This window comes from Hibiscus syriacus, unplaced genomic scaffold (assembly GCF_006381635.1).
Source record: "Hibiscus syriacus cultivar Baekdansim isolate YM2019G1 unplaced genomic scaffold, ASM638163v2 tig00110777_pilon, whole genome shotgun sequence".
Taxonomy (NCBI): Eukaryota; Viridiplantae; Streptophyta; class Magnoliopsida; order Malvales; family Malvaceae; genus Hibiscus; species Hibiscus syriacus.
Window position 1 is genome coordinate 109,460 of NW_024062858.1, and position 72,089 is coordinate 181,548.

Here is a 72,089-nt window from a genome sequence, read left to right on the forward strand (position 1 = left end):
TAGCTACCATTTAAAAGATGATGTTAAGTTGCAGGCAATGTTCGAGCCCTTATATGTCCAACCATGGAAACCTGAAGAGCCTCTCATATGCTCTCCTCGCCAACTCCTCTATTCTTGTTTTCTTCTAATTTTAACAAACATCGCCACTAAAAGCAACCCCAAAAGGAAAGCCCCAAAGCAGTTCCCACTGAGCATCCCACCACCAGTTTCCATTGCATCTTCTTCCTCACAGCCAATGACTGTGGCGACTTCACCACCAAACCAAACTGGCCATGCCTGCTTGCCACACAAACGTTGGTGATACTTGGTTCTTCAATGTTACTTTTCATTTCCTTCAAACTATCACAATGGCAAGAATCCTGTGATGTTGGATGCCTTTGTAACGTTGCTGAAATCGGTTTTAATAGGTTTGTCAATGGCAAGAATCCCAAGCTCGAAAGGGCTACCAAAACTCATATCACTGTCGGCATTATAAGCGAGGAGGCCTAATATTGGTGACACCACCTGGTAACCTGATACATAGTTAGCATAATATATGGATGACCAATAACCAAAGTTTTGTCTAACTACCATCACTCTCTCCGCACAAGGTTGAACAATCACACCACTTATCTTTAGAGGATCTAAGTTTCATACCAACTTTAACTCTAGTGTCTAAATGTGTAACTCTCATTTGTTATATATAACTTGGGATCTACCACTAATACAGGTTTAGCATCCGCTCCAATGTTGACAATTGTTCCAATTATCTTTAAGAGGATCTAAGTTTCATACCCATAAAAATTAATTTTCAACTGGTTTCCCAACATGGTACATCTGGGTCAGGTGACTTATTCTGATTCCTACAACGTTTTGATCACTAAGTTTTAAAAAATGCCTCAAGCTACACTGCTAATTCAATCCTTTTTGGATAATGATCTAATTATCTAAATTTAATTCTAATTCAGACCTTTAGAGATGAATTAAACATACCAACCAAATGTAAATTAGGTGCTATCACTCTAAATAGAGAATAACTGCAAAATGAATGATATCGAGGGATATAAGCCAAAGAAACAGTTATCAAGAAACTGATATCATATATGAGTTAAAATACAATAATCGTAAAGTATATTCAAATAGGAAAAAAGATTTAGCTCTTCAATGACCTGAACACGGCTCCAAAGCAAAGGAACAGAAGCCTTTGCATGATCTCGGAGGTACACATTTGTCTAAAGTGGTTGCTTAGGGAACTCCATTAGGAGTGTGTCGGTATTTGTGTACATGTTGTGGTTGCTAACAATTAGACTCTGAGGCACAGTATCATAATATGTACCAGCAGCACCTGCATTATCAGGACAGCCAAAACTTTTTCCTCCTGCAAAAAAAGATGCCAAAGTGAAGATAACAAGATGTTAGAGTTTAGACTACATATTATAGACAGAATAAATGTTACGGAGAAGAGGAGCTTTGACACATTATAGTCAGATGTTACAGAGAGGAGAGGAGATGTTAGAGTTTAGACTACGTATTATAATAAGAGTAAATGTTACGGAGAGGACGGAGCTTTGACACCAAGCAACTTTAGCCTCTCTTCAACATTTAGAATTTAAACTTAAAATTTTGTGAAAATGAATACTAGGAGAAAACCGAAGCAACTGCTATGGTATTTCAAACAATGATCATGTAGGAAAGATATTCAAGCAGAAACCAAATGCATACCATGAATTAAGAAATTTGTATCATCATGCCAACTAAAAACATCAATTGAAATTCTTCCACCACCACCTCCAGCAAATCCATTCCCCCCAGTGGCACTTAACCAGCCACTTCCAGTCCTGTCTTCAGATAAGAAAGTTGTCATTAGGAAACTCATAATCTATTTATTTATAAAAAGTATATGGCAAAGCATTTTATACATGCACTATCAATAGACCATAAAGTAGAATCCTGCTGGTATTAAACATGAGGAAATGGAGGAACATACAACCCATCTTTTCCAGTCATGTATCTTTTTATTGACTTCCATTTCTTTTAAGAGGAAAAGATGGGTTGTGTGTTCCTCCATTTCCTCATGTTTAAACGAGGAACAAAAAACTACGGGAACCGATATTAAACAAGGAAAATCAAAATGATATCAAACAGTTGGCGATGATGGAGTGAACAAAGAAAAAGTTAAAAAGAATGAAAGACTAACCGAAGAAAGAGTGAAGAATATGCAGAAACAGCAAAATCTGATAAATTCTAGATCACAGCACGAAATTCACATGAATGCAAAGTCATCAAATTATAGAGAAAAGGATATCCCAAATAAGACCCTTAATTGCCATCATCCCAAAAAGAAAGAAATACTAACCCTTTATTTTCTTACAGTGTCAATAACCAATTCTTAGTGAAATACAAGGCATATAAAAAGAGAAAAGCAGGGAGATTGAATGAAAAAGGGACCTTGAATCCTAAGCAAGAAAAAGAAACCGGGTTGGGAAATTAAGCCAATCTTATTTTTCTTAACCCAAACTCCATCTTCTGTTTCCCAAGGTAAAGTTTCTCTCATTGCTAGAAAAATAAATGAAAGGGAATGGAGAAGAAATCTTACCAGGAGAAGAATTTTTGGCAGAGGCAAGCTCACGGGAGAAGAAGATATCGCGCAGAGGCAAGCTCGCCGGAAAAAGACAGGTATTTTAACCCTTAGCACGAGTATAAAATAATACCTAACACACACTTGAAAATAACATTATCAGGAATAAAACACTAAAATTTACTGTTGGTATTAAAATATTACCTTCATTTGAGAATCTTACCTAACTAAACATGAGTATCTTTAATCAGAAAAAAAATATACATGTTGGGAATATAAAAATCCTTGATTCAAACGGGCTCTAAAGGTGAATAAATCTACATGGAAATTTTCACCAGCTTTGAAGTGCTCGGTAAAAGAAAGATTTTACTTAAACTTATTTCTGATAAAATTTTGACTTTACATAATATTTTATATGTTCCCGCGTAGAATCCTTATTAGTGGTGGGCTCATGAATAAATCATGAATTAAACTTGTTTATAAATATGGTGAATTTATACTTACTTGTAATGATAAGTTTGTAGGAAATAATATTTTAGTGGAGAATTATTTACAGTTGAAACCACGAATAATTATAATAATAAAGCTTTTACTTCTTATATGATGATTTATGACATTAAATTAGGATATGTGAATATGAATTCTCTTAAAATACTCAAAAACAAAATTTCAAAAACTCTAGTAAATGAAATTTGTGTTGAGGTTAAATATATTAGACATATCTTTAAATCAGACACCGAAAGAAAAATTATATACTTAGAGTTAAGTCATACAGATGTATTAAACATAAAAATACAAAAAAGAGCGGATAAATTCTACTATATAACCTTTGCTGATGACTACCAATGTAATGTAATGTACTCCATATTTATATAATTTCCGTTGCATGAATATATGAAAATCGTATGCTTAAATTGTTTTGTGAAAGTATGATTTCTTATTTATTCGATCTATGAACATTATAAAATTAAACATATTCATTATATGACCTTATATCTGTTAAATATGTTTGAATATTTTGTACTTCTAATTCATTTATATGGCATTATGCATTCTGAAAAGCCTATCATATATGTTTAAAATCATTTTGTATGACATTACATATTTTACACGAGGTTTTAATTGTTTAGGTGCAAGCATTATTTCCGACTCTACGATTTATCCTACTATTGGTTTTATTTATGTTGTACATTAAATATCGTTACATGTTTTGTAATATGATTATGTATTATTATTATTTATATATATATTTATTTAAAATTATGAAAAAATCGTCTTGTAGAGATTAAAGGATGATTAAGTAGTTAAAGATTTACTATCTCGTATGAGTATTATGGCACATCATTTTGAATAAAATTTACATATGTTATTCCTTGCCTGATTTTCTAATTATCTTCTGCACTTAACTCTAGACTCGTATTCCACAACCACCATTATAACAGTTCCAATGAACTTGGATTAAGTAATGGCATTGGCATGCCTAAAATTGAAGGCCTTTTGAGATAAAACCCAAATAATGACGACTTCTTTCGATGAAAATATTAGTATATAACTTAAAAAAACATTATTAATATGTCCAAATTCATCATTCTTTAAAAAAAAATTAACATTCGTCAGAGCTGAAAATTAATATGTTGATTGGATATGATAAAATTATATTTTAATAATGTCTACTAGCATCGTCGTTGCTTTTAAACACTAGTTCAACGACTAATGTTTCAAGCACTGACTTGACAACATAATGTAAGACGAAGAATCGATTCACAAAATACAGCTCAAATGATTTTAGGACTAAATTTTATCATATTTTAGTCAACATATTTACGTCTAGTAGGATGATAATTTAACTCGAAACCGACCCAATAGGGTTGTGTTTTTCAAATGAAATTTCAGGTTTTGGTGAAGGATGTAAAATCTCTTACCCGACCTGAGGGTAATAGTGCAATTTTCACACTTAAATTTTATGGATAACTGCTACAATATCTCTCTCTATATTTTTTTTAATTAAGTCATTATTTTATGTCGGGCCGAGTCGGATCGATTTTGTACTCTAAAATTTTGAGTTGGATCAGTTCGGGTAGAAGAAATTTGATTTTCAAGCTGGGTTCAAATGAATGATATATATATTTTTCAGATCGGGTCATGTTGACCAAAAACCCGACCTAACTTGACTCATTGTCATCTCTAATGTCTAGCTTCAACTGCCGCTATTTTTTAACGAAAAATGATGAGTTTGAAACATATGAATAATCAGATGATCATTTTGTAACTTTTAATAGTTGGAGACTCAACTAAACAATTCTCTATAACCAGGAGACCATTTGTGTACTTTACCCTTATTAATTAATTTGTCAATAACAGCTTAAAAATCGAAAAATCCTTCGTCTTCTCTTCCGAGCTAAAGCGGTGAAAGATGGGCAAAGATCTGAGCGAGGAGCAAGTATCCTCTATGAAGGAGGCTTTCACTCTCTTCGATACCGACGGCGACGGAAAGATCGCTCCATCGGAGCTGGGGATCTTAATGAGATCTCTGGGTGGGAACCCCACACACAATCCCAACTCAAAGCTATAGTTTCCGAAGAGAAGCTAACGGTAGCTTTTGACTTCCCTCGGTTCTTACAACTGATGGCAAAGCACATGAAAGCGGAGCCGTTTGATAGGCAACTACGCGATGCGTTCAAAGTGCTGGATAAGGAGTCCACAGGGTTTGTCTCCGTAGCGGATCTGAGGCATATACTGACTAGCATTGGGGAGAAACTCGAACCCTCCGAGTTCGACGAGTGGATCCGGGAAGTGGATGTCGGGTCGGATGGGAAGATCCGTTATGAGGATTTTGTTGCCAGAATGGTTGCCAAGTGAGAAAAGTTCTTTTAAGCTTTTGTTTTTCTTATCTTGTTCGTCCCTATGGAATCAGTACCATTAATGCTGACTCTGTTTCTTAGCGAGTTTGATTGGCTTGCGTGCAGCTATGTAATATCTTCTTATAAGTATTATAATTTATATGTTTGATCTGATTTCAACGAGCAAATTCGTGTTATGAACTCAGCTTTTGCTTGCATCTATCTATGGATTTGATGAAGAATAGAAAAACATGCATGTATGGAACAATTCAGGCTAAATAACAACTTACATATGATCATTTGCGAGCAAACACCCCATGATTTTAGGAAATATTAGACTGGATCTTTTGCCACTGGTTGATGGTAACTATGACACTTTTGAGAACGGTTCATCCATTCTAATCTGGGTTTGGACATACAGCCGTCACCACCACCAGTTTATGACTTCAGGTTTATCTAGAGAGTCGGTCGATGGTGATGATGGCATGGAGAATGGAACAGCTACATCATTTGTCATCTGTCAATGCTAAACAATTGCTGGTATGAACAACATTATTACATATGTACAACGATTCCACATAAAATGGAATCAAAGAGAAATCAAACAACTCCCAAGTGGATTGAACAATAATTGTAGTAGCTAACTAAATGCAAAATTTATAGGCTATCAGCTAAATGCAAAAATTCTCACCAACCAAGCAATCTATGTGGTAGATAAATTATTGTTATTTCTTGAGATCTTAGTTTCGAACACTATGAATACACGTTCAATATCAAATTGTTGAGAGTTATTTTTAAACAGATACATACATTATACTTACCCTAAATTAATAAAAAAAACTCTATAATATATAAAGACGATTGTTAAAGAAGCATATTAATAATTAATATATAAACATATATATATATATATATATATATTTGAATTTGTTAAATTATAATGTCGTTTATATTTATTATACGCACTTGTTATTTTTTATTGAATTACATGAATAGTTGTTGAAAAGAATCATATTATTTTTGAATCAGTCTTCGAAAAAACCGATTATTTATGTTTTATAAGCTTTTCCAACTGAATTTACTTTTTCTCATGATCCGATTATCAACATGTCAGTCCCAGGTTGGATGATGATTAAGCCTACTTTTGTCACTTAATTAAGATGTGTCTTAAAAGGATCAAATTATTTAAATCTCAAAATATCAAGGTCCAAATTTAATAATTTTAATATAAATTAGAAAATCTAATGTCAATGCCCATACCCTTTAAGAGGACGTTTAGTTTACGAAACTAAAAATTATTTAGAATGTGATATTATTCTAAGAATGTTGAATATTTGTATTACATTGTTTTATTTGTTTAGTAGGCAGTTAAGATTATAATATTTAGTTAAAAAAATATAAAATTATTCGGATACATATTTTAACAAATCATTTATGTGATATATATATTTTTCAATAAGTTAAACTTTAATATTAAATTATAAATATTTGAATAAAAATTCGTAGAAACATTTTAATCGTTACACTAACTTTCTTTTTAGAAAGATACATTTAACATATAATTAATATAATTATTATATCAAACTAATATTTTTTAAATAATTTTTGTAAGTATCATATTTATTTATATAAAATATAATATAATAATATTGTGATCTCGAGTGAACATAAATATTGTTTTTCAATGTATAAAATCCATTTTTTTAATATCTAAAAGTTAGATATTATTTTAAATAATTATATTTTTTACAATAATATCATTTTTTACCTCATAAAATTACAAATAACTAATATATTAGATATTAAAAATATAAAATAATTTTAACTACTTAAATTTATTGATATTTTATTAAATCAAACTCTTTGTATATTATTATTATTATGTTTATAATTTTGAGTAAAACATGAAGAATAAAAATTGAGAAGGATCCATATGAAAAGAATTCATTATTCGAGGGGTATTTTTTTCCAAAATGGTAGGAATAATAGGATCCATATGATAATCCTATCATTTTAATAATTTTTTTATTATTGGTAATAAATTATTACATGGTATTAATCTTTTCCGTAAACTCAAAAGTAAAATACAATTGTAAAAAAAGTTATTCCTCTTCATAATGATCTTTTACGAAAAAACCCCATTAATCTCATGTTTTTTTTTCCATTGCTTAGTTTAGTCTAAATCTCAAATCAAAATTCAGCAAACACATAGCCTGGGATGAGAACTTTTATTTATTTTTATTTTTATTAATCTGAAATGATAATAAATTAATATCTATTCATTATAGTATAAATGTTTTTAAATTGTATAACTAATACCATATTTGTATTAAATATATTGGAATTTTCATTATTTGATAGGTTGTATCTATCATCATTTGGCGGTTGAATTTCATTTTCATCATCTAGGCCATTAATATAAAATTTATACCTTTTTTTCTTTCTGAATATTGAATTTTTTAAAAACAATATTCGCAATGATATAGTTGTTCGCGTGAACAGCAAGAATATTGAAATTATTTAAAAATTTATATTCCAGATTTATACTTATGTAATTTAATATTATCTGTTTTTAATATTTAAATTTAATTTTTTACAAAAAATATAATATTTCTTATTAATTCAACCACATTTGATTCTCATTTTGAAAAAAAAGAATTTATGCTATTTAGTAGTTAAACACTAGTAACTTAATATAATAATAATAATAATAATAATAATAATAATAATAATAATAATAATAATAATAATAATAATAATAATAATAATAATAATAAACAAGTTATATAAAATATATAGTTATGTCTTTACATAATAATTTAGTAGATAAATCTTTTAAGGACCGACATTTTATGGCAAAAATCTTTTTAGGTTTTTTAACTTTTGGGCTAATCATCATGATTTTGTGGGGATGGTTAAAACGTTTTGGACTGAGCCTGTTTATGAAAATCCTTCTAAGATTCTGTTTCTCAAATTGAAGAGGCTGAATAAATATTTTTTTATTTCGGCTGTAGGGTCCACTTGGCACGTTTATTAAAAAATTATATCCCATAAAACTCGTCACGCTGACGTGATGAGTTCCATGGAAACTATTCAATTTACTATAGATTTCAAATTAAATGTTTGGGTGTCCTATTGGGCCAAATTATTTTTCCGTGTACCATATTTGCCCAATTTGACCGAGGCTGAAGGACCCTTTCAGGACGTTAAATGAGAGCAGTACAATGCATGCATTTAAACTCGGGTCACGATAGCTCGTATGAATTGGAGCAACAACATATATATTATGAATCTTTCTACTGTTACGAATGCAAATATGGACTTGGAGGTTTAGCTTGCTCGTGATCTTGAGGAATTGGAGGAATTGCCCATCCAGGTACTTAACATTACAAACATTATCACTTTAAGTGTTTAGGCCGTCAACGGTGTTAATTTACTTCGTTAAGTGACACATGTCACAATATGATAATTTTAAAAAAATATATATAAAATTTAATCAAAAAAATTATAAATTTTATAAAAAAGAAAACACAAATTTTAAAATAGCCCAAAACATTGAAAACCTTCATTTTAACCCCTAAACCCTCGACGACAAACTCACGTCGTTCGCCTCCCTTTGTCGTCGATGAAGCTCTACCCGATCTCACCTCCCCCGGTGACCAAAACCCCAATGAAATCATGATCGATCAACGGCGAATTGACGTTTTATACCCTACAAACCCTTAGATGAAAATTGCGATCCCACACAATTTCGACAGTCAATCGGCGATAACTATGACGACATATAACTAGGATGATAGCAAAGACTACGTTGATGGCAATGGTCGTGGTCGGAAAGGGCGACGACGATGGGCTAGTGTTAGGATTTCAGGATATTAGGGATTTTGAGACTTTTTTATAATATAAAAGAAATTAGGGTTTTTTATATAAATATAATAATAATTTTTAAAAGATAAATTTTAAAATTATCAGATTGTGACACGTGTCACTTAACGGAAAAAACTAACAATAATTACGCCATGGGCATCTAAAGTGATCACGTTTGTAACTTTAGATACCTGGATGGTTTAAAAAATACTATAGACACCCAATCGGTAAAAAAGTATAATTTAAAAACTTATTTAGGTATTAAGCCTAAGCCTTTTTAACTTAATATTGTCACTGTATTTAGATTTTATCTTCTTGGTTTCTCTTCATACCATTTGAATTTTTTTTCATAAATGTTTGCTTAGTCGATGACAACGTCAATTTTTGTACTAATTGTCGGTCATTGATATTCGTTGTTTTTTTATTCATTCATATTATATCTTTGATTTCACTCTATTTTTTTAGTTTTCAATAATTATGTCTTTATGACATATTTTTTTCTGTTTTTATAGTATGTTTGTCGGTAGTCTTTTAGTAGTTTTAATTTTTTTTGTGGTTCGTTTATTGATATAATCATATTTATTTGTATTTAAATTTGTTCGAGTCTTTAGTTGACTTTTTAACTTTTTCCTTATTTGATCATTTTTTAATCTTATGTAGTTAATTTATTGTGTCATGGGTATATAAAATGTATTTAGTTTAAAGCAATAATTATAAACATTATTTAATAAAGCTAGATTGTTCTATTAAAAAAATCTTGCCACTGTATTTGTCTGTTAATAATCTCAGAATTCCGAAAAGTCAGATACATAGTATCTGAGAATGAATGAAAAGCCATTTGTTTAAAACAGAGGAAGTTTGGAGCCCCAATTACCAAAGTATTTCCAACAGGTGTCAACCTCTTCTTTTGCATGACCTTAAAATCTTTTTTCCTAGAGAATCTCTCACTTGATATCCATGGCGAAACAAGTTTCCGTTTTCGTTAAGACCCCATCGTTGTTTTTGTTGGTGTTATTGCTTTTTGAGCCTATACATGTGGGAGGAGCCGGTCGGTTGAATCAGTGGGAGTCTGGAATTCGACTGCCTTCCCAGAAAGAAGATGAGCATCAACTTGGAACAAGATGGGCAGTTCTAGTTGCTGGTTCAGCTGGCTACGGTAATTACAGGCATCAGGTAAACCATTTACCATGATATGTTTCTGTTTTCCTGACTGAAAACAAAGGATTTGCATAACTTTAAGATACGGTGCAGGCAGATGTATGCCATGCGTATCAGGTGTTAAGGAAAGGAGGATTGAAGGAAGAGAACATAGTGGTGTTCATGTATGATGACATAGCCATGCATGAGCTCAATCCCAGGCCTGGAGTTATCATCAACCACCCTCAAGGCACGGATGTTTATGCCGGCGTGCCTAAGGTAATTACTTCCCTCTCAATTATCAAACGTAAGGTTCAGCTTTAGATGCTAACTTAGTAAGCCAGCAAACTGACCGAGGGGCTAACAGATTCAATCCTCTTTAAAAAATTTTAAATTTTTATATAATTTAGATATTTATTATTTATAATTTATTTTTATAACTAAAATTTATCCCGGCATCCCACCAACCTAATTTTTGAGTTGTAAGCCGTTTTTTAAAACCGGACCAGACCGGGGAACCGCTGCTTGGTCTGATTTATTTTACACTGATTAAACCGCTACTAGTGAACCGGAAGGAATCGTTGAATCGAGTGTGAACCGTTCGAACCGGACCGGACCGTGAACCGTTTGAAAACCAATAGAATCAGCTCTAAAAAAATTAAATCAAACGACGTCGTTTGTTAAACGAGCCGAGTCGAACTCTAGTATTGCTGAGCTCGACTCAAACTCGAAAACTTTAAAGTAAGCTCAACTAGACTCAAAAACTCACGAGCTAAGTTCAACTCGAACTCGAAATATAATATTGAAACTTGAACTCAAAAAGGCTCGAACTCAAAAAAAATTAAAAGCTCGATTGAAGCCTGAAATTTGAGCTCAATTGAAGCGAAAGAATAGTTCGCTCTGTGCTCACCAAAAGGCTCCATAATTTTGAATGCCAAATTACCTCTATTATTTATAGAAGTAAGTTGGGATGCTCTTCTATGTTTCTTAGTCATGTGAGATTGTTTTGTTTTCATATTTTTACTCTTTAGACTTTTGTGATGTTCTTTTATGTTTCTTAGCCATGTGAGATTTTTTTTTAAAATTAAACCAAACGACATCATTTGTTATGCTTTTTTTAACCCTAAATTTATTTTTTTGATTATAGTTATATAATTATATTTATTATTTAATATGTTTTACCTTAAATATTATGTTGTAGTTGATTTGAATCATTTTGTTTCACTTAATTTTATAGTTTTTAATTTATATATTTTATGACTTGGTTTGACTATGACTTGTGATATAAAAAACTGTTTTTTATTAAATGTTTTTAGTATTTTTATTTAATTTTTTAAATAATTAATTAATTATAACGTCGTTCGATTCTTTCGATCGATCTGATTAGTTTGATCAATTGAACCAATGAACCGATAGCACGATCGATTCGCTAATTAGTCTGATTCTAAAGACCATGGTTGTAAGAATCTAGATGGGTTGGTAATGGTGTGAAAATTTATGGTGCGGAAATTTTCGTATAAAATAAGGGTATCAAAGGGACAGGTAGACAGTGTTATTGTTTTGGTATAGCATAAGAAAAATATCCAAGGCACACTTGGTTGTTTAACATATTTTAATCACGATTTGTGGTGTTAGTGTGTCCTTTGGTTGGTTTTTATATTTAACATCAATCTGATAATGATGCCCACTTTGGTTTTGATAAAACGGTGGGCCACGTCATTATTGCTACTTTTAAAATATTATCATATTTTAATATATCTCGATTAACGATGTTTAATTTAAGTTATTATTAATTTTTTAATAAAAAAATAAATTTGAAATATATGAATAGTCAGAAAACTTAACAAAATAACATTTTATAATCAAAAGATCATTTTATAACTTTTAATAATGAAGTTAAATAAATCTACCTCTATAATCAAAAGATTATTTGCGTATTTTATCTTAAACTTAATAAGACTGAGTGTTGATTAATTTATGAACCGCCAGATATTGATGATAATTGATAAACAAGCTTAAATGTCGCTCTCCCTATTAATTGACTAGAGAGAAAAAACTGAAGAGATAATTTATTGAGAATGGACAGCGAAGGCAAATAAAATACGACATTCCAACCAAAATGTAGGGACGAAAATTTTGAAGTTTAAAAAATCCAAGACAGAATAGCGTCTCACCAAGAATAAAAATCTACCAACATACAAATAGTGGTGCAACCTTAAAATAATGCCTTCAAATAGACTCAAAGATTGTATATTAAAAATATATATGCAATCAAAGAATTGATTCAAGTGATAAGTAATTTGATATAGTTTAAATATGTTCAAATTTTAAATCTTTTGTATGCATAAAATTCTTGATAAGAGATTCACTCATCAAAATTAAATGTGCAACATAGACCAATTCATATTACCCAAGATAAAAAAAAACTAAAAGAACTAAAATCACAATCATAACTATACATGCATGTTTTTTTCTAGAATTTCGAGATATGGAAGTTAACCATTAGCCAGCAAACAATGGGCCTTATCATCAAGAGCAAATATAAGCTTTTATTTCATTGATGTAAACTTAAGGAATTTATATTAAAAATTTAAGGAGTGAGATTTTTTATTTTTTATTTAATTAATATGGGTAGGTATAATATAATATATATTCAAAGATAAACTATCAATCGTTTAATATTAAACGCTTGTATCTTTGGCATTTTTGGTATCAGACCTGGAGCTTCAAAAAATATCAATAATTTTTTTACTACCGAGATTATTAAAGTTCGTGCAAGAAATAAAAAATTAAATTATCAATAAAAAAATATAAATAAAACGCAAACTATGTAGGATTTTAAAATTTGCAGTCGCACTCCAACACTCCCTCAGTCCATCATTGATCATTGTGATGTACGGACTGCTAGCTTAAGAGGGAAGCTTTAGAATGCAGTGGAGTGATCTTTCATATACACCAGTTGAATTTACTGTTTACATATTCATACTGATCATATCGATTCGACTGTAATGGTAGGATTACACGGGTGAGCATGTAACTGCGGCAAATTTGTATGCGGTACTTCTTGGTAATAGAAAGGCACTGTGTGGGGGAAGTGGAAAGGTTATTGATAGCAAACCCAATGACCGAATATTCATTTTCTTTTCCGATCATGGAGGCCCTGGTGTTCTCGGTATGTTAAGCACTTGCTCCGAGTCTGCAAAATTTTCTGAAATACCAGAATTCTAACCGGCATGCTGTTATTAGGGATGCCGAATTTGCCGTATCTGTATGCCATGGATTTTCTTGATGTCTTGAAGAAGAAACATGCAGCTGGAAGTTACAAAGAGATGGTAACATTTCTTCTGACCTGAAAAAATTACTCACGCTCTGCAAATATTGTATGAACTCGGCTATTTTTACCTTTATTTTCTCCATGCCACTAGGTTATATACGTAGAAGCTTGTGAAAGTGGGAGCATCTTTGAAGGCATAATGCCTAAAGATCTTAACATTTATGTAACGACCGCATCGAATGCTCAAGAGAATAGCTGGGGAACTTATTGTCCTGGGATGGATCCTCCTCCACCTCCGGAGTTCATCACTTGTTTAGGAGATTTATACAGTGTGGCTTGGATGGAAGATAGGTACGCACACATATTTTCCTCTGAAATCTGATCTTACTTGCATTTACGAGATTTTCAACTATTCGAATGCAAATTTTAACATGATTCCCACCATCACTACTGCAAGTGAATTGTGCTCATTAGCTCTTTTATACTATTTATCTTTGGCAGTGAAGCTCATAATCTTAAGAGAGAAACTGTAGAGCAACAGTATGAAGCAGTAAGTACAAAAGATATTCAGCAAAATTTGTGAGCTAATTTTGGACTTATAATCAGCTGAACTCAATCCTTGAATTTCCATCATGCAGGTAAAAGAACGGACTTCCAATTTCAACTCTTATGTGTTTGGTGGATCGCACGTTATGGAATACGGGAGTACAAGCATAAAGCAGGAAAAGCTTTATTTGTATCAAGGTTTTGATCCCGCCACCGTAAACCTGCCTCCGATCGACTTGAGCCCTCGCACCCGCACCCGCACAGAAGCAGTTAACCAGAGAGATGCAGATATTCTATTTTTATGGCACATGGTGAGCTTGTGGCAAACAAAACATTGTTTGAACTACTGAAGGTGGTATATTTTGTTTGGTTGACTTGAAATAGATGTTGATCATCATCTCATTTGTCATGCAGTACAAAAATTCAGAAGATGGATCGAAGAAGACAGATATACTCGAACAGATTACCAAGACAATGAGACATAGAATCCACTTGGATGGCAGCATTGATTTGATTGGAACACTTTTATATGGACCAGCAAAAGGCTCTGCCTTTCTCAACTCCGTCAGGGAACCTGGTTTGCCCCTTGTGGATGACTGGCAATGCTTGAAATCAATGGTATTAATCTCTCTTTTTGAACTCTCGAAATTTAGCTACTACTCGTTTATTAAGAGACAACCGAATCTTCATTCCAGGTCCGCTTGTTCGAAACACACTGCGGGTCTATAACACAATACGGCATGAAACACATGCGTGCGTTTGCCAACATTTGCAACAGTGGTGTTTCCCAAGCCTTGATGGAAGAAGCTTGTGTTGCCGCATGCAGCGGCCATGGTCCAATTCAATGGCATCCTTCAAATCAAGGCTATAGTGCTTGATTGAATAACATATATGCATATGATCAAAGCTTGTGATATATGCATGGTTTTTCTGCTAGTTGCACCTCCGTCCTGCCTACATAGAAGCATTTTATAGATGAAGCTTGTGCATATATAGTTTAAGGTAAACGTATAGAATCTTTAACTTCCACATTACAAGTAATATTTGTGTGTACATTAAATTCAATATACATTAATAATAGTTGTTTGTTGCCAAGAAATAAATCTTCAACTTCCGTATTACAATTGACATTTATTGTCCACCTCAGCCCCCATTCACATCACATGAAACCACACAGGAAACCTTCTCCTTCCTATCCCTCATCTCATGCTAAATCCTATAAGCATGGGCTTGGTTTAAATCAGCAACAACAGAAAATAAAAGTCTCACGTTACTCTTTATTTAAATAAATCTTCCTTTAACTAATGCCCTCTCTGCTCAAAACTCTATACATCCGCTCATTTGATATCATTATTTATTAATAGAATATCTATTTTAGAATACTTCTAATTAAATTTAAATAATTTGGTTTACTATCAGGATTTTGAACTCAAATTTTTAGAAATATAATTTGACGAATTTTGTTTTTCAATTATTAGATACATAAAACCTGTGGGCCGTGATTCGTATAAAAACTGATTATTGCTTTATGAAAATATTAATAAAATTAATTAGAAATTTACGTAAAAATTAGAAAACAAAGGCAATCAATTTGTTTAAAATTGAAAACGAAGGCGATCCGATCCCTGATGGAAGGTACTAGAAGAAGCGCGTCTGATGATTCATCCACTGCAACACTATTATTTATTAAGGTGGTGTTTGTTTTTGTAGAGGTAAAAGGTCTGTAGTCTGCGGACTACATCTGTAGATATCTGCAGCAGAAGAGGTGGACCAAAAGTCTGCAGTCTGCAAGAAGAAGACTGTTTGTTTTTTAACGTCTGCAGACTGCTAAAATGAACTGAAATATAAATAAATTAATTTTTTAAACTTAAAAGAATTTTGCAATACTGAGATTTAAATAATTTTAGTTTTACAATACTGAAATTTAAATAATATATACAACTACAATAATAAATTATTTAAAATAAATCAATCCATATTTTAAAATAAATCAATCCATACTAATAAATTATTTAAAATAAATCAATCCACACAACTACAATAATAAATCAATCCATATTTTAAAATAAATTAATCCATACTAATAAATTATTTAAAATAAATCAATCCATATTTTAAAATAAATCAATTCATACTAATAAATTATTTAAAATAAATCAATTCATACTAATAAATTATTTAAAATAAATTATTTTAAAATAAATAAATCCATATTTTATAATAATTTATTTTAAAATAATTTATTTTATAATAAATTATTTTAAAATAAATTATTTTAAAATAAATAACCTTATTAAATTATTTAAAATTATTTTAATAAATAACTATATTTTATAATTATTCTTGAAAAGATTTAAAGACCTTTAAAGATATAAAATCAAATCTACATCAAAAAAAATTCGCGACTTTCTATCATCTAGAAATAAACCGTAAACTTAATATCTACATGTAGTCTGCGCATAAATAATTTGAAGAGGCACATAATGTGCTGGACGCCTTCATATATGACAGATAAACATAAACCCCTAAACGAAGCATCACTCTCTAGAAATTGAAACCCAATGGATCCGGCGAAATTGAGCGAGCTCAAGAAGTTCATCCAGCTCTGCAGATCTAATCCTTCCGTTCTCAATGATCCTTCCCTCTCCTTCTTCCGCGATTATCTCGAAAGGTATTTTCGATTTTCAATCTCTTTCTCTTTGTTTCAGTCGTTAATAACAAGAAATTTCTCTCACTGTCAGTCTTGGAGCAAAGCTTCCATCCTCATCTGACAGCCATGGAGCCAGCGACGCCAAATCGGTAACCGTTCTAACACTAATTAACTACCGTATTTCTTTCGTTCCTCTTTTCGAAACTAAAATTACTAATCTAAATGAGGATTTTGGTTTGTAGAAGAGTTATGTGGTGGAGGAAAGTGATGAGGAAATGGCGGATGGAGGTGAGAAAATTGATGTAGAAGAAGAGGAAGAAGAGATTATTGAATCAGATGTTGAGTTAGAAGGAGAAACGGTTGAGCCTGATAACGATACTCCACAGAAGGTATTATCCTATCTAACACTTTATTTCTGGTTTAATTTATTTCAGTTATTTCTCATTCTGTTGTTTTTTGGTGTTCGCAGATGGGTAACCCTTCGGTGGAGGTTACCGATGAAAACCGTGATGCTTCGCAATCTGCTAAGGCCAAAGCTATGGAGGCAATTTCTGAAGGCAAATAAATCAGAACTTAATTTTTATTTATTTGTTTGTTGAATTTGTATTTTGCTGAATCATTGTAATGCAGGGAAGTTAGAGGAAGCTATTGAACATCTGACACAGGCCATTTTGCTGAATCCAACATCGGCCATCATGTATGGTACACGAGGTTAGCCTTTCTTATTTAGCCTCTTCAACTTGTATTTGTTATTTAGCTGGTCAGATGCTCTGTTTTGTTTAGTTTTTTTCTTAGTTTCTTACATTTGTTAGAATGATTCAGTTGCTTGGTGTTTTTTCTCCTTTTAGCCAGTGTTTACATTAAGATGAAAAAGCCCAATGCTGCTATTCGAGATGCCAATGCTGCTTTGGAGGTTTGTATATGAATTGATGTTTGGCTTAGGATGAATTTAGTTTTTTTACCTCCTTGTATGATAAATTGCTCAATAGTAATTGTAAATTTTTTGAACTACGTGTCTTGCGTTATTTTAGACATTCAAAAACTATATGTAATGATTTATGCTGAACAATGTTGTGCTCTGTATTTGTTTCCTCATGTTTTAGGGTTATCTCGGAAATGGCAAGCCATATTTGATTAGGAGATTATTTTAATTATCCTCATTTATGTCTTGCAGATTAACCCAGATTCTGCTAAGGGCTACAAATCTCGTGGCATTGCACAAGCAATGCTTGGGCAATGGGAAGATGCTGCAAAGGATCTACACATGGCATCAAAGTTGGATTATGATGACGAAATAAACAGTGTGCTTAAGAAGGTCCGTTTTTATCTGTCCTTTTTCATTCTTCCCTTCGAAAGTTTCAGTCCCTTCCGTCCTGTCATCTGAGTTTAAGAATAATGTTACACAATTTTGGTCATTTAGTACATCTGTGTAATATTATTGCAAATTTATCAGATCATTTCTCTGTTTCCCTACAAAGTGAATGTCTGTAAATAGGCTTGCACTAGTTTACCCATCTCATCAGAGCTCTAGTGCTTTTTGATTGATATTTCTGATTGAGGGATTTGATCTAAATCTGGCAATTAGGTACAATAATGTTACAAAATCTGTCATTTAGTACATCTGTTACATTGTAAGTTTTTAAGATAATTTATCTTTCTCTTTTTTTTTGGGTGGGGGGGGTGGGGGGTGAATGGCTATACAATAGGCTTGCACTAGTTAACCTATCTTTTCTAAGCTCTTTTGCTTTTTTTTATTGATATTTCTAATTTAGTGGTTTGATTGAAATCTGAAACATTAGGAGCTTTTCCCCAAGTTAGCATAAAATGGGTGTAATTCTCTGCCACCAATGGTTGCATTTTTGGCTGTACCTGCATCACTAAATATGAGTGACAGAACCCCTGTTGTTGTAATTCCTTCTTTGACAGCTCACGTTGGCTCATTGATTGAACAGGTTGAACCCAATGCACACCACATCGAGGAACACCGTAGGAAATATGATAGATTGCGCAAAGAGAGAGAAGATAGAAAGATTGAGCGTGAGAGGAGGAGGCGTCGTGCTCAAGCTCAGGTAATTTAATGGTTATATTATCCTCTGATAATATTGCCTTATTATTGTCTTCTTTGACTCTGCTTACATTCTATATTATGCTCAAGGCTGAATACGAGAAGGCGAAGAAGCAGGAGCAATCATCCTCCAGTAGAAAACCCGGAGGCATGCCTGGTGGGTTCCAGGGTGGAATGCCCGGAGGCATGCCTGGTGGGTTCCCGGGTGGAATGCCCGGAGGCATGCCGGGTGGGATGCCCGGAGGCATGCCAGGAAATGTTGATTTTAGCAAAATATTGAATGTAAGTATTAATGTAGTATGGGACTTGCATTTTACTTTTATTGTAATCAACGCTCATGCGTGTATATGCTGTTGCGATTTATTTTTTCTTCACATTATTTTTGGTTGGGATGATAAGAAAAACAAATTTTACGCACTTATATTTACTTGCTAAATATTTGGAGAAGGTGAATTGTTATTATAGTTCTTTTTATGTTGCTTCTGATGATATTGTCACCAGGATCCTGAATTGATGGCGGCATTTAGTGATCCAGAAGTCATGGCTGCTCTTCAAGATGGTAAGCATTTTACTATGTTTACTACTTTTATACATGCAGTCATTAATGCATCATTCCTTTCCCCTCCTGCATTTGCAATTTATGGAGTATTCTTTCGTTTGTCATTTTCAGTTAACTAGTACTATCCTTGGCAAGAAAACTCGGGAACATATTTATATTTAAGCTGATCTTAGTTTTCTATACTAGGTAGTGTTTAGCAGATACATTATTCTATCAGAATACAGAACATAATGGGTCTCTTATAGGGAGCTCCAGTTAGTTTGGCTGAGGCTTTTTGAGATGGTCACAGGTGTTATGGGTTGTATAATCATATGTTCTGGTGTGCCGTAGTATAATTATGTCCGACTTTACGTGCACTTGATATAGTTTTTGGTATTGAATATCTTGGATAAATAATTTGTTAAGGGAAAATTTGTTGTACTCGTAATTTATTAAATAATTTGTCACTACTGCATGTTCTTTAATGCTTTTGGTCATTTGCAAGTTTCCTTCTATTGCCATAATGCCAACCTTCAGGCATGGATGCTTCATGATATTGGTTGTCTGTATTAAATGACTAGATGGAAACTATGGTATGAATAGTTTAACACTTTCATCTTTTCCGTCGGGGACATGTTTTTGCTGATCTGAATGCTTAAAGCGACTTTGCGTCAGCAGTATTTGAAAGATATTCACTGCATGCCTTAAATTCATTCAAATGTGACATTGTGGGGTTAATCCGCCTGTTTACTCTTATAGTTAAAATCATTTGGGTTCTTTTAGTATGCAATGCACAATAGAGATTGGGAACCGAAATGTATTTTATCTGGAAATTCTATGGTTTTCAATACAGCAGAATATCGTACATGAATGGCTGTGACTATAATATTGATGTTGTTTTGAATGACTTTGCAGTGATGAAGAATCCTGCTAATCTAGCAAAGCATCAAGCAAATCCCAAGGTGGCTCCTATAATTGCTAAGATGATGAGCAAATTTGCAGGACCCAAGTAAGATGGTTTTCCAAATTGTCAATTTGTAGGGGGAAATATTCATGTTGTGTTCGTCTTTGAAGGAAACTATGTTCCGGTAAAAAAAATGTTAGTAAATCTGTTCGCATGCTGTTGGTGTTGGTGTTGGTAATTTGTTTTATAGGTTGTAGGATTTTGTACTTTTTGGTTTCTTAAATAAGGAAAAAAGAAAAAGAAAAGGAAAATCCCCATCATTTCATAAAAATGCAGTTAAGTAGCGACGGTCGTTTTCCTTTTAGTTGTATTTTTTCTTTGATCTTGCATTTGCTTTGATTCAATCTAGCTGCCATTATGTTGAGATAGACTGCAGGAACTGGGGGGTTAGAGGGAAAAAACATAAAAAAGGTTTATTTATGAAACTGATACTCGATTGGTAACTAAAATTTATAATTGAATTTAGAAAGAAAAAAAAATCAAATTGATGCCTGTTGATTAGGGGTGTGCAAATTTGGGTATAAATTTTCGATACTTAAAATAGTGATCTGTGAAAAAATGGGATATCTGAATTTGAATATAAAATTTAATTTGATAAAAAAATAACCTCATATTTTACATTTTTTGATTTAATGTAACTTATATAACATCTTTATTATATTATATTATATATATATATATTTGGTTATTTACACATAATAAATAATTATATATCTTAATTTTTATTGGGTCTTTTAATGGATTAGTGAGTTATTCATTGGGTATCTAAAATTTAAAAGCTTGTTTTTGTTTTGGATTTTTTTGATAAGATGATCTATTTATTAGAATTTTTTTAGATATTTGATCTAAATTATTCGAAAATCAGAAAACATATTGGATTTTTAAAATTTTAGATTGAATCACTGGATCAACGGATGGATTGGATTGGAATTTTTCGTACAATTCTAATAATGATAATGTAGTATTTTGCACATTTCAAAGAAAATTACGACATTGTTCTTATATGAGAAGATTAGAATGTAGTAATAGTTTTGAGAAAGAGATGTGCTGGCATATTACATGAACATAAATTATCACTAAGGTTCTGAAGGAGGCTTTTAAGGGTAAAATAGTTCTAAAAGAAAGAGTTGCAATTGGCGTATCTTTAAATATTTAGGTAGAGAACATTTGAAAAGTTGATTCATAGTTTGGTAAGGATAGGAATTGGTTGTAGAATTGAGGCTGTCTGGTTAAAGTCGGCCATAACTGTATCAGTTGTGAGTTCATCATCATTTCAACTACCCAAGCTTTAAATATTCTTCATTTTTTTTCACATTATTTAATTTGCCATAATTGAAGCTTTTGTGTGTTAATTGCATGATGAATTTTTCTCCTCTATTAAAGGATTTCTTGTTGCTTTATTAGTTCTCCACTAGCCATTCGGTGGGAGCACGTGAATCAACACGATGCATATGGAAATACAAAAGAATTGTGTATATGATTAAAACTGACTAATATTTTAGCCCTACAACAAGCTCTTTGCGTTCAAAATGATAACTCATCCATATAGTATTCGTTTATTGAAATTTTATTCTACAATTAACAATATATAAATGATAACTCATCCATTTTGGTCTATATTTTTTTTCTTTTGACCATTTTAGACTCCTAATGTTTTATTTTAAGGGGGAAAAAGTTCCTAACGTTTGATTAAATAGTCACTCTAGTTCTTATTTTTTTATTTTGGATTATTTTGGTTCTTTAATGTTTCATTTTAGGATAAAAAGGCTTTACTTTAACGTGTTTATAATTTGTTGACTAATAATTTTCATATAATGAGGTATCTTTTGGATCTCAAAATGTTAGGGGTAAAATGCCCTAAAAAAAGAATACGAGTCAAAATGACTATTTTTCTTGATAAATAAAATGACTATTTAATCAAACGTTAAATATGTTTTTTTTATTATTATTATGTATATCTCTGTTATATATTATAAAGAGCTCTAACAATAATGTCTATAATTCTTTTAATATATCATAATTTACTTGATCCCACGACATTTTAGTAACTTTAAGTTTAATATTAAATATACTCATTGGAAGTAAAACTTTTCTTTCCTTTTTTTTAGATAAGAATTATTAAAATATTAATTAACCAGTTTTTATTGTGGACATTTTTTTTAATAAATAACAATATACTTTTAAAATACCATCTACTTATTTATATAAGCCCACTTGTGTGTTGTCGAACATGAAAGACAACATGCTTATCATTATGGCATGAACACTATAAGGCATAACTTAAAGCGACTAAGGAACTACCAAATGGAAATTCAAAAACGTTGAGATTACTATTCTCCATGGGAATAATGATGTTAAATTATGATCATGTTGATCAAATATTTTAAGTTCAATTACATACTTAACGAGTAATGCAATCGTCATTAAATAAAAAATAAGTCGAAATAAATCTACAATCAGTAGCTTAATATGGGCAGACCAACTTTCTACAAAGTTCCAAGAAAATTAAAGAAAATTTTTGACATCCTCCTCCTACTTAATGCAATCACATAATTATAAATTTCAATATAACATATTCTTCCTTGCCAAAATGTAGTCTTTTTTTTACCGGATTCATCTTATCAAAATATTAATAGTAACTTTTAAAGTTTATATATTTTCTTTGGCATAATGCAATAAAATAGCTTTAACGTTTTACAGTATTGTCAAATTTGTTCATATTATTTTTTTGGAACATTTGACCCCCAAACGTTTCATTTTGAATCAAAAAACACCATCGTTGGATAGAAACCGTTAGTCAACTAATGGTCAACGAATGATGCTGACCAAGAACACGCGGACCCAGATACTGATGTGGCGTGTCGAGGTCATGATAGATAATGATGTGGAATTGCCACATCAGATTTTTAAATAGAAATTAAAATATTATTCTTAATATTTATATATTTTTATTTAATATTTTTTCTAATAAGATAATGACACGTGTCAACACCATATTGATTTAAATTTAAACCAAATAAAACATGCTTTTGTAGGGAGTTGAACCGGGCCAACATGCTTGAAATCCCAACACCTAACCACCGAACCCGGATGCCTTGTAAATTTCTTCCATTTAAGCGGTGTAACGATGTCCATTACGTCGGGACCAAAGCCACCATCAGTCCCCTCAGTAAAAATGAAACCCAACTCAAAGAATAGTTTTCGGTTTTTGAAGTTTTGAAATCGTGCCTTGGCCTCGTCATTCTCGAACTGTTGGAAATTGAAAGCTTCGGTTGCGGCCGGTCTTGTGCGTACCATTTTTAGCGTTTGTGAAGTAAGAAAAATGAAAAGGAATTAGCTTTTGAAAGCTTTGGGGAGTTTCGGCTATGGAAAGAAAGAGTGAAGAAGATGAGGAAATAAAAGAGAAAAAATAAAAGTTAAAATAAATAGATAAAGTTAAGGATGAAAGAGAAAATAAAAAATTGAGAGGGAAATGGGGTGATAGGATGGTTAAGAAATGAATGAATGGGTGGTAATGCATGTATAAGGAATGAAAAAATCTGCCAAAAGTAATGATAGTGATAGGACAAATTTGTGGAAAGAGAAAAAGAAATGTCAGAAATAAAATAAATTAAAAAGAAACAAATCAAAAGAATATCTCTCCAATTAATGCGATGTCCTTTCCTCCATTTGGTAACCGCTCCTTGCACGGTTTGCAGCACTGTTGTCCCCACGAATCAAATAAAAAATTATCTACAAAATAAAATATAAATATAAATAAAGAAAAGATTAAATTTTAAAAAAAAATTATTTATGAACAGACACAAATTCAATGTCGTGGCATCGAAATTTGGTTTTCCTTGGGGGCACTCTTCAACATCGCGCAGATGAAAAAATGCCTTGTTGTGCGGTGGTGGAACTCCAGTATAAGCTTTGAGACGCTGGCCATTAACTTTAAAGATCGTCCCATCTGTATTTTTAATGTCAACAACTCCATGGGGGTAGACATAATGCACCTCAAATGGCCCTGACTATCGAGATTTGAGCTTTCTTGGAAAGAGTTTAAGTCTGGAGTTATAGAACAAGACTTGTTGGCCCACATGAAAATGACGTGGCATCAGTTTATGGTCATGCCACTTCTTTGTTTTTTCCTTGTAAATCCGAGCATTCTCATATGCTTGTGCTCTAAACTCTTCCATTTCATTAAGTTCCAGTAATCTCTGTTTCCCAGCTAGTTGAGCATAAAAATTCAATTACTTGATGGCCCAATAAGCTTTATGTTCAAGTTCAACTGGGAAGTGACAAGCTTTCCCATATATCAGCTTGAAGGGTGATATCCCCAAAGGAGTCTTGAACACTGTTCTGTACGCCCAAAGTGCTTCATCCAACTTTGGCGACCAATCCTTACGCCTTGGGTTCACCACTTTCTCTAAAATCTGCTTGATCTCTCGATTGGATATATCTACTTGGTCATTCGTCTGCGGATGATATGTCGTGGTAATCTTATGTCGAACTCCATATCTCGTCAATGTCTTGGCAATCAACTTGTTATCAAAGTGAGTTCCTTCATCACTTATGATAGCACGAGGTACTCCAAACCGAGTGAAAATATATTTGTGCAAAAATTTGAGTACGATCTTAGAGTCATTCCTTGATATTGCTATTGCTTCTACCCACTTCGATACATAATCCACAGCAAGCAGGATATATAGATTTCCTCCAGAAGATGGAAATGGTCCTATGAAAACGATGCCCCAAACATCAAACAGCTCTATCTCCAAAATACTTTGCAGTGGCATCTCATGTTGTCTGGAGATGTTTTCAGTTCGCTGACATCAATTACAAGCTTTGTAAAATGCTTGGGCAACTCGAAACAGAGTTAGCCAGTAAAATCCTGATTGCAGGACCTTAGCAGTAGTCCTTGCTCCATAAAATGGCCTCCACATGGGGCCGAATGACAATGGTATAAAATGTCGTGCTGTTCCTCTTTGAGTACACATCGTCTAATGAGCTGATCGACACAATGCTTGAACAAATATGGCTCATCCCAAAAATAGTGCCTTGCATCATGCTTGAACTTCTTTTTAGCTTGACTATCTAAATCAAAAGGCAATATTCCACTAACAAGAAAATTAACAAGGTCAACGTACCACAGGATTGCCGTGGCATATAAAATTTTCTCATCACGAAATTCCTCTTGGATATCTACAGTGTCATGGCATTCAGAATTATTCTCTAGCCTAGATAAGTGATCAGCAACTTGATTCTCAGTTCCTTTTCTATCTACCACCTCTAAGTAGAATTCTTGCAAAAGTAAGATACACCTAATAAGTCTAGGCTTGGCATCCTTTTTGTTCACTAAGTATTTTATAGCCGAATGATCAGTGTGAACAATGACTTTAGTGCCTATTAGGTAAGGTCTAAATTTATCAAAAACAAATACCACGGCAAGTAATTCTTTCTCAGTGGTGGTGTAGTTCAATTGTGCTTCATTTAAAGTGCGGCTAAAGTAATAAATAACATGAAAAAATTTACCTCAACGTTGCCCCAAAACAACTCCTATGACATAATCACTTGCATCACACATCAGCTCAAACGGTGATGTCCAATCGGGAGGAACTACAATGGGTACCGAGATCAGTCTTTGCTTCAGCTCAGTGAATGCGTCGAGGCATAACTCGTCAAACACAAAGGGTTGGTTTTGTTGAAGAAATGTGCACAAGGGCTTAGAAATCTTGGAGAAGTCTTTGATAAACCTTCTCTAGAATCCAGCATGTCCAAGAAAACTTCTTATACCCTTGACCGAAGTTGGTGGTGGCAACTTTTCAATAACTTCAATCTTCTCCTTGTCCACCTCAATACCCTTCGCCTTGTCCACCTCAATACCCTTGTGAGAAATTTTGTGGCCTAATACAATGCCTTCAGTCACCCTGAAGTGACATTTTTCCCAATTTAAGACCAACTCAGCCTCTTCGCATCTTTTAATAACTTTTGCTAAATTACCGATGCATCATTCAAAATCGTCCCCACAAACAGAAAAGTCATCCATGAAAATTTCCAGAAAATCCTCAACCATGTCTGAAAATATAGCTTGCATACATCGCTGAAATGTTATCGGGGCATTACAGAGTCCGAAAGGCATCATTCTAAAGAAAAATGTGACATAGGGACAAGTAAATGTAGTATTTTCTTGGTCCTCTGGTGCAATGACAATTTGATTGTACCCCGAATACCCATCCAAAAAGCAATAGAATGCTTTGCCTGCCAATCAATCAAACATTTGGTTGATGAAAGGTAGAGGAAAATGGTCCTTCTTTGTAGCTTTGTTGAGTTTCCGATAGTCCATGCATATCCTCCATCCGGTAATAGTGCGAGTGAGTAATAGCTCATTATCCTCATTAGTAACCACCGTCGTGCCTCCTTTCTTCGGAACACATTGGACAAGGCTTACCCATGAGCTATTTGAGATAGGGTAAATCACTTCAGCATCAAGCCATTTTAGAATTTCTTTCATAACCACATTCTTTATAATAGGGTTGAGTCTTCTTTGTGGTTCGATTGAATTACCGTGGCAATCTTCAAGAAGAATCTTGTGCATACAGATCGTGGGATTAATGCCTTTCAAGTCGGCCATAGTCCAACCAATTACTTTCTTATGCTACATCAACACACTTAACAAACTTTTCTCTTGGTTAGCAGTAAGGTTAGCGGAAATAATCACCGGTAAAGTCTCATCGCTGCCTAAGTAAACATATTTGAGATGCCTTGGAAAACACTTAAGCTCTAAAGTAGGTGCATGCAGTAATGAAGGCTTAGGAGGAATAAATTCATACCTGATCTAGCTTGTAGTAAGCTAAATTTCTCCTCCAAACTTGAAAAGTTGTCGGACTCCACTAAGCTTCCATCATCCACCCAATATTCATTTTCTGCTAGCTGAATGAAATTGTTCTGGCAAAACTCTTCAGTCTCTTCTTTAATCACTGAGTTCAATTTAGAAATGCCTTGGCATTCTTCAGTGTCATCGACATATTTGAGCGTTCAAAACACATTGACAGTCACACACTGATCAACCACTCTCATGGTGAGTTCATATTTTTCACAGTCTATCAGGATACGTCCAGTGGCTAGGAAAGGTCTTCCCATAATGATTGGTGCCTTGGCATCAACTTCGCAGTCCAAAGTTAAGAAGTCGACTGGAAACAAAAACTTATCCACCCGTACTATGACATCCTCGACTCTCCCTTCAGGTTTAACATGGGATCTGTCGGAAAGTTGTAAAATAATCGAGGTGGGTCTTATATCTCCTATGCCAAGCTTTAAGAATATCGATTTCAGCATTAATTTGACACATGAACCAAGATCACATAGTGCATTTCCAACGAAATTAGCTATAATCGAGCAAAGGAATAATGAAGTTGCCCGAATTATTTCACTTTGGCGGTAACTTACTCAATGAAGAACAAAATGTTGTTACCGTGGCAACAGTCTCTACTTTCCTTTTCTTGGTACAGATTTCCTTCAGAAATTTGGCATACATCGGCATATGTTCAATAGCTTCCAAGAGAGGTACATTGATATGGAGCTGATCAAGAATGTCCACGAACTTCTTGAACTGAACTTCATCATTATGCTTCTTTAGTCTTTGCGGGAAGGGTGGTGGAGGTCTAGTTTCCTTAATTGCAGGAATAGAATTTACTTTTGCCTTGGCATCAGAATCTGGTGCCTTAGTGTAATCCTCTTCCTTGTCCTTCTCAACAATGCTATCATCATGCAATTCAACTTCTCCATTGCCATTAGTGGGAATAGAGTCATCATGTTGTGCCCTACTAGGTTTGACTTGTTGATTGATTTGTGTTTCACTCCTAAGAGTTAACACATTACAATGCTCTTTTCCATGCCCTTTAGTAACTTCAATATCACTTGGAAAACGTCCTTGCTGACGCTCTTGCAATGTCGTAGCAATCTGACCAACTTGACCTTCCAAAGCTCTCAGAGACGAGCTATGGATTTGAAGTAAGGCGCCTTGATTTTGAAGTAAAGCTCATTGATTCTTAATTGAAGTAGAATGGTCTTGCAGCATTATCTTTGTAGTAGATATGAATTCTTGAATTGTAGCTTCCAAGGAACTCATACTTACTGAAGTTGAAGCTCCTTTGTTAGCATTATACCATGGCATAACATTCTGGTAACTTTGAGGCTCATTGTGATTCTGCTGTCGATTAGGCTGACTAGCATTGTGGGCTCCTGGATTTCCCCATGAGAAATTGGGATGCTGACGCCATTCAGCATTATAAGTGTTAGAGTAAGGATTGATGTTGCCTCGATTGTAATTACCTACAAAGTTGATGGACTCATGGTTGGTCGGGCACTCGCTCTCATGATGATTGCCTTGGCATAACAGACATGCCAATCTAGTTACTTTCACTTCCTTCACCTCGGTGAAACGTTGTGAATTTTTCAGCATATTGGTGATAGTTGAGAGTTGAGCGAACACCGAATCTTTGGCATCTAACTCAAATACTCCAGGTGCTCTCCTCCCACTCCCAAGTCTTGAGGAAGGAAACTGATAATCGTTGTTAGTAATTCTGTCCAAGATAGAAAACTCCTCAGTAGGTGATTTATCCAGCAATGTCCCATTTACCGAGGCATCCAGTAATATCCTCGTAGATGCATTGACTCTATTATAGAACATGACTACTTGAGTCCAATCGTGAAAACCATGATTTGAACACTTTCGAAGCAAACTCTTGTAATAATCCAAACACTCATACATGGATTCGTCGTCGCCCTGGAGAAAAGATGATATATCATTCCTTAGTTGTGTATTCATATTTGGTGGGTTGTACCTTAATAAGAAACTCTTGCAAAGATCAACCCACGATTCCATTGATCCGGAAGGTACACCACTCAACCAAGCCCTTGCTCAGTCACGCAATGAATACTGAAACAACTTTAATTTCAAAACATCCTTATGCACTCCTTCCTGGCGAAAAGAATCATAAACTTCCAGAAAATTTCGAATGTGTTGTCTGGCATCTTCATTTGGCATACCCACAAACTGCCCAATAGAATTCAACATATTGAACATGACTGGTTTAAGCTCAAAATGTGCAACTTGAATTTCGGGTGCCACAATCCCAGGATTCAGATCATCCAGTATTAGATTTAAATGATCACGAATAACACGCGACCTACCAACATATTTAGCATTGTCTAATGCTACGACATTCTGATTTTCGTCATCCTGACCAATGCCTTGGTTTCTAATCTGATATATATTTACTCTAGCATGTTGAGCACGTCTCCTTTGTCTAAAGAGTCTTTCAATCTCAGGTTCTATCGGTTCCAAAGGCTCTTCAGAATTTCTTCTAGGCATACACTAAATAAACCTGAAAAATGATAAAACAAAAATATAAAGTAAACTCTACACAAATAAAATGCAAAAACAAAATGCTCTGGCAAAACTAAATAACTTTAGGCTTCCAATCCCCGACAACGATGCCAAAAACTTGTTGCGTGTTGTGAGTACTATAAAATTATACGCAAATAATGTGCAAGTATACACAATCGCTCAAGTAATACAGTGATGAGTGAGTATCGTCTCCACAGGGATTAGGTGAAATTACAAAAGTCCAACCAAAGCTAAGCACTAATATATCTATGTATAGTTAGTCTTGATATATACAAATGTCATGGAAAATGAAAAGTGTATGATGGTGGATGTGGATGAATGGTCTAATGGTGAATGTGGATGAATGGTCTGATGGTGTAGCAAATGGAAATGCAGTTGCAAGAAAAGATGTTTAGTGTTGAAAATGGTGTAATGTCGAGGTAATGAAAATGGTAAAAACAGTAAATAAACAGTAAATAAAATGATAAGAATATAATCCTCACATGACAAGCCTCCTATGGAATGAATGATAGGGATTGATTTAAGGATGTTAAACTTATTTCTCATGCAGATTTATGCTATCTAATCTTTGCTTACTCGACAGGGTTTTCCTAGAGTGTTCCATGGCCTGTAAATAATTTGAACGTTCAACAAACTATTCATGAACCGTGAGGCGAGAAGTTCATTTATGTGCGTTTATTTCTTAAATGAACGAAGATGAACAAGATTTTGTGTTCATTTAATTAAATGAACGAACATGAACATATGTCTCGTTCGTTCATTTACGTTCGTGAACGTTTGATTATGTTTGTTCGGTTATGTTCGTTTATGTTCGTTCGGTTATGTTCGTTTATGTTCATTCATTTACGTTCGTGACCAATTTGTAAGTATCTTAAAAATATTAATTAATCTGATATTCTGATGACCAACTCCATAATTAACCAATTTTATTTGGAGATTAAATCCAATATGTTAACCTGTGAGACACCTCGCACCTATATTCATTTTCCCCTTTTTTTCCAATCTCTAATATTCACTAGAGAGTGGAGACGATCGCTGAAAGCTTCAAAACAAGTTATATTATAGTGCAATCTGAAGTTTACAAGTCTGTTTTCATCTCTTTCTCTGTTTTATTTGGCTTAATAGTTGATATGTAAAGTTATTGAGGGCATCTTCACATCTAAAACTCAAGAAAACATCATACTTCTTTCTAGAAATAGATGGGAAGATAAAGGTAACAATCGGAAGTATATGAGCATCAGTAAAGAGAAAAATATAATAGAATTTGGCAGAAAACAAAACAAAGGTTTCTATGCAATTTCTGAAAAAGAGTGTAATAGCGGAAGTAATGGGTTTTCCATGAAGAACCCATTAATAAGTGGAAAATACACTTTGACAATGAACTTTTGTTTTCATAGTTCTTGTGTGACCTTTAGTTGTGGAGTAGACTTTAGGTACGTTAAAATTTTGAATGATGGTTTGGCAATAATATCAGTTACGATATGTAACATCGAAGAGATTTCGGATCTATGCTATTGTCTTGTAGTCCAATTTGTACCGTTCGAAATCTTCATGCTGTTAAATTTTCTACTCTGCCAATGGAAAGGACCATTATTAACAAACCTCACTAAAGTCTGACATTGATGTCACAAAACTTTTAGCCGGCGAATTTATTAGAATAACGTAGATTTGGTTGATTTGCATTATCGACTATTTTTCATGAAAGAACAATGGAAGGTAGGGTCTCCAACGTTTATGTTCATGTTCATTTATGTTCGTGTTCGTTTATGTTCATGTTTGTTTATATTTGTTTATTTATTAAATAACCAAACATGAACAAGTTATATTCCTTAATAAACGAACATGAACAAAAAATTTGTTGTTCGTTTATGTTCGTTTATTTATTAAATGAATGAACATGAACATACCTCCATTCGTGTGTGTTCGGTTTGTTTACAGGCCTAAGTGTTTCCGCTATCTCTAGTCAAAGGAACCTAACATAATAGGATGCCAAGGCATCTGTTCTCACTTAACGAAGCTGGCAGCCTACACTATTGATAAAAACACCCTTTTTAGTCGTTGAAATCCTATCCTAGTCTCTCTCGAGTACTAAGGGATTAGGATATAGTATTCCTAGGCCGATTCAAAGCCCTTTGAAAACACTATAGCCCATTGCTTATGAGGATCTTGTCTTGTGTTTCTCTCAAATACTACAAATATTTTTAGATTAGGTTTCTCTCGAACACCTAACCTTCATCTAAGAAATGGATACTCTCATACCTCTTACAAGCTTAGATGGTGAAGCATTCATAAGCAAAGCAAACAAATAATCAAGATAAACATAAATATACCATTAAAATAAAGTTTAAACAACCATTAAAACAACCACCACCAAATAAGTTAGTTCATGGTGGGGTTCGAAATATCCACAAAATAAATCATGAAAATATTCGTTCCAACAACCCAAGAATAATATAAAAATAACAGTAAAAGGGAAGTAAGAAGAAGCCTTCGACGCGCGCCACCGGAGGTCTCTTTGGCCACCACAAACCACCTTAGCTCGCTAGCTCCTCTCGAACTTGGCTCGCTAGCTCCTCTCGGACTTAGCTCACTAGCTCCTCTCGGACTTAGCTCGCAACTCCTTGAAGCTTTATCAATGAAGGAAAACTCAAGGAAGAAGAAGGAAAAATAAAAATATGATTTTTTTGCTCTATGTGTGTGCGTGTGCCTCTCCCTCTCATTCTCTCCAATGAGGTGTCATATATAATAAAAATATCTAGGGGTAATGATTAGGTTGTGGGGTGTAAAATACCCCTCATACCCCTAGAATCACACTATAAGCGTGAACCTTATCCTCCAGGTGGCAGTGGTCCTCTGGCAGGCGGTTACAACAATCATTTCACATGCAGAGCCATCTGTACTCGTACAGCTGTATCTTTTTGTCATTTTCTGCGCCGACATTGCTTCCCAAAGAGTCCTTTTGTCTGCTATTCCCTACACACCACAAACAACTGCACATTCCTCTCATACAACACCATTAAGAAATAAAACAACACTACCACCACAAATGCAACTTTATGCAACTACATGATCCTAAAATGACTAAAATGGGCTTTTAAACAAACAATAACTTAAGTGAAAAAGGACTTAAAAGTATACTTTTTAGGAAGTTAACAAATATTATGGATATAATTCCATAACCAAAACATAATTCATATCTTTGAAATAAACAAGGTGAGGTTGACTAATCGTAAGTCGTCATCGATCAATAATAACATAAATAAATTGCATCACCTTTGCCTCACTACAGAACTTTTATACAATAGCCTTAGTCAGGAGCTTTGTCCTTTCCTTTCGGATCGTTCGAATTTCTATATTTATTGTAGTTTGACAATACCAAATTATAACAAAAAATGTTCGAACTACATATTAGTATCGTACTAGCATAAGCTGATTTTAACATTCGAAAATATATAAAAATCAAGATTAAATCGATATCAACTATATCACATTTCCATTATAATTTCCAACTTCTAAAAAATACTCTTCAAAATTCATGAATATTTATTTTCATCTTTAACCCTTCATCTTTGCTAAATTACACAAATAAGCCACAAATTGTGAATTCTAAAAAGAATTCACCTCAACCTTTCCATTTAATTCATATTGGTCCTTCACCATTATATTCATTGTACATTAATTACTAAAATTTCAGCTCTTGAATAAAATACCCAAATCAAATCTTCAATATTCAAAACATTATAAATTTCAACCCAAACTTTCCTAAACTTTCAATTTTCAACACTTAACTTTATAAATTTGTAATTCAACCTCAACTCAATATTTAATTCAAAATTAAACATACTAATAAATTTTCCAGCATTCAATAATTTACTCAGATAATACTTCTACATTTAAGAACTTGCAAACAAGTCCCCAAAGTTTTGGAACCTTTCGAATTCCTTCATCTATCCATTAAAATGAATTCTTTTGGAATTCTTCTCAACATTTCCTATTTATTCAAAATGGTCTCTTTCCATTTAACTTCAATTCCAAGCATCCAAAAATATATTCATACATTTAAACATTACTCTTCAGTTTCTAATCCATTTCCACTTAAATTCTAAAATTTTCATATTCAGACAACTTGCAGTACCTTTAAAGAATCAATATTCTGTATTGATATACACAATAGAATTTAATTCGTTTCTTCTGTTGAAAACTATATTCAAATACTAATATATTCATATAAAGAATTCATTCTAGTTCATTTTTTACAATTTATGATGAATTTTCAAAGTTGGCCGACAGAATCTGTTTTGTGCAGAATCTGCTGCCCCGTTTTTTCTGACCTTCCCTCGGTTAAAAATTCATATCTTTTTGTATATACCTTGAAATTGATCCCCGTTTGTTTTAAACAAAACTAGATTGACATACAAACACAAATATATAAAAATCACCTCCAAATATTTTTTATATAATTTATAGTGAATTTTCAAACTAACTGTCAGATTCAAAATCTAAACTATTTTTCATTAATTTGCATCCTTAGGTTCTTCATCAATTCTTACAACACTTCTAATATCAAGAATCGATCTTTAATCATAAAAATCACACTTCCCCTTCATCAACATCTTACCAACTTGAGCATGAAACATGAAGATTTTTATACCAAATGAAAGAGAATTTCATGTAGGTTATTTTATCCTTAATAACCTAACTTAAAATTCTAGTAAAAATGGATCAAAAATTAAAAACAAAGCTTCTCACCTTATTCATGGAGTCCCACGGCAACTCTATGACATCATACCTTACCTTATCATATCCAGAAAAAAATATCTTAATTTTGATTTTATACTTCTATCCTTGAAATTTTTGAAAGTTGCAATTTAGTTACCTAATTTCCAAATTTTGGCTTAACATGGAAAATCGACCTTAATTCCATTGATCCATGTTAAATTTCACTTTTCTAAAATATATAAATTATATTTCCAACCATTCTATAACATCCTTCAAATTTTTGTAAAATTCCAATTCGATTCGAATAATCGATTTCAATACCGAACTTTACTGCTTTATAGCTTTTACCAAAATTCTCTTACTAAAAAATCTGATTCCCACTAAAATCTCTATTTTAATCCAAATTGTTCATTTACAGGCAAAAATATATAACTTTTAAAAATTATAATTTCTGTCCCTACACTTTTCAAAGTTTATACTTTAGCCATTAAACTTTTAAAACTTATATTTTAGTCACTATTCAAAATTTGGGGTATTACAATTTTCCCCCCTTAAAGAAAATTCGTCCTCGAATTTTCTCTACGTATTTACATACCTGAATTAAATAGATGAGGAAATTCGTTCCCATGTTGCTTCCTCAACTTTATGGTTCCTTTAAAGAACTTTTACCAGTGGTATCGTCTTATTTCTTAGTTCTTTTTCTAGAATATTTACTGGTCCTCTTTGTATGATAAATCCGGCTGAATCTCAATTTCTTTCGGTGTAATTATGTGTGAAGAATTTGATCGATACCTTCAAAACATCGAAACATGAAATAGATTATGAATCTTATCCATCTCTGGAGGTAACGCCAGCTGATAAGCTACTGCTCCAACTCTCTTTATAATCTCGTATGGCCCGATAAATCTTGAACTCAATTTCCCTTTCCATCCAAATCTCAGAATCTTTTTTCTAAGGTGACACTTTAAGAAATACCTTATCACCTACTTGATATTCAATCTCTTTTCTTTTTAAATCAACATAAGATTTCTGTCTATTGGCAGCTATCTTGAGATTATCTTGGATGATCTTCACTTTATCTTCCATCACTTTAATCAGGTCTGGACCAATTATATATCGATCTTTTAGTTCATACCAATTCATTGGTGTTTGAAATTTTCTTTCATACAGTTCTTCAAAAGAAGCCATTTTAATTCTTGACTAATAGATGTTGTTATAATCAGAATCTGATAAAGGCAAATATTTTTCATATGATCATTTTGAAATCAATAACACACGCCCTTAGCATGTTTTCAAGTATCTAAATAGTTCGCTCAGATTGACCATCTGTCTGAGGATGATAAGTCGTACTGAAATTCAGTCGAGTTCCCAATGCCTCATGCAAAAACTTCCAAGATCTCGAAGTGATTCTCGGATCTCTTTCTGATACTATCAAAATAAGTACTCCATGAAGCAGTATTATTTCTCTGATATATGACTCAACATACTTGTCCATAAAGTAATATTCTCAAACGGGAATAAAGTGTTGTCTTCGTCATTTTATCTATGATCATCCAAATCGAATCTTTCTATCTGAGTGTCAGAGGTAAACCTGTCACGAAGTCCATGGTAACCCGTTCCCATTTCCACTGAAGAATGGAGATACGTTGTAACAACCCTGGAGGTACTTGATGTTCTAATTTTACTTGTTAACAGGTTAGACTTTTAGAAATAAACTCAATGATAGTTCTTTTCATACCTGCCCACCAATATCGTCTGTTTAAATCTTGATACATTTTGTTTCTTCCTAGATGCATAGTCAAAGGACTATAATGAGCTTCGGAAAGAAGATCTTTATTCAGTTCTTCATCATTTGGTATGCAAATTCGATTATGATAATACAAACATCCATCAGACTTAATTTCAAATCTTTCATTTCTCTTTTCTTCGCTTGTTCCATTCTATCTAAATATTTTTTTATCTTTATTATGTAGATTCTTAATTCGATCCAATTGGGCAGGTCTCAATCTCAATTATGCAATTAATACACCATCATTTTTCATTGATAATCGTACATCTAACACTTTCATAGCAGCAAAGATTTTTTTCTCCGCTAAATTCATCATCTATCACATTAGCTTTTCCCGTTGGTAATCAATAATGACATCATAGTCCTTGAGAAACTCAATCCATCTTCTTTGCCTTAGATTTAATTCCTTCTGAATGAGAAAATATTTTAAACTCTTATGATCTGTACAAATGTAGCTTCGCTCACCATATAAGTAGTGACGTCATATCTTCAGAGCAAACACTACAGCTGCTAACTCCAAATTATGTATTGGATAATTCCGTTCGTGTGCCTTTAACTGCCTTGAAGCATAGGCTACCACTTTACCTTATTACATTAAAACACATCCCAACCCATTATGGGACGCATCACTATAGATTACATATCCTTTCCTGACTCTATCTATACTAATACCGGTGCCTCTGTTAGAATCTTTTTAAGTGTGTCAAAACTTTCTTGACACTTTTCAGTCCAGACGAATGGTACATCCTTTTGAAGTATTTTGGTAAGTGGATATGCAATTATCAAAAAATTCTTCACAAATCTCCAATAATATCCAGCTAACCCCATGAAACTTCGGACTTCTGAAACATTTTACGGAGGTTTCCACTCCACTATTGCTTGCACTTTCTTGGGATCTATTCTAATTCCTTCTGCTGAAATCACATAGCCCAGAAAGGTGACATCTGACAGCCAAAATTCATATTTTGATAAATTAGCATATAACTTTTTATCTCGTAACGTCTGAAGTACGATATAGAGATGTGCGTCGTGCTCTTCCTTAATCTTAGAATACACCAAAATATTATCAATGAATACGACCACAAATTGATCTAAATACGGATGAAACACCCGATTCATCAAATCCATAAATGCTACTGGAGCATTGGTCAATCCAAGCGACATCACAACAAACTCGTGATGACCATATCGGGTTCTGAAAGTCATCTTTGGAATATCTTCCTCTTTTATCTTTAGATGATGATACCCTGACCGAAGATCAATCTTCGAAAGTACTGAAGCATCCTTGAGCTGATCAAACAGATCATCGATCCTCGAAAAAGTGTATTTATTCTTCACTATCACTTTATTCAGTTTACGATAATCTATAAATAATCGCATCGATTCATCTTTCTTTTTAACAAAAAGTACTGGTGCACCTCACAGATCTACACTTGGACTAATAAAACCTCAATCAAATAGCTCCTGTAGTTACGCCTTTAATTCTCTAAGTTCCGTTGGAGCCATTGAAATATGTGCAGTACTTGGAAAACATCAATTTTAAACTCCACTTTTCGATCAAGAGATAATCTAGGTAATTCATCAGGAAATACATCTGGAAATTCTCGAACTATCGGAATATCCTCGTATTGAATTTCGTATTTTACTGTATCAATCACATTTGCTAAAAGAACTATACAACCTTTTTCCATCATTTCCTTTGTTGTCACCGCTAATATCACATTGGGCAAAAATTTAGCTTTTTCTACAATTACTATTATCTCGGTACCCTTTACATCCTTTATAAATAATCTCTTTATACGACAATCAATCCCAACCATAATGTCGAGATAATCAATCCATGCTTAATATAATCTCAAACTCTTCAAATGGTAACTCCAAAAGATTCTATGGAAATACAACCCCTTGAATCTTTATCGGACAATTTCTACTAATCCGTGTAACTCTAGCACTATGACCCAATGGATTTATAGCTATCATATCACTATTGATGGGTTCTAACGGAATATTCTTATTTTTAACTAATTCCGAACTAACATAGGAATGCGTAGAACCCGGATCAATCAAAACAAATATAGGTTCATCATAAAGATAAAAAGTATCACTTTCAGATTTATTTTGGTACCGATAACCGAAACCTCGACCTCTTTTTAGACTAAAATGAGGATGACGCTCCTGATATTTTAGTTTGTCATCTCCGTTCTATAATGTAAATCTCATTTTGGGTCATTTTCAAATCTTTTGCTTTATTCACCACTTTCTGAAAAGTGGTCAAATTTGCAGTCAACAGCAGTTCCCTAAGTCTAGGGTGGAGGCCTCAAATAAATTTATGACATATGTGTCTTTCAGTGAGAACCATCTCCGAGGCATATCGAGCAAGTTTATTAAACTCACATTTATACTCATATACATATTTACCACCCTGAATCAAATTAAAGAAATCTTGCTTCATCTAGGTAATAAACAAGTCACTGATATATTTCTTCTAAAAACCACCAAGTGATCTGATATGGATTAACACGTGTTGTCACGTTCGTCCACTATATACGAACTTTTCCTCTTAACAGTGAAATTACTCCATTCAATCTTTCATCATTAGAACAGTGAAGATTATCCAACATTATTTTTCACATAATTTAACCACATATCTGCCACTAATGGGCCTTAGTTTGCTTCGCCTTTAAATTCTGCAACTCCTAATTTTTTTTAATCCCCCGAAATCGATATTCTTGGAATTGAAAGAGGAGGTGGAGGCAGAGGAAAGAAAGGTGCTGCAGCTAGCTGATATCGAGTCATGATAGCCCCTAAATCTTGTAAAATGTTTCCTGATCTTGAGTTGACACTCCCTGATGTGTCTGTGCTCCCTATCGTTGAGGTACATACTCTACCTCGTTACAATTTCCTCTTTTTCGGTGGATTATCTTATGTCTTCCGAACCCGACATATAAATACAATCACAAATTTACGTTAGTAAGGAGTAACATCATAAATAAAATCATCAGACTATATCAGATAAGTAATTTCGACATCTTAGTGGCATGTACATATTTCTGACATAATATAGCCTTGGTATAGGCCGAGAATCGGCTAAACCTGCAGCTCTGATATCAATAAATGTAACACCCTTAACCCGTATACATCTCGATATATGAGTTAAAGATGTCACATCAACTTAAAAAACATTTACTGAACTGAAATTTCCTAAAAATTTGTTTCATTTGAAAACACTCATATTCTAACTTTAAAAATCTCTTTTAAAGTATATCTCAACCTTTAATTTTTTTCACCTGAAAATAAATTCATTTGTTAATCATTAATTTTACTAAACCATGTCTTTTCGTGAAATCTTTTAAAAACATAATAACGTAATATATTCTTTTCATGCATAGATACTGATAAAACTAAACAAGTAAAATAAACTAAAATAGTTATAGTTTACTATTACGGAGTATTTAAAATAAATACTATAAATAGAAACTACTGACATAATTATACATGCCACTACTAGTCAAAAGAAACTTCAATGATGTATTACTGATACTGGTATTATAGATGATCTACACATGATGTTTGGAAAGCTCCTCGTAAAACGTTCGTATCTAAATCAGACTCTACGCATGAAAATCATCACGCGCTAAGTATAAATTAGTGAGGCATTAATACTAAAGGTGAGAAAAAATAAATAAAGTATCAAAATATATATAAATTTATTTAAAATAAAATAAACAAACTTTCAGAATTTCAAACTGGATATCTCATGCTGAACTTTATTAGAAACCTGAAAAGAATCATCTGATGATTTTCACAAAATCATAATAAATCAGATCAGAGATAATAATCAGTTTATAATCTTTTATAATCAGATACTTTTCAGAACTATCGTATTTCATTTTTATAGCCCAAAGTATATTTTAAGAGAATATAAGGTACGTGAGTCAGGCGAGTGTGTGCAATACAAATCTCATATCATCAGAGTCGAAACATATAAGCACACACAGTGCTATCACATCGGAAATAACCATATGCACACAAAGTGCATTCAGATCAGAATATATATACTAGTGTATACTCCGGTACACCACAATATATCATAATCAGAACAGATAATCACTCCACCTCATGGCATGCCAATTGTACCTATGACTCTCCATATAACATACAATGGGCTTTTTAGTTTATTTCGTAATCATTTGATAAAAATCATATTAGAATCAGAAATATATTTAATTCACATTCGTAAAATGTGACATGGGCAGTTTATACCCAAAATCATTCATAAAATTTATTAAAAATATTATGGATATAATTCCATAATCAAAACATAATTCATATCTTTGAAATAAAAAAAGTGAGGTTGACTTATCGCAAGTCGTCCTTGATCAAAATAATAAAATAAATGAACTGCACTCACATTTGCCTCACTACAGAACTTTTATACAATAGTCCTAGTCACGAGCTTTGTCCTTTCCTTTCTGATCGTTGAATTTCTATATTTATATTTATCGTAGTCTGACAATACCAAATTATAACACAAAATGTTCGAACTACATATTAGTATCGTATTAGCATAAGCTGATTTTAACATTCGAAAATATATAAAAATCGAGATTAAATCGATATCAACTATATCACATTTCCATTATAATTTCCAACTTCTCAAAATACTCTTCAAAATTCATAAATATTTATTTTCATCTTTAACCCTTCATCTTTGCTAAATTACACAAATAAGCCACAAATTGTGAATTCTAAAAAGAATTCACCTCAACCTTTCCATTTAATTCATAATGGTCCTTCACCATTATAATCATTGTACATTAATTACTAAAATTCCAGCACTTGAATAAAATACCCAAATCAAATCTTCAATATTCAAAACATTATAAATTTCAACCCAAACTTTCCTAAACTTTTGATTTTCAACAATTAACTTTATAAATTTGTAATTCAACCTCAACTCAATATTTAATTCAAAATTAAACATACTAATAAATTTTTCAGCATTCAGTAATTTACTCAGATAATACTTCTACATTTAAGAACTTGCAAACAAGTCCCCAAAGTTTTGGAACCTTTCAAATTCCTCCATCTAACCATTAAAATGAATTCTTTTGGAATTCTTCTCAACACTTCCTATTTATTCAAAATGGTCTCTTTCCATTTAACTTCAATTCCAAGCATCCAAAAATATATTCATACATTAAACATCACTCTTTAGTTTCTAATCCATTTCCACTTAAATTCTAAAATTTCCATATTCAGACAACTTGCAGTACCTTTAAAGAATCAATATTCTGTATTGATATACACAATAGAATTTAATTCGTTTCTTCCGTTGAAAACTATACTCGAATACAAATCTATTTATATAAATAATTCATTCTAGTTCATTTTTCACAATTTATGGTGAATTTTCAAAGTTGACCGACAGAATCTATTTTGTACAGAATCTGCTGCCCCGTTTTTTCTGACCTTCCCTCGGTTAAAAATTCATATCTTTTTGTATATACCTTGAAATTGATCCCCGTTTGTTTTAAACAAAACTAGATTGACATACAAACATAAATATGTAAAAATTACCTCTAAATAATATTTATATAATTTCTGGTGAATTTTTAAACTCACTGTCAGATTCAAAATCTAAATCGTTTTTCATTAATTTGCATCCTTAGGTTCTTCATCAATTCTTACAACACTTTTAATATCAAGAGTCTATATTTAATCATAAAAATCACACTTCCCCTTCATCAACATCTTACCAACTTGAGCATGAAACATGAAGATTTTTATACCAAATGAAAGAGAATTTCATGTAGGTTATTTTATCCTTAATAACCTAAAATTCAAGTAAAAATGGACCAAAAATTAAAAACAAAGCTTCTCACCTTATTCATGGAGTCTCACGACAACAAGGAGGATGAAGGCTTATTTTTTCCTGAATTTTCTACAATTATCACTCTTTTACACTTGTTTAACAACCATTAAAAAGGAATTGAAAATTCATTTTAAACCAAAAGTCAAAATTACCCTTAATGAAACTCCATAACTACAACTTTGCCACTTTATGACATCAACCCTTATCTCATCATATCCAGAAAAAATATCTTAATTTTGATTTTATAGTTATATCCTTGAAATTTTTGAAAGTTGCAATTTAGTCACATAATTCCAAAATTTTGGCTTAACATGGAAAATCGACCTTAATTCCATTGATCCATGTTAAATTTCACTTTTCTAAAATATATAAATAATATTTCCAACCATTTTATAACATCCTTCAAATTTTCATAAAATTCCAATTCGATCCGAATAATCGATTTCAATACTGAACTTTACTGCTTTATAGCTTTTAAAAAAATTCTCTGACAAAAAAATCTCCCACTAAAATCTCTGTTTTAATCCAAACTGTTCATTTACAGGCTAAAATATATAATTTTTAAAAATTACAATTTCGTTCCCTACACTTCTCAAAGTTTATAATTTAGCCACTTAACTTTTAAAACTTATATTTTAGTCACTAGCCAAAATTTGGGGTATTACATACTATCGGTCGCCCCAAACAACCACCGGCCATCGTCCTACCACCGTACATAGTGGCCAGAAATCTTAAACTCTTTTAAAATACTCCTTAAACCTAGATCTACCACCCTAGACCCCTCAGCTAGTCTAAAGACCTGTTAAACAACCATAAAAAACCCCAAATATAGCCCCGATCATTCAGTTTTTTGGACATCCAGCCGCCTTGAAGGCTCTCTTTGACTCAGGTAATTTTTCTTCTCTCTTCAACTCTCGGTTTATTTTAGGTTACATGCTTGATGTTTGAAATAAAAAAGAGCTTTCATTTTATTTTATTCGAAACTGAAAAATAAATAACACCAAAAAAAATACCTCAAACTTTTCTGATTTTATTATTTTTGAAAACCAAGAGGGGAACCCTTTTTACATAGCTTGCTTTGGGTTTTATACCCATTTTACATTAGGTATTACTTCTAAAAAAATCTAACTTTGCTTCATATGTTGGTGTTGAGATAACGATTGTTGTAGGGGAAGATGGTGGCGTGTGTGACTTCTTTTGGAGTCTGGCAGTAGCTAAACCAATATGATAGGGGGTTGTTACTTCATGTGGGTATGATAGAGCAAGGTATGGGGTTTGTAGAATCCGGGTTTGGGTCGGGTTACATGTTGGGTCAGTTGGACTTTGGGTTTGGGCCGAATGATTTGTTATTTGGTCTTATTTTGGGTTGTTGTAATTGGGTCTGAAAAATAAAAATACAAATATTAATTAATAATTATAAATAATAATAATATAATGATAATAATTTATTAAAAAAATAGGGCAAAAAACGAGTGTCGACAACTGCCCCTCTTTGCTCATTCTTGTGTCAATAAGAATATGGAAAAGACGAAGAGACAATATGTTTTTCGTCCAGTTAACTTCAAGGTTTGAAATATGATAAGGGATCTGTTCTGCTGTCACTCAGGGAATATTAGATATGGGGATGTTGATCCAATGAATCGGGGCAGACTTGTTCCGTTGTCACTCAGGGAATATCAAATCTTGGAAGATAGTGATTTGTTTCATTTCTTCTAAGGGAATATAAGATCTGACGGAGCTGATCCATTGAATCGGGGCAGACTTGTTCCCCTGTCACTCAGGGAAATCAAATCTTGGAAGAGAGTGATCTGTTTCGCTTCTTCTAAGGGAATATCTGATCTGGGGGAGTTGATCCATTGAATCGGGGCAGACTTGTTTCGCTGTCACTCAGGGAATATCAAATATTGGAAGAGAGTGATTTGTTCCACTTCATCTAAAGGAATATCAAATCTGGGCGAGTTGATCCATTGAATCGAGACAGACTTGTTCCATTGTCACTGAGGGAATATCAAATCTTGGAAGAGAGTGATATGTTTCGCTTTTTCCAAGGGAATATCCGATCTGGGGGAGTTGATTTATTGAATCGGGGCAGACTTGTTCCACTGTCACTCAGGGAATATTAAATCTTGGAGGAGAAGGACATGTTAACTTTCTCTGAAGGAATATCAGATCTGCAAATTAAACATTACCAATTATTAGTATACATTCAAAAATTTGAAAGATCATACTTGAAGATTTGGATTTCGAGATAATCTTCGAAAATTGATTTTTCTTGTGCAAATTTGTCTCGAATCCCTCGAATATGGGAGTCTGCCTCCCTGAGTGTGATTTTTTTATTTGAGGTTTGAATTATAGTTTCCACTTGTTGGGATTTTGATATCATGAATCTTCTCTTTTCATTGGAATATCTGTAAAAACCATATGTTTATTTGCAAAATGCGAATGCAATGCATTTTTTATGCAAATGATGTTATCATGCATGCACAAATGCTGATTTAATTTTCTTTTAACACCAAAGTGGAAAATTAGGTCTTTTTCCTCTTGATCATTCTTTTTTAGGGTTTACTCAGAAATCGGTATAGCAGCTTATAACTTCTGAAGATCTGCCCAATCATCTTGTCTTTGTGTTCTGTTTGATTCTCATTGTTAACTTCCTAAAAATGCTACTTTTAAAGCCTTTTTCACTTAAGTTATTGTTTGTTTAAAAGCTCATTTTAGTCATTTTAGGATCATGTAGTTGCATATAGTTGCATTTGTGGTGGTTGTATTATTTTATTTCTCAATGGTGCTGTTTGAGGGAAAGGTGCAGTTTGTCTATGGTGTGCAGGGAATAGCAAGAAAAAGGATTCTTTGGGAAGTAATGTCGTGGCATCACACGTTGCTAAAGCAGATTGAAATGCCTTGGCATTTATGGCGCAGAAAAAGACAAAAAGATATTTCTTCATAAGGACAGCTGGCACTGGACAGCTGTCTCTGTACGTGAAGGACTGCTGTAACCGCCTGCCAGAGCTGCCAATGTACCACTGCCACTTGGAGGATAAGATTCATGCACAAAATGTGATTATAGGGGTATGAGGGGTATTTTGCACACAACAAACTCATCATTACCCCTAGATATTTTATTTATTATATATGACACCTCATGGGAGAGAGACAAAAGAGGAGAGCACACGCATAGAGCAGAAAAAATCAGATTTTTATTTTCTTTTTTTCCTTTCTTCTTCCTTGGAATATTCCTCCATTGATAAAGCTCCAAGGAGTGGCAAGCTAGGCGCCGAAAGGAGCTAGCGAGCTAGGTGGTTCGTGGTGGCCGAGAGGAGACCTCCGGTGGCGCGTCGAAGGCTTCTTCTCACTTCCCTTTTTGCTACTATTTCTTTATATTATTTTGTGGGTTGTTGGAACGAATTTTCATGACTTTGTGTTTGGATATTTCGAACCCCACCATGAATTAACTTATTTGGTGGTGGTTGGTTGAATGGTTGTTTAAACTTTATTTTTAATGGTATATTTAAGTTTATTTTGGTTCTTTATTTGCTTTGCTTATGAATGCTTCACCATCTAGGCTTGTAAGAGGCATGGAAATGTCCATCTCTTAGATGAAGGTTAGGTATTCGGAAGAATCCTAAACTAAAAATACTTGTAAGTATTCGGAAGAAACGCAAGATAAGATCCTCATAAGCAATGGGTTATGGTATTTTCAAGGGGCTTTGAACCGGCCTAGGAATATTATAACTTAATCCCTTAGATCTCGGAAGAGACTAGGATAGGATTTCAACGACTAAAAAGGGTGTCTTCATCAATAGGGTAGGCTGTCCAACATCGTTGAGTGAGAGCAGATGCCTTGGCATCCTATTCTGTTAGGTTCTTTTGAACACCTTAGGAAAGCCCTGTCGAGTAAGTAAAGACAAGATAGCTTAGATATACTTGAGAAATAAGTTTAGCAACCTTAGACCAATCCTTACCATTCATTTCATTGGAAGCTTGTCACGTGAGGATTATTTTCTTCTTATTTTACTTATCTTTTTATTTACTGTTTTTTACCATTTCTCATTGCCTCAACATTTCACCATACTCAACATTAAACATCCATCATTGCCACTGCATTTCCATTTGCTACACCATCACACCATTAATCCGCATCCACCAACATACACATATCCATTGCCGTGACATTTGTATATATCAAGACTAACTATACTTAGATAGAATATTGCATTGCTTTGGTTAGACTTTTGTGATTTCACCCAATCCCTGTGGAGACGATACTCACTCATCATTATATTACTTGAGCGATTGTGTATACTTGCACATTATTTGCGTATATTTTATAGTACTCACAACACGCAACAAGTTTTTTGGCGCCGTTGCTGGGGATTGGCAGCCTGAAGTTATTTAGTTTTGCCAGAGCATTTTATTTTGTTTTGCATTTTTATTTTTGTATAGTTTACTTGATATTTTTGTTTTATTTTTCAGGTTTATTTAGTGTATGCCTAGAAGAAATTCTGAAGAGCCTTTAAAACCAATAGAACCTGAGATTGAAAGACTCTTTAGAAGAATAAGACGTGCTCAAAGAAATATGTATCAGATTGGAAACCAAGGCATTGGTCAAGATGACGGAAATTAGAATGCCGAGGCATTAAACAATGCTGAACCTGCTATCAGGCCTCGTGTTATTCGAGATCATTTAAATCCGATGCTGGATGATCTGAATACTGGGATTGTGGCACCCGAAATTCAAGCTGCACATTTCGAGCTGAAACCAGTCATGTTCAACATGTTGAATTCCATTGGGCAGTTTGGTGGTATGCCAACTGAAGATGCCAGGCAGCACATTCGCAATTTTCTAGAAGTTTGTGATTCTTTCTGCCAAGAAGGAGTGCATGAGGATTTTCTGAAATTAAAGTTTTTTCCGTATTCATTGCGTGACCGAGCAAGGGCTTGGTTGAGTGGTGTACCAGCCGGTTCGATGGAATCATGGGCCGATCTTTGCAAGAGCTTCTTATTGAGGTACAACCCACCGAATATGAATACGCAGCTAAGGAATGAAATATCATCTTTTCGCCAGGGCAACGACGAATCCATATATGAGTGTTGGGATCGTTACAAGAGTTTGCTTCGAAAGTGTTCAAATCATGGTTTTCATGATTGAACTCAAGTAGTCATGTTCTATAATGGAGTCAATGCACCCACGAGGATGTTACTGGATGCCTCGACAAATGGAACATTGCTGGATAAATCACCTACGGAGGCGTTTGCTATCTTGGACAGAATTGCTAACAATGATTATCAATTTCCTTCCTCAAGACTTAGGAGTGGGAGGAGAGCACCTGGAGCATTCGAGTTAGAAGCCAAAGATTCGGTGTCCGCTCAACTCTCCGCTATTACTAATATGTTGAAGAACTTACAATGTTCCACTAATGTGAAGGAAGTGAAAACAACTAGTCTGGCATGTCTGTTATGCCAAGGCAATCATCACGAGAGCGAATGCCCAACCAACCATGAGTCCATCAACTATATAGGCAATTACAATCGAGGCAGCAACAATCCTTACTCAAACACTTATAATGCTGGATGGCGTCAGCATCCTAATTTTTCATGGGGAAATCAAGGAGCCCACAATGCTAATCAACCTACTAGGTAGCATAATCACAATGAGCCTCAAAGTTACCAAAATGCTATGCCATGGCATTATGCTAACAAAGGAGCTTCATCTTCAGCGAGCATAAGTTCCTTAGAAGCTACAATTCAAGAATTCATATCTAATACGAAGACAATGCTGCAAGACCATTCTACTTCAATTAAGAATCAAGGAGCTTTACTTCATAGTCAAGGCGCCTTACTTCAAAGCCATAGCTCGTCTCTGAGAGCTTTGGAAGGTCAAGTTGGTCAGATTGCTACGGCATTGCAAGAGCGTCAGCAAGGACGTTTGCCAAGTGATACTGAAGTCACTAAAGGGCCTGGAAAAGAGCACTGCAATGTGTTAACTCTTAGGAGTGGAACACAAATCAATTGACAAGTCAAGGATAGTGGGCCACAGCATGATGATTCTAATCCCACTACTGAAGCTGAATTACAAGATGATAGAGTTTCTGAGAAGGACAAGGAGGAGGATTCTGCCAAGGTACCAGATTCTGATGCCAAGGCAAAAGAAAATTCTATGCCTACAGCTAAGGAAGCTAGACCTCCCCCACCCTTCCCGCAAAGATTGAAGAAGCACAATGATGAAGTTCAGTTCAAGAAGTTCGTACACATTCTTGATCAGCTCCAGATCAATATACCTCTCTTGGAAGCTGTTGAACAGATGCCGATGTATGCCAAATTTCTGAAGGACATATGTACCAAGAAGAGGAAAGTAGAGACTGTTGCCACGGCAACAGAATTTTGTTCTTCATTGAGTAAGTTGCCGCCAAAGAGAAATGATTTGGGCAGCTTCATTATTCCTTATTCAATTGGAGCTAATTTCGTTGGAAAGGCTTTATGTGATCTTGGTTCAAGTGTCAACTTAATGCCAAAATCGATATTCTTGAAGCTTGGCATAGGAGATGCAAGACCCACCTCAGTTATTTTACAACTTGCCGACAAATCCCATGTTAAACCTGAAGGGAGAGTCGAGGATGTCATAGTAAGGGTGGACAAGTTTGTGTTTCCAGTCGACTTCTTAATTATGGACTAGGAAGTTGATGCCAAGGCACCAATCATTCTGGGAAGACCTTTCCTAGCCACTGGACGTATCTTGATAGACTGTGAAAAAGGTGAACTCACCATGAGAGTGGCTGATCAGTGTATAACTGTCAATGTTTTTAGAACGCTCAAATATGTTGATGACACTGAAGAATGCCAAGGCATTTCTGAATTGAACTCAGTGATTGAAGAAGAGACTGAACATCTTTGCCAGAACAACTTCATTCAGCTAGTAGAAAATGAATATTGGGTGGATGATGAAAGCTTAGTGGAGTCCGACGACTTTCCAATTTTGGAGGAGCAATCTAGCTTAGTACAAGTTAGATCAGGTATGAATTTTGAACCTCTGAATTTTGATGAATTCATTTCTCCTAAGCCTTCATTATTGCATGCACCCAATCAGGAGCTTAAGACTTTGCAAGGGCATCTTAAATATGTCTACTTAGGTAGCGATGAGACTTTACCGGTGATTATTTCCGCTAACCTTACTGCTAACCAAGAGCAAAGTTTGTTAAGTGTTTTGATGCAGCATAAGAAAGCAATTAGTTGGACTATGGCCGATTTGAAAGGCATTAGTCCCACGATCTGCATGCACAAGATTCTGCTAGAAGATTGCCACGGCAATTCAATTAAACCACAAAGAAGACTCAACCCTGTTATGAAGCAAGTGGTGATGAAAGAAATTCTGAAATGGCTTGATGTTGGAGTGATCTACCCTATCTCCAATAGCTCATGGGTGAGCCCTGTCCAATGTGTTCCGAAGAAAGGAGGCACGACGGTGGTTACGAATGAGGATAATGAGCTATTACCCACTCACACTGTTACCGGATGGAGGATATGTATGGACTATAGAAAACTCAACAAAGCTACGAAGAAGGACCACTTTCCTCTACCTTTCATCGACCAAATATTGGATCGATTGGCCGGCAAAGCATTCTATTGCTTTTTGGATGGGTACTCGGGGTACAATCAAATTGCCATCGCACCAGAGGACCAGGAGAAGACTACATTTACTTGTCCCTATGGCACTTTTGCCTTTAGGAGGATGTCTTTTGGACTCTGTAATGCCCCGACAACGTTTCAGCGCTGTATGCAAGCTATATTTTCAGATATGGTTGAGGATTTTCTGGAGATCTTCATGGACGATTTTTCTGTTTATGGGGACGACTTTGAACGATGCCTCGGCAATTTAGCAAAAGTTCTCAAGAGATGCGAGGAGGCTGAGTTGGTCTTAAACTGGGAAAAATGTCACTTCATGGTGACTGAAGGCAATGTATTAGGCCACAAAATTTCACACAAGGGTATTGAGGTAGACAAGGCGAAAATTGAAGTGATTGAAAAATTGCCACCACCAACTTCGGTCAAGGGAATAAGAAGTTTTCTTGGACATGCTGGATTTTATAGAAGATTTATCAAAGACTTCTCCAAGATTTCTAAGCCCTTGTGCACATTGCTTCAACAAAACCAACCCTTTGTGTTTGACGAATTATGCCTCGGCGCATTTACTGAGCTGAAACGACAACTGATCTCGGCACCCATTGTAGTCCCTCCCGACTGGACATCACCATTTGAGCTGATGTGTGATGCAAGCGACTATGCCGTAGGAGCTGTTTTGGGGCAACGCCAAGGTAAAATTTTTCATGTTATTTATTACTCTAGTCGTACTTTAAATGAAGCACAATTGAACTACACCACCACTGAGAAAGAATTACTTGCCGTAGTATTTGCTTTTGATAAATTTAGACCTTACCTAATAGGCACTAAAGTTATTGTTCACACTGATCATTCGGCTATAAAATACTTAGTGAACAAAAAGGATGCCAAGCCTAGACTTATTAGGTGGATCTTACTTTTGCAAGAATTTGACTTAGAGGTGGTAGATAGAAAAGGAACTGAAAATCAAGTTGCTGATCACTTATCTAGGCTAGAGAACAATTCTGAATGCCATGACACTGTAGATATCCAAGAGGAATTTTCTGATGAGAAAATTTTATATGCCGCGGCAATCCCGTGGTACGCTGACCTTGTTAATTTTCTTGTTAGTGGAATTGTGCCTTTTGATTTGAATAGTCAAGCTAAAAAGAAGTTCAAGCATGATGCAAGGCACTATTTTTGGGATGAGCCATATCTGTTCAAACATTGTGCCAATCAGCTCATTAGACGATGTGTACCTGAAGAGGAGCAAAGTAATATTTTGTACCATTGTCATTCGGCCCCAAGTGGAGGCCATTTTGGTGGAACAAGGACTGCTGCTAAGGTCCTACAATCAGGCTTTTACTGGCCAACTTTGTTTAGAGATGCCCAAGCATTTTACAAAGGATGTGATCGATGCCAACGGACTGGAAACATCTCCAGACGACATGAGATGCCTCTGCAAAATATTTTGGAGATAGAGCTGTTTGATGTATGGGGCATCGACTTCATGGGACCATTCCCATCTTCTAAAGGAAAATTATATATATTGCTTGCTGTGGATTATGTGTCAAAGTGGGTGGAAGCAATAGCAACTTCAAAGAATGACTCCAAGACGGTACTCAAGTTTTTGCACAAGTATATTTTCACTCGGTTTGGAGTACCTTGTGCTATCATCAGTGATGAAAGAACCCATTTTGATAACAAGTTGATTGCCAAGGCATTGCTGAGATATGGAGTTCGACACAAGATTGCCACGGCATATCATCCGTAGACAAATGGCCAGGCTGAGATATCTAATCGAGAGATCAAGCAGATTTTAGAGAAAGTGGTGAACCCAAAGCGAAAGGATTGGTCGCCAAAGTTTGATGAAGCACTTTGGGCGTACAGAACAGCATTCAAAACTCCTTTGGGGATGTCACCCTTCAAGTTAGTGTATGGTAAAGCTTGTCATCTCCCAGTTGAGCTTGAACATAAAGCTTATTGGGCTATCAAGCGATTAAATTTCGATGCTCAACTAGCTGGGGAGCAGAGATTATTAGAACTTAATGAAATGGAAGAGTTTAGAGCACAAGCATATAAGAATGCTCGGATATACAAGGAGAAAACCAAGAAGTGGCATGACCAAAAACTGATGCCACGGCATTTTCATGTGGGGCAACAAGTCTTGCTTTACAACTCCAGACTTAAACTCTTTCCTAGGAAGCTAAAATCTCGATGGTCAGGGCCATTTGAGGTGCATTATGTCTATCCCCATGGAGCTGTTGACATCAAGAGAATAGACAATGGGAAGATTTTCAAGGTCAATGGCCAGCGTCTGAAAGCCTACAATGGAATTCCACCACCGCACAACAAGGACGTGTTACGACTGCACGATACTGAAGCGTGCCCAGAGGAGAACCAAAATTCGATGCCTCGGCATGAATTTGTGTCTGTGCATAAATAAAATTTAACATTCAAGTTTTTTCTTTAGTTTTATTTTATTTTATTTTGTAATTAATTTTTGATCTGATTTGTAGGGACCACATTGCTGCAAACCGTACAAGGAGCTGTTACCAAAGGGAGGAAATAACAAAGCATTAATTGGAGAGATATTCTTTTGATTTGTTTCTTTTTAATTTAATTTCTGACATTTCTTTTCTCTTTCCACAGTTTTTGTCCCATCACATCATTGCTTTTTGGTAGTTTTTCCTTCCCCATATACGCACAACCCCCACCCACTAATTTCTCTCTTAACCGTCCTATCACCCCTTTTCCCTCCCAAATTTTTTAACTTTTTCTTTTATCTTTCATTATTAATTTTTCTCTTTCATTTTAACTTTTACCTTTTCTCTTTCTTTCATTCATCTTCTTTATTTGTTATTTCTCCATAGCCGAAATACATCCAAGTTTTTAAAGCTTTCAAAAGCTTCTTCCTTTTTCATTTTTCTTACATCAAAAACACTGAAAATGGTGCGCTCAAGATCGGCTCCAACCGACACGACCGCTTGGCAACAGTTTGAGAACGATGAGGCTAAGGCTCGGTTCCAAAACTTCAAGAACCGAAAACTCTTTTTTGAGTTAGGATTTATTTTTACCGAGGAAACCGATGGTGGTTTTGGACCCGATGTTATGGACATCGTGACGCCACTCAAATGGCAGAAGTTTGCTCGTCATCCTGGTTCGGTGAACGCCTCATTAGTTAAGGAGTTCTATGCGAATATTTCCAAGCCCAATCAACACTCCATCTTCATTCGAGGTAAGCAAATCCGTTTTACATCCACTGCTATTAATCGTTATTTTCATTTGCAGGATGTTGTGGATAACCATGCCACGTTCGAAGAGGAAGCCGATAGCAACACATACGATGGGGTCTTGGAGGACCTTTGTTTCGAAAACACTGAGTGGAATGGTCGCCAGACGAGTAGATACTCGGTCAACCGGGAACGTCTTCATCCGCACGCAAAGCTATGGAATCACTTTCTCAAGCATAAACTAATGCCCACCTCCCACAACACTACGGTATCACTTTCATGCTTATTGCTTTTACATTCTATAATGGTATCCCGTTCGATCGATGTGGGTCGTATCATTGTTCAACAAGTTCACGACTGTTTGGGTAAAAAGGCAAGTGCTTTGGTGTTTCCTAATTTAATTACCGCTTTATGTCGTAAGAAAAAGGTTGAGGAAAATGCTTTTGATGAAATTTTACCTGGATTATCGGGCATCACTAGGGCTAGACTTCCACTGTTGTTGGGAATTGAAAATCCCAAGTCTAATGACCCTGTTCATGAGCAATCCGCAGGTGCTACAGAATCGAATGCCGAGGCAAGGTTACTTGCTCTCGAGGAAGCTGTGACGTAGACTCAAGCTCAACTGCATGCTTTACACGGTGACATACGTAACTTCTTTGGATATGTGAAGCATAGAGATGCTGTGGTGGAATCATTCTTTCAAGAAATCATTCCCCACGGACAACGGAATTTTCCTGGATTCCCAGACGAAATTCTGCCGGCATTCAATGCCGAGGCATCTCCAGAGCCTGAGCACGATGCACCTGATCCTCCTGCTGATGACCCTACTCCTGATACACACCGGTCCAAGACTCTTGAATATCCGCCCACTGTCCCTGTCGAAGAAACACCCAGCCCCGTCCCAGCACCCAATCCTTCTCCTGCACAACATAGTAGTCGCCGCACCAAGACCACGGCTGGACGCATTGCACACTATTACTCCAATTCTTCCGAGTCCAGCCCAGCACCTATCCGAAAGCGCACCCGACGAGGAGCTGCTAGCACCTCCAAAGCACCACCATCACGTAAACATTGAGGTACCTCTTTTGCATCCATTTTCATTTAGTTGCATTTTATTGCATAACATATAGTTTTTAGTTAGTTTGGTTCTCTTTAAAGCATCGAGGACAATGCTTCCCTTAAGTTTAGGGGAGGTAGTGTTCTTGGTAGGTCATATGCATGATAGCATTAGCATAGTATTATGCCATGGCATCAGTAAATGGTAGGACAGTTAGATAAAATGTTTTGAGGATACCCGATGATGATAATTTTGTTAGGCTAGAATCTAAATGTAAATGACTGTTGAGAATGATAGAACTCACTCTAGGGCTTGATGCTTGGTGAAAAATATTTACACGATTTGTATGTTCTCTATACTTAGAAAATTTAGGAAATTTTTATGAAGGAACTTTAGTTAGTGTTGGCATTGAAATATAGTATGGTGTTTAAAAGGAAAATCAAAAACAAACTCCCTTAGAAATGAAACTGTGAATAAATGCTTAAGTATAGCTGTAGAGGGACACTTCTCTTTGCCGTGGCATTTCCTGGAACTTTCTTTAATAAATGGAAGCCTCGTGCATATGAGTGAATGAAAGAAGTCACGGGATGACTCTACTTAACTAGCTCGGGGATGGAAGGTATGCTCCCTTTCATCTAGAGTGTGGGAGAGTAGGTGTGATGAGCTGACTCCTTTCGTAACAGCATCAAAAAAAACAAAGAAAAGGGAGTAAAAATGTGCTTAATGATAAGTAAATGCCTTGACAAAAACTAGAGAACTTGATTAGAAATTGTCTAAATTCGCTAAGTATAGATTAGATACAATCACGCACACACACTACCACAAAGGATTTTGACCTAAAGAAAAGTACTTGAATTCTTGATAAGTCTAGCATGTTGAAGCCTATCGTTCTGAGGGTTGAAATTCAATTTTGTTCTACTGTCTTACTATCGAACTTTGCCATGACATTATGCTTATGTAACTGCTATCCATTGCTTGAGGACAAGCAATAGCTTAAGTTTGGAGGTGTGTTAACTTCCTAAAAAGGCTACTTTTAAAGCCTTTTTCACTTAAGTTATTGTTTGTTTAAAAGCTCATTTTAGTCATTTTAGGATCATGTAGTTGCATATAGTTGCATTTGTGGTGGTTGTACTATTTTATTTCTCAATGGTGCTGTTTGAGGGAAAGGTGCAGTTTGTCTATGGTGTGCAGGGAATAGCAAGAAAAAGGATTCTTTAGGAAGTAATGTCGCGGCATCACACGTTGCTAAAGCAGATTGAAATGCCTTGGCATTTATGGCGCAGAAAAAGACAAAAATATATTTCTGCATAAGGACAACTGGCACTGGATAGCTGTCTCTGCACGTGAAGGACTGCTGTAACCGCCTGCCAGAGCTGCCAATATACCACTGCCACTTGGAGGATAAGATTCATGCACAAAATGTGATTCTAGGGGTATGAGGGGTATTTTGCACCCAACAAACTCATCATTACCCCTAGATATTTTATTTATTATATATGACACCTCATGGGAGAGAGACAAAAGAGGAGAGCACACGCATAGAGCAGAAAAAATCATATTTTTATTTTCTTTTTTTCCTTTCTTCTTCCTTGGAATATTCCTCCATTGATAAAGCTCCAAGGAGTGGCAAGCTAGGCGCCGAAAGGAGCTAGCGAGCTAGGTGGTTCGTGGTGGCCGAGAGGAGACCTCTGGTGGTGCGTCGAAGGCTTCTTCTCACTTCCCTTTTTGCTGCTATTTCTTTATATTATTTTGTGGGTTGTTGGAACGAATTTTCATGACTTTGTGTTTGGATATTTCGAACCCCACCATGAACTAACTTATTTGGTGGTGGTTGGTTGAATGGTTGTTTAAACTTTATTTTTAATGGTATATTTAAGTTTATTTTGGTTCTTTATTTGCTTTGCTTATGAATGCTTCACCATCTAGGCTTGTAAGAGGCATGGAAATGTCCATCTCTTAGATGAAGGTTAGGTATTCGGAAGAATCCTAAACTAAAAATACTTGTAAGTATTCGGAAGAAACGCGAGATAAGATCCTCATAAGCAATGGGTTATGGTATTTTCAAGAGGCTTTGAACCGGCCTAGGAATATTATAACTTAATCCCTTAGATCTCGGAAGAGACTATGATAGAATTTCAACGACTAAAAAGGGTGTCTTCATCAATAGGGTAGGCTGTCCAACATCGTTGAGTGAGAGCAGATGCCTTGGCATCCTATTCTGTTAGGTTCTTTTGAACACCTTAGGAAAGCCCTGTCGAGTAAGTAAAGACAAGATAGCTTAGATATACTTGAGAAATAAGTTTAGCAACCTTAGACCAATCCTTACCATTCATTTCATTGGAAGCTTGTCACGTGAGGATTATTTTCTTCTTATTTTACTTATCTTTTTATTTACTGTTTTTACCATTTCTCATTGCCTCAACATTTCACCATACTCAACATTAAACATCCATCATTGCCACTGCATTTCCATTTGCTACACCATCACACCATCAATCCGCATCCACCAGCATACACATATCCATTGCCGTGACATTTGTATATATCAAGACTAACTATACTTAGATAGAATATTGCATTGCTTTGGTTAGACTTTTGTGATTTCACCCAATCCCTGTGGAGACGATACTCACTCATCATTATATTACTTGAGCGATTGTGTATGCTTGCACATTATTTGTGTATATTTTATAGTACTCACAACACGCAACACTCATCAACATTATAATATCGGTAGAAAAGCTTAATTTCTTGCTGTGGACTCGATGCCCTTTTCCATTATTGACTCAAATGAGCTATCAGAGTTATTTTTTGAGACTCTTTCATTCATTGATGCTTGACTGATTTATTTCACAAGATAAGTTTTACTCATATTCAGGGCTTGCCCATGACAATTCAAATTGTGAGACTCATTCTCGATGTCTTATTGGTCTTAATTTTGTCATCCCAACATGATCTGGGTCTTTGGTCATGCCCCAAAGTGGGTACTTCATGTCTTCTCCCTACTTGGGTACCAAAATTCATCCTCGACTGGTCGTATTCTTGCATTTTCGCCATACGCTGGGATATGTGCCCTTTTCAAACAAGGCGATCATCTGCTTCTTTGATGGATCACTGCTCCAATGACTTTTTGCATTTGAGACTGTCCTGTTTGAAAATGTTTTTCTCATTTCTTTTATTTTAGAAATGAAAGAATTTTGTGAAGGGTTGCCATTAATTCAGGCTCACAATCAAATTGCAAACATGAGTTCACAGAACATAAAAAGAATCAACCGCTCTTTAACATTTCAAAGTTATAGTACTTTGACAAGTATCAAAATTGATGGGTTGGCTTCAGATTGACTTTCTTATTTTCTAAGGTTTCAGCCATTGAGACATCGTCATTTGTTTATACGCCCGTGTGAACCTTTTGACATGCCCTTCTTTCCGGGCTTGACATATTAAGTGGATACAGACAAAATGAAAGAACTAGCATATTCAATTGCTATACTTTTTGGGACACTTCCATTTCATCAGTTCTCTGAAATCTTCCATTTTTTCAAGCTTTGTAGACTTTTCTAACAAAGGCAGTGCAGAAATATCGATCTAAAAATGAAATTCCTGAGTGCTCGTTTGATATTGATTATAACAGGTGTTCCTCGACTCCCTTAGTTTATCTTTACCGAAACTCCTTATTTAGTAAATTTGATTCAATTTGCCATTGTTTGGCTAGCTGAATTACCTTTATCAGGCTACCTAAATCTTATCCATAAAGTCGGGGCATTTAACCAATTGCTCTAGAGGGACCGTTCAAGCTTTATTGTATATATAATATAGTCACCTTTATCAGGTTAGTTGAATCTTATCCATAAAGTCGGGGCATTTAACCAATTGCTCTAGAGGGACAACTCAAGCTTTATTGTATACATATATAATTACATTCTAAGTATACGAATCCAATTTCTTAAGCTTGTCAAGAAGAATCTGTTATAGTTTAGGTGTTGTTGAAAGTAAGAAAATCTCCTCCTTAGTGTTCAATTTCCAAGCAACTAACCTAAACTAGATTCACCCACTCGACTATTCCATTTGTAAAGATCGTGATCATCATTGAACATCATCAACCAAAGTAGAAATCAATCAGCTTTACAATCTCATGTGCAAGATGCCTCATTTTGTCCACATCCTTACATACCTGAATGCCAAGCTTTTAATTGTATCTTCATGCGAAGAGAAGGCTAGCTTGGTCCCTGCAAAAGAAAGGTTTGATGTTTGAGTGTATCTTCTAGGGTAAGGTTAAGGGTCCTTGTTTTATCAGGTTTCAATCTTGTCACTTTATCAAAGATTTATAACTCTAATCATTTAAACAATATTTAATTCAGCTGATATTCAAGGAATTTCAAGATTACAAATCTGATTCAGTGTTCACCATCTTTAAAGTATCATAAATTCACATAAATTTCCTTACAAAAAGAAAGATGAAAAAGTAAAAAAGAATGAGTTCAAACAAGATGCTGCAAATGGAAAATGCAATTGCGATGGCGCACAACCTTCACTTGTTCAGCCATAATGCTCTATTTTTCCTAGAATAGTGGGTGCCCAGTTGGATTAGGGTATTTACCCTTACTTGCTCCTCATTTCTCGATAATTTCATTGACACCTGCCCCTGCATAGTTCGGCAATGGGTTCTGAGCCACATTGAACTGCTCGCTGTCACCAAAGTTGACGACATTTCTCTGCCTTAATCTTTTTACAACCTTTTTGAAGGCAAAACAATTTTTGATTGAATACTGAGGAGCCCACGCGTGATATTCACATTGTGCATTAATGTCAAACCATTTCGGGTAGGGAGGTTACATCGGTGAAGTGTGGTAAGGCGACACCACATGTTTATTGTACAAGATTTGGAATAAATTTTTGTAGGTCATTGGGATGGGGTCAAATTGAACCCATTCCCTTTTCTGCCTTGGTTCTCTTTTCCCTTGTCTGACAGGGTTTTACGTGGATGATCCGATGGCTTGAGGTCGGGATAGAAATGTTGTTGGAATCATATTTTCTCACATTACTGACCTCATTATCATTCATTTTCACTGGCGGCTTTCTGTTAAATTCTCCTCCATCTAGCTTCCCACTCCAAATCGTTATCTCGATCATTTCTCCTACCGTGACCACATCAATAAAGTTCCTAGATGAATTTCCTATGATGTGGTCAAAGAATGGGGCTTTCAGAAGCTCACGAAGAGTATGTTAGTTTCTTTTTCCTCTAGTGGTGGATGAACTTGCACATGCACATCCTTCCACCTTTGGGCATATTGCCTGAAGCTCTTGCTGGACCTCTTCTCCATGCTCTGTAACAGGATTCAGTTCAGCCTCACGCCTTTCACATGCTTGTACTGCTCTAAAAAGCTTTAGCCATGTCCTTCTAGGATTTAATTTGAGCCCGACTTATTGATTGTACCACCGAATGACTGACCCTGCCAGGCTCTCTTGAAAGCAATGAATTAATAGCTGATCATCTCCCACGTAGCCCATCATTTTTCTGCAGAACATGGTAATGTGTATAGAAGGACAACTTGTTCCCTCAAACTTTTCAAAGTCTGAAACTTTGAACTTAGGTGGCAATACTAAATCAGGAACTAGACTTAGCTCCTTGGCATCGATCCCATACATGATGGCGTCTTCTGTCATAGCTCAGAACTCATGTTTAATTTTCTCTCATTCCTTCTTAAATTCCTTATCGAGATTCGGGACGTCTTCAATAGGATACATGTTTACATAAGAGTCGGGTAAGTTTATGCTTATTCTTTTCAGCTAACCAATCATTACTTGTTGTGCTCGGACATGTGGTGGTGAAAAACCAGGGGGATATAAGTGTACTTTAGAGGAACCAATAATTGGGGCTTTTTCGCGGTTAGCCCGTGGTTCGAAACCTGGGGGATATATAGGCTCCTCGGCAGAATGACCGACAACTGGAGTATCTTCTCGACTTATACTTTTTCCTTGTATCAAACTGGCCAGTTTTTCCATCATGCATTCTGAGTTTTCATCATCTGCTCCCGTATGTCCTCTTGGGCTTTTTTTGAATCTCTTATGCATTTCAATTTGAGTTTTCTCGATTTGGGCAATTCTATCATCCATTGCCTTTTTTCGAGTGTGGTATGGGTGCTTAGAAGTGTCCAGTATTCTGCCACGTAATCTTTTTATTAATATTGGTTATTTGTCAATGAATGTGAAAAAATATGATTAAAATGCAATGTGAAAAGTAAATGTGATGTGGATGCAATGTAAATGCAATGCAAGGTGTTGATTCTAGAATGATTCCTTATAAAAACTTTTTATATTAGAAACAAAGTTCTATAACAAGGATTAAACATATCACAGATAAATATAAGATATCTCTCCAAATTGTTGGATGTGCCCCAGTAAAACTAGAATCTTATGAGCTTCTTCAGTCTCGGACTCCAATCCTTTTCTTACAGCATCCGCTTCATGTGATAAGTCAACCAATTACTGAGCCATTCTTTGAGCATGTTGAAAGTAGCCATTGATCAAGTCATTCTGACGTCATTGATGTGTGCATACCTAATCAGATCTGACACAGTCTGTAAATTACCTCCATTTGTTAGCTGGAACTGCTCGGACCAACTCAGAACGTCTTTATTATTTTCTACCTCTTTTTGAATCCTTCATTCCATATTAATAGCCTTCTATATGGATATTGTTCAAGGATCAACTCCATGGAATGAATAATGCAATGAAAAAGGGTAACAAAATTAAATAAAAGGACAATAGAAAATTGGTTAGTAATCATAAATGAGTTAATCGAACATAATACAATTTTTCGATAAAACCTACCCCACGTGTTGGATACCCAATCATGCTTTAATAGATCCTACCCAAACATGATTTATACCCATATGTTTTGTTTATAGAACATCCTAACCTCATGCCATCTAGTTCGCATGCTTATTCGAGAAATTAAACCTAACCGCATTACCTCTAGTTCACTTACATTTCTTCAGAAATTAAAACTACGCTACTAAAATTAAAAGGATCAAACAAGCTTTTCCTTGTGAACTCTCCTCACGGGATCATATGATCTGGGAAAGGCTTTATCTGGGTTCTAAGTTTACTACATGATGTGTTTGGTTCTAAAGTAAGAGGTCCTCGAATTATCCTTATCGGTGCCCCTTTGGGCTGCCGAACCCTCTATCCTGGCCCATCACAGGCTTTTAGATCGAGTTCACTTCGAAGGGACACACCTTCTTATATCTATACGGAGGTGAAAACCATCATGAGAACCATAAGGCATGAGCCCCAGAAGTAATCTACTATCCCGTACGGAAGTGAAAACCACACGAGGGAGTAGTTTCTCACTCCTACTTAAATAGGACGGAGCATGTTATGCAAATGCAACTGTGCAGTGTGTGAGGAAAAGCAAAAATAAAACAAAACACCAAACATAAAACTCAAAACCTTGAATAATTATTTACTCTGAAAACATTAGCAAACATATCAATACAACTATTTAGTAGATAATTAAATTACAAACACTTATTTAAGCCAAACAAGGGATCAATACAATTAATTAATCAACTAATGACCTGACTCTTTAAAATATGTCCCAGTGGAGTCGCCAAGCTGTCAAAACGGTCTTTTTCGGGAGGGGGAATAGAGGTCCCGTTTCGAAAATAATTCTTTGGATCGATCGGTTAGTGATAAAACGTGGTTTGAGGAGTCGCCACCAATATTTGATTAGGGTGTGATTGGGCACCCAAAAACAAATTTGACATTTAATAAAATATTAATTTTAATTAAAATGAAAAACTTGCGGTATGCATTACCAAAATTTGAGTTCGGGAGTCGATTAGGTGTGGGGAAGGATTAGCACCCACACAATGCCCTAAATCGGTACCTAGTCGATTAATTAATTGTCTTTGCAATAAAGTTTACAAGTTCGAGTCTAATTTAATTTAAGATCCCCTGAGTAATGTTCTTTGAATTTTCGGATGAAACATGATAATATTTAATTATTTCCTATCGATAAGAATCGATCTCTCATACCCTGAAGCAATCGATTCTTACTCCAATCGAAATAAAGAAATATTAAAATTCCATTCTAAAGTTCACTATTAATTCAAAATAATAACATTCAAAATAATTTTAAGAGTGAAAATGATAATATCTAATTACTTCAAATTGAGAATAAATGACCTTTCGTACATTAAAACAATCATTTATTACTCCAATCGAAATAAAAAGATATTACTATTTCATCTTAAAATTACAAAGCGATTCGAATGAAAACAATAATATCTAATGATTTCCAATCGAGAATAAATGACATTTCGTACCTTAAAGCAGTCATTTTTTACTCGGACTGAAACGAAAGAATATTACTATTCTCAATGTCGATTCGAATGTTATTGTTTTGAAAATCTACCGGAAAACACATGCAAAAATAAAATAAATAAAAAGCATACATCAAGCAAACACAATTAATTAATTATTTTATCGATATTTAATGAGAATAAAGATATTCAATTATTTAAATATATCGAGACGAGACCTTAGATTTGTTCTAATAGACTTTTCCCGATGAATTTAATTAAAAGAACATTGTTTTTTCTCTCTCTCAATTCCCGAATTTTAAAAATGAAATTGATTCAATTTGTGTCACTAAATGGGATAGACTTTCATTTTAAAATTATCGAAAGTAACTTTCTAATACATTAAGACAGTCACTTTACGACAAGATTAAAATTATCAAATATTACCCTTAGTCAATTTATTTCGATTCGAGTCAAGCAATGTTTATGAGGATATCATGCGAGATTAATTAGGACTAAAATGAATTAAAATGTAAAAACATGCAAAAATTAAAAATAAATATAAAAATAGGACTAAAATATAAATAATCAAACCATCATGCCAAAATTAAAATAAAACCAAATATGCAAGTAACAAAAATAAACATTTACAATATAAAGTGTTAAAATTACAAATAATGAAAAATAAATAAGACAAGGGGCTAAATCAAAATAAATTAAAACTATGTGGTTGAATTAAAATAAATAAAACATATATTCAAGTTTGAAATATAAACATGCAAAAATACAGTGGCTAAAAAGAGAATATCCCTAAAAATAAATATCAGACATAAAAAAGGAAATTATAGAAATAGTCCCTACAGTGACTAACATGCAAAAATGAGCTAAAAATTAAGGGACTAAATTGTGATTAAACCAAATATTTTAAGGCATGAATAAAAATGGGAAAATAATAAAAAAGGTCCCCCAAGTGACTATTATGCAACAATGCATGTAAGTTAGGGGGACCGAAGTGCAATTCCCCCCTAATTTACCCTATAAATACAACTTAAACCTTTTTTTTATTCATTTTCACTCGGTTCTTAAAAAAAGTTTTCTTTTTTTCCTCTCTCGATAGCTTTGGTCTGCCTATTGTCGGCCGCCCCAAAGAACCATCGGTCGTTGTCCGGTCGCCGTACATGGGGGCGAAAATCTTAAACTCTTCTAAAATGATCCCCAAACCTAGATCTACCACCTTATACCCCTCTCCTAGCCTAAAGACATGTTAAACGACCCTAAACAACCCCAAATCTAGCCTCGATCGTTTGATTTTTTGGACCTCCGGCCACCGTGATGGCTCTCTCCGACTCAGGTAAGCTTCGTTCTCTCTTAAACTCTCGGTCTATTTTAGGTTACATGCATGATGTTTGAAATAAAAAAAAAGAGCTTTCATTTTATTTGATTCAAAACTGAAAAAAATAACACTAAAAAATATACCTTCAACTTTTCTGATTTTATTACTTTCGAAAACCAAAGGGGCAACCCTTTTTACATAGCTTGCTTCGGGTTTTATACCCGTTTTACATTAGGTATTAGTTCTTAAAAAATCTGACTCTTCTTCGTATGTTGGTGTTGAGATGATGGTTGTTGCAGGGGAAAGTGGTGGCGTGTGTGACTTCCTTTGGAGTCTGGCAGTAGCTGAACCAACATGGTGGGGGGTTGTTGCTTCACGTGGGTATGATGGAGTAGGGTATGGGGTTGGCAGAATCTGGGTTTGGGTCGATTGGGCTCCGGGTTTAGGTCGAATGATTTGTTATTTTGGCCCATTTTGGGTTGTTGTAATTGGGTCTGAAAAATAAAAATAAAAATAAAAATATTAATTAATAATTATAAATAATAATAATATAATGATAATAATATATTAAAAAACAGGACGAAAAATGAGTGTCGATAGATAACACATTTAAAGAAGCCCGAGATTGAAAAAGATTGTCCCACAGAGGCTGCAATGGTTAAGTTCAAGATGAACCACTCTTCCTAAAGAACATTTAACTTAATACCAAACGTATGGACTCGTTCTAAGCTTTCAACCTGATAAAACTCCGGTCTGGTCGTTACTGATCATCTTCTTGAATGTGAGAAGAGCCGTTGCATCGGTTTTGATCAATGGAACCACCGCACCTGAAATGGAGACTGTAAAGATAAGTATCACTGGAAAATAATAGTAAAGTTTAACTGGTTTGATCTCCATTGATGAAAAACAAAATTGAGAGAAAGAAGGAGAGATGAAAATAGAAGCTTTTGACAAAAAAATGTTGTTTTTTCTAATATAATACTCGACTCAACATAAAATCTTTAATACTGGTTCCTTTCCATTGATGTATACTTCAAATACTTCCATGGTTTCGGGGAAGTACTAGAAAACGTAGAGGAGAAAGCATGAAAAAACAACTCAATAAGAAATTACATGTCGAGAGGGGATGAAAAAGGTGTTTAATAAAATGTGTGAGAGACATAACGTATATGTTAAATATTTTGTGTTGCAAAAGATATACAAATGAACAATAAGAAATTACATGTCGAGAGGGGATGAAAAAGGTGTTTAATAAAATGTGTGAGAGACATAACGTATATGTTAAATATTTTGTGTTGCAAAAGATATACAAATGAAAGATTTGGCTTGGTGGTTAGGTGTTGGGATATAAACATGTTTATTTGGTTTAAATTTAAACCAATATGGTGTTGACATGTGTTATCATCTTATTAGATACAAAATATTAAATAAAATATATATAAATATTAAAAATAATATTTTAATTTTTATTTAAAAATATGGTGTGACAATACCACATTATCATTTGTTATGACATGGACATGCCACATTAGCATTTGGGTCTGTGTGTTCTTGTTTGGTCAGCACCATGCGTTTGACTAACAATTTCTATCCAACAAGGTTATTTTCTTCATCAATTCATTCAAATTTTGGTGATTAATCATTTTAGGAAAAAAAATCTAATTGCTATGATTTTAGTGAAATTTTTTCCTAAACTGATTATTTTTCAACGATGTTAGTGTTGCAACCATACAAAAATCAACGTATACTTCATCATTGATGTAACATTATTGTGTTAATTTGATGGATTGCGTCATTTTGAATTATTTTATAATAAATTAATTTTAAAAATATATTTTTATAATTTTAAATATTTGTTTAAAAAATTATTTATAATTTTAAACATATTCTACTGTGAATTTTTTTGCTTCCTTATCATTATTTTTTTTTAATTTGTGAAACTTTTATTAGAAAGCAAAAATTAGTAGTTAAATTTAGGGGTGAGCGTTCGATCGAGTCGATTCAAAAAATTTCGAGTTATTTGAATTGAAGAGTCCTATTTTGTAACGCAAGTTTGATATAAAAAAATTCGAGTCGAGTTTTTGAGTTTCTATTTAAACTTAATTATTTATAATATTATGAAACTATTTGATTCTAATTTAAATGATTTTTTATGATCATATGCAATACATAATATATTTTTTCATATGTGATATACATATATCATACAGAGTCGAGGGACTTGACTCAAACTTGAAAACATTCCATTAATTAATAAAAATTGTTATTTGAGTTACTGTTCGAGTTATTCAAGTTGTATTGTATCTCAACTTTAACTTGAATTTTTTTCTAGTATAATTGAACTGAAAAAATTGATTTTTTGAGTTGACCAAAATTTTGTTCACCCCTAATTAAATTTGAGTAAAAATAATATGATCAAATTAACAAAAACACGAAAAATATTATAAAAATATCAGCTCAACTTTACAAAAGAAGGAAATTTGGCGAAGAATAAGATAAATTGAAAGTCCTGGGAAGAAGTGGTGTAATGACAAGACATTCCAAAGATAGAATTTCTTGCATGATCTAATGTTTTCTCTTTTGTGTTACAAGGCACATTTGACGGTCCAGTGAATCATGTGCGTAACATATAATAAAGAGTTTGGTATGGTAAATATTGAAAATGGTTTGAACAGAATTCTCTCTCTTTTTTTCCCTTTTGTATTGCGACTTGCTCCTGCAGCCAATGAAATTTGGTTTTAACCAATGATAGATTGAGGGGAGATCGTTTTGATTCTCATATATTATAAATATTTTTAGTCAAATTTTATTTATAAAATGTTATAATTAGTCTCATAATATAAAATATTATAAATTCTTTTATGCTTTAATAAAGAATGTGAAAAGAGTGCTAGTAAAGAGGTGTAAGTTGTTGAACCTATTATACATTTTTGGAACAAACGCTACAAAAAATCAGATCTATAGTGGTGTTTTTGAAACAAACGTCGCAAAATGTCAGATCTATAGAGGCGTTTTTTGAAACAAATGCCGCAAAATGTCATATCTATAGCGGAGTTTTTGGATACAAACGCCGCAAAAGGGCTCATGATAGGAAAAAAAGAACCATTAATAGAGAAGACTAGATGACAAAATATTTCTAATTCTAACTTGCATTCAAAATAAGTGTTCAAATCAGAAAATCTGAAATGATAAGTAATTCATGTCAAGCTTTTATAGGCTTCAATAATAAATTATAAGGAAAATTAGGAAATATTTACAGTGGAGTATTCCATGGAAAATTATATATTATCAATACAATAAGAATAAAAGAGAAAAGCAGAAACTATTCACCAATTTCCGCACTTCTGCTGCAGGGTCATTAGCAAGGGCTCACAAACCATGAAGGTATTTATCCATGGATGTATATAAGGCCTGAAAGAAAAAACAATATAGACCTTATAATAAAGGTAAATATCTTCTTGGAAGAAAGATGTTACAAACAATATAGACCTAGCCAAAAACAAGAGACAAGAATCTCTTATCAACAAAGAAAAAGGTGAGGAGGAAATTAGCTAAATGCTAATCACCAATGATGTTCTCACTTGGTGAAGATTAAAAGCAGAGTGCAAACAAGAAAGTTACAGCCATGAGGTATCAAACAACCAGCACTTCAACTAGAAAAGTAAAAAGTTAATCCTCAACGAAAATTTCTACTGTAATTCTGGTTTATACTGATATTATAAACATGGAACAAAACAGAAACAAGAAGAAAGTAATAGAACACATGTTGATCAGTGCTGCGATCGATCAATTTCAGATGCAAATTAAACAAATTTCAAGATCTAACAAGTTTCAGTCTGTTCCAATATCTTATAGGTAATCTAAAAAGTATAAAAACCAATGAATTGATAAGCAATTGCAACAAAGGGCATTTAAATAAATTGATCAACAATAAATCAGTTGCATCAAATTAGTAGACAGAAATATAGACAAATATTTAAAAACGATTAAAGAGTCAATGTCGGATATCAGTTTAGATTCCAGATGGGCTGACAAATATGTTTCGACAATGAATAAAATAAAGTGTATCGGAAGTAGAAAATAATTTATCAAATTCTGAATGAATATCTATATTTAACAAGTTTCAGTCTGTCCCAATATCCTTATAATCATTATAGGTAATTCGAAATTCATAAAAAACAATGGATTGATAAACAACAAACCAGTTGCATCAATTTAGTAGCCAAAAGATTAAAGAGTCAACGTCGGACATCAACTTAGATTCTAGATGAGCTGCTAAATATGTTTTGACAACAAATAAAATAAAGGCTATTGTAAGTAGAAAAAGATTTATCAAATCCTGAATGGATATCTATATTTTCAGAAAAGATCATACTGAAAAATAAGATTTATCCCTTAAAAACCTCTCATGGACATCGCAAATTGAAACAAAAAAATGCAGGAACAAAAACTAACGGAACTAGACAACTTAGTTCTTCTACTTATACAGTGGATTAATATGGTTAATAAATTTATGGATTTTAATTTGCTATTACACTAATCTTTTGTGCAAAAGACTTGAAAATGGTGTTAACCAAATGAAAACTACCAGCACAAAAGATTAAAGCATCACAGAAAATGCTAGAATAGACTACTATTATGGATGTTACTCTCAATCAACAATAAATAGGAACTTACTAATTACAATGTAAAATGGATGTTACTCTGACATAGAAAACTCTTACATCGACCATCGTAACAATCCCTTAGAGAATGACTTGTAAGGAGAGTGCCTTGTAACCATGTGGCCATTACTAGTCGGTCCATTTCCGTTTGAGGATCCATAAACCCTCTCCATAAGTATAGAGAAATTAGTACTCCTTGGTGAAACCCTCCACCTTGACTGAGTAGATTACTTGCTAAAGTCCATACAAAAAATCATTCCGGGATTATAAAAAAAACCCTGCAGGAATAAGGACAAGGTGAAACCAAAGTAATTTCATGCAATTGACAATGACAAACCCAGAAACAACATAAAGCCATAAAAGAGAGGGGTGGAGGTTGAATTTTCCATTGAAAACAGCTCAACTCAAAGCAAGAAAATAAAAATTTGAATGTAAAAAACATACATGAAACCTCTCAAGAAGAAAATAGAGCACAAAACGTTGAAACCTTGAAGTTACAAAGAATCAACAGAATAATTTCTATATATTTTTTTCTGCAGCAATTGAACTGAGAATCAAACAACTATTCAAGCAGTGACAGAGGCAATATAAGGGTAACTCTCACCAAACTAAAGTAGAAGCAAGAAGAGATAAGAAGATGGGTAAATAAGGAGAAAAATCCAAAAGTTCTAGTGTTTAAAGCCTAAAAAGAGAATACTGACATAAACAGAAAAATGAAAAGACAACCGTAAATTCCAATCCCAAAATTAAACAAAATCCAGAATCCAAATCAGTGTGGCACCAGAGGAATCAACTAAGCAATACAAAAAAGGAATCATCTTTTGGCCCTTTGTTTATCAGTGTGGATTAGAGTTCAATGAAGATTAATTAAAGGGTAAACGAAATTTATCTTCCCAAACTCTTAAAAAAAAGAATTGATTACAGCAGAGAAAATAACAAAAGCAAGAATACCAATTCCCCACAGATTCAAACAACAGATTTTCTGAGGCACAACACGTCACATTACAGTAGAGAAAATGGGTAAACCGAGCAGAATCCCAAAAATTCGAATCTTAAATGGTTTGAAAACTCGAAGAACAATGAATGATGATCCGAACCCGGAAAAAAAAGACCCAGCTTTATCTTAAACTTTAAAAGCTTAAAATCATTACATTTATTGATAAAACTAATCAGAACCTGAACTCAACCCGGGACATAAAAACCCGACTCGAGACAAACTCACCTCAAATATCTAACGTCTTCTCAATCTTCTTTGTGGCGCACGAACGCTAACAAAAAACAATCGAATCTGGTGTCTTGATGATTCCCGATTCCCTTCTCCTTAAATAAAACAAAACCACAACTTTTGATTTTCGGAAGAGACGAATCTTACAGTAGCAAAATACCGAAGAAAAAACTACCAAATTAATAAACATGAGATCGGCATCGAAGCAGATTGGTTTGGGGTTTGGTAGTGATTGAAAAATGGGTGAAAGGAAAAAATAAAAAAAAGGGTTAAAAGGCAATAAAGTACAAGTGTATGGCAGCGTTTGGATAAAAACGTCATTAAAGTATTATTCTATTGGGGGTATTTATTTAAAAAATATCATTATGGATGAATTTATTGTGATGTTTTTATAAAAATATCGTTAAAGTATTACTCTATTATTATGTTTTTATAAAAAATACCGTTAAAATTATTATTTTATGGCATTTGATATATAAATGTTGTTATATGTACTCCTAAAACGTCGCTAAAAATACTAGTGAAAGTTGCCCTTTGAACCCAACAGGTTATACTTTAAACTCACATGCATGATAGTAAAATAAAATAAGTGGGAGAAAAAACATGAGGAAAATGAGAACGTAAAACAAAACTTAATTAATGTGTTGGAAAAGAACATAAGGTTACATTCTTATCTTATGCAAACATGGTTAGTGCCATCACAAACAAGACATGAACTAGCTGTTTCTTAAAAAAATACTTGAATTTTGAATGGTTTGATGGCTATAGCCTTATAAGAAAATTGTGAAGTTATTGAATATGATGAGTGTTGTGTTTGGTTAAGATGGAGATCAAAAAAATGTCGGTCGATGTTGGCACAAATAAAAAGAGACAAATGGTTGTCAAATAGTCAGAGATTTTTTTGTTGTTGAAGAAGATAACTTTAACGTGTCATGTCATTATTTTTTAATGACAGATAATAGTAGTGACCGTAATGAAGGAAATTTAAGAGTTCAATGATTATATTATAAGTTTTAAAAGTTTGATGATTAAAATGTAAGCACTCTAAATATTTGGTGAGTATTTTTGTAGTTTACCCTAAAGTAATAAGGGTTTTGCGTCCTTAGATACGTAGTGAAGTCCAAGATTCAGGTACGGATTTATATAGGGGTTGCTCCTCCCAAAATTTTTAGTTTAATAGTATTTTAGGTTTTTATCAATTTAATTTTAAATAAAATAAACTTTTATTCTATACCAATTTTTAAAATAAATACATATTAAGTTTTTATTATTTTGAACTTATGTATATTATTCCTTCATATTTGATTCTTATTCCGTCTCGGTGAGGAAAAGGGTCCACTTTGACCTATACACCACATAAGCCAAGAGATACAAGTCAAGTTACCCAAAATTTTGAATATCTCACTATTGTATTTATAGTATAAAATATGGGTGTATAAATTATTGCCCATCATTTTCAACAGAAGGTATATGCATCATTAGGTGATCCGTTGTTGAAATAAGCTTTGAAATGGGGATTTACGTTGGTTGTACACGTGTAAGAAAGGGCCATTTCTATAATAAAATCCATTCAGCAAAATGAAAATCTTCTGGATGATCTCAAACAATCCTCAGCCCTCTGATTAGGGTGATGTAAACCACTATCAACGGCTAAGAATCTACTTTAATCCATAAGTTAATCAAGTTCGTATTTAATTAATATTATAATAACAATAATAAGGAACGTATGGGAAGAATCCATAAAATATAATACGTGTGGTTCAGGACATAATGGTACGTATAACACATGATATAGTTAGCAAATTTAAAGACTTGTCAGAAACACTATAGTGTATGGTAAAAGAATACGAACCCAAATAAATTAAGATTTTTTTTCTCTTTAATTAAATTAAGATGATCATAAAGTAGTATTTGTTTTAAATATTTTTAATTGTTTAACAATAAACATTCAATCATATTTGCAGGCATTGATACTATAACCTATAATCTCTAAGAACAACAACAATTATTTTAATCACCGAAGTAAGTTGGTTTGTAAAAATAAATTAAGATTTTTGCAATCCATGAAGATCATATCGCATATATGTGTGTGTATGTTTATTTTATAAATATTACATATAACACAAAAAAAATATGAATCCATAACTTGTAATTAAGGTTTGAGAAAGTCTAAAGAACGACAATCTAATTTAAGGTTTAAAATGATGGAAATAAGTGTAACCGAAAATATGATAAAAACATAACATTTTAAGTTAGAAGTAACCTATAATATTACTTTTTTTTCCTAACATTTTGATAGAACCTAAAATATACATTCTTCAAAATATTTTTTCAATCGAAAATGTTATATTTTTCGTAATATTTTAAGTTCAACAAAAAAATATTAATAAAATATTAATATTTTAAATTACGTCTAACTTAAAATATTATATTATTTTATCATATTATTTATTATACCTCATTTTT

At 34.0% G+C, this 72,089-nt stretch overlaps 2 protein-coding genes, 1 long non-coding RNA gene and 1 pseudogene across 6 annotated transcripts; 3 read left to right on the forward strand and 1 right to left on the reverse strand.

Annotated features, from left to right (window-relative positions):
* Positions 1-4,942: 4,942 nt before the first annotated feature.
* On the forward strand, positions 4,943-5,594 carry LOC120139966 (annotated as a pseudogene).
* A 4,450-nt stretch (positions 5,595-10,044) lies between these two features.
* Positions 10,045-15,312, forward strand: LOC120139963 (legumain-like). Its single transcript, XM_039155053.1, has 9 exons — positions 10,045-10,437; positions 10,516-10,680; positions 13,417-13,573; positions 13,648-13,733; positions 13,827-14,026; positions 14,177-14,225; positions 14,314-14,532; positions 14,636-14,839; positions 14,917-15,312. The coding sequence occupies exons 1-9, from the start codon at positions 10,222-10,224 to the stop codon at positions 15,097-15,099; spliced, it is 1,479 nt and encodes a 492-aa protein (XP_039010984.1). The 5' UTR covers positions 10,045-10,221; the 3' UTR covers positions 15,100-15,312.
* A 1,421-nt stretch (positions 15,313-16,733) lies between these two features.
* LOC120139965 (FAM10 family protein At4g22670-like) lies at positions 16,734-20,693 on the forward strand. 4 transcript variants are annotated; one of them, XM_039155056.1, is made up of 11 exons: positions 16,734-16,892; positions 16,963-17,020; positions 17,117-17,260; positions 17,341-17,428; positions 17,502-17,582; positions 17,720-17,784; positions 18,046-18,186; positions 18,824-18,940; positions 19,027-19,218; positions 19,438-19,495; positions 20,390-20,693. In XM_039155056.1, exons 1-11 carry the CDS (start codon positions 16,783-16,785, stop codon positions 20,485-20,487), a joined length of 1,152 nt encoding a protein of 383 aa, XP_039010987.1. In that variant the 5' UTR covers positions 16,734-16,782; the 3' UTR covers positions 20,488-20,693. The 4 variants fall into 4 exon arrangements, with proteins under 4 accessions (XP_039010987.1, XP_039010988.1, XP_039010986.1 ...); XM_039155057.1 differs by having other exon boundaries at positions 16,734-16,887; positions 16,958-17,020; XM_039155055.1 differs by having other exon boundaries at positions 16,735-16,892; positions 17,114-17,260; positions 20,390-20,592.
* Positions 20,694-67,013: 46,320 nt separating this feature from the next.
* Positions 67,014-69,866, reverse strand: LOC120139887. Its single transcript, XR_005517682.1, has 3 exons — positions 69,621-69,866; positions 68,412-68,676; positions 67,014-67,145 (listed from the first exon to the last, which is right to left on the reverse strand). It is a non-coding gene; the product is annotated as an uncharacterized LOC120139887 (long non-coding RNA).
* Positions 69,867-72,089: the final 2,223 nt, after the last annotated feature.

Bases quoted from the DNA above. Each gene is read 5' to 3' on its own strand.
- LOC120139963 (XM_039155053.1), top strand. From the start codon at position 10,222: ATGGCGAAACAAGTTTCCGTTTTCGTTAAGACCCCATCGTTGTTTTTG. The intron at 10,438-10,515 runs GTAAACCATTTA...GATACGGTGCAG, and splicing joins ACGGTAATTACAGGCATCAG to GCAGATGTATGCCATGCGTA. The intron at 10,681-13,416 runs GTAATTACTTCC...CTGTAATGGTAG, and splicing joins TTTATGCCGGCGTGCCTAAG to GATTACACGGGTGAGCATGT.
- LOC120139965 (XM_039155055.1), top strand. From the start codon at position 16,783: ATGGATCCGGCGAAATTGAGCGAGCTCAAGAAGTTCATCCAGCTCTGC. The intron at 17,785-18,045 runs GTTTGTATATGA...TATGTCTTGCAG, and splicing joins ATGCCAATGCTGCTTTGGAG to ATTAACCCAGATTCTGCTAA. The intron at 19,219-19,437 runs GTAAGTATTAAT...TATTGTCACCAG, and splicing joins ATTTTAGCAAAATATTGAAT to GATCCTGAATTGATGGCGGC.